Source organism: Seriola aureovittata, chromosome 15 (genome assembly GCF_021018895.1).
Source record: "Seriola aureovittata isolate HTS-2021-v1 ecotype China chromosome 15, ASM2101889v1, whole genome shotgun sequence".
NCBI classification, from domain to species: domain Eukaryota; kingdom Metazoa; phylum Chordata; class Actinopteri; order Carangiformes; family Carangidae; genus Seriola; species Seriola aureovittata.
The window spans coordinates 24582726-24644403 of NC_079378.1; the positions used below are offsets into that span (position 1 = coordinate 24582726).

Consider the following 61678-nt stretch of genomic DNA (forward strand, 5'->3'; position numbering starts at 1 on the left):
TTTTCATTTAATTTCTTATCTTTCCCTTTTCTGTCAAACTTCTGTTTCCAGTGTCAGGCATGAACTTGTAGGATTGTAGTGTGTGATACTTTGCAACAGATGTAGTGTAACTACTCTCTCTTGTGATGCAACAAGTATGAGCAGTGCAGTCTGAATCTTGCAGATCATGTGACATTTATTGCTCACCCATGGGTGCCAGGTCACGGCCAGTCATGGTGTTACTTTATGATGTGCAATATGTAACTGTAATGCCATTGTATGTAAGATTTGCACATTATGCCAGTAATATGAAGGGGGGGGGGGGGGTGAAGAAGACAGCACTGTTAAATTGGTCATGTGCCATCTCTCTTGCAAAGCCACGGTAGAAATGCATAATTAATCCTCTTTTTGTTTTACATTGAGGTTCAAGTACGGGTGACACTATCTTCCAAACCAGAAAACAAAACAGAACTAACTGTTTCCTGCTCTGCCACTTCCTCTCCTGTTCATTCAGTGCTATGACATCATCCGTGGGAGGGACAAGCTGAATCTTCCTTATTTCTGGGTATGGAGGACAGCAGAGAATATTCAATAGCAACAATTGCCTGTTGGGTATAACATGTTCCAAAACTAAAAAACACAAGTGAGGCTATGGACTGATTGACTCTGTTGTTGGTCACAGTGCTTGTGGCCCTGACAACGATGATGGTGATGATGATGATGAGGAGGAGGAGGAGAACAATGATGATGAAGCAAAAGTAGAGAGAGTGATATCCCTGACCCCGCAGTTCTTTTACATGCATGATTGTAAATTGCGCCTCCCCCCCCCCCCCCCCCCCCCCCCCCCCCCGCCAAATTCATAGCAGAGATGGCTCCATGCTCCATCAGTTGCTGCCTGCTTTGTCCCACTGACACCACAGTGGTGACAGCATTGGGTCTACTCCTTTAAATGAGCCTTTGCGCATAGCCTTCGAATCACCACAACTGCATCAGTGCTGGCTGGGTTGCTTAGCAACTGGACAGCACAGAGATCCCTGAAGAAAACCTCCTCCTCTGTATATAACACAAGCCTGTGTGATTCTTGAATTGTGACGTGCGGGTGTTTGCAATTTCCAGTCAGGATGTTTATGTTTCAGATACAAAAGGAGCGAGTTCTGGCGTCTGAGGAGGAATGAAATCAGAATAAATAAATAAATAAATAAATAAAAGATTGCGCGTGTTTGTGTTGTGTACGCGCGCGTGTGTAAGTGAGTTGGTGCGTACGTGCGTGTCCCTGTGTGTATGTGTGTGTTTCAGAAATGTGGCAAAGTGGATGAAATACATGAAAACGCACCGGCACACACTCCCAGCATCCTAATGGGTTTCAGAGAGAATAGACAGACAATTCAGCGCGTGAACAGGCTGTCGCTAAGGAATTCACCTTAGGTGTCCCCCCCCCTTCTCCCCCCCAGCAGGACATTATTTTATTTTCAACTAAGAACTGAAGGAAAAAAAAGAAGCGGGAGGAAAGAGGAGAGCAGCTTTCTTCATCATGTCTCTTTGGACTGTTGCTTCTCTGTCATTTGTTCAGTGTTTGGAGGAGAAGACGAGCGGAGCACATTAACGTCATTTACCGCTGGACACTGGAGGCAAGAGGACTTTTCAGATGGGTTTGCATCTTTGATTTGAAAACCCGACGCTGTGATACATGCACTGGCGTATCAGGGGCCATCCATATTTCTCAGCATCTAATTTTTTCAGCAGAGGAGTGATATAGCCTGCTCTGACGTCTGCATCAGATATTACCCAGTGCTTTTTCAATGTGCATTTTCCCCTCAGTGACTTTGCGCTGATCTACATCATCATCATCAGCAGCAGCAACGGGGGAAAAAAGGGAATGAAGATTTCATTTTTCTTTTTTTTAAACCCACCGCTCCCCTTCAGCCCCTCAAATATCTTTTAACAACATCACGTTGTGGAATAGTCTGGCGCCGGAGCTTCGCTGGAACCATGCCTCTTCTGCAGATTTGGACTGGGAAATTTCATCCACCAATTTGATCACCAAGAGGCTGCTGCTCAGTCATTCATGCCAGTGTTTGTTTTTTTTTTTTTTTTTTAAGGGGAAGAATACTTGTCATCACTTTCTAAACTATTGTGTGTGCTGCTTTCCCGAGCAAGATGTCTGATCTTCTGGTGTTGGTCGAGGGGCTCTGTGACCTGCACGGATTTCCATAGCTGGGGAAAACAGCGGGGGCCAATTACCAGATTTTTAAAAAAAAAAAATCGAGAAGCCTGTTTTAATGAAGACATCGCATGCGTAGATGTAGGCGACTTTATTCGACATTTTTAAAAGGCAATTATTTTTTTGATTGCCAGTTTTTACTTTGTGCATTTTCGGGAGGACCACTGGACTGGTTGGATTAGAAACTATATCCAAGGATTTGTGGAGATGTTGGGTCGTCAAGAAGATAAATTATGTGGAATTTTCTCTGCTCTGGCGGCTTTGTCCTTCGCATGCTTTGTTCAAAGGTAAGAAAACGTCGCCAGGATTAAAATTTTTTTTTTTTTCACACCAATAGTTGTGATTACCGGTCAATGAAAAGCTGAGATCTGGCAAATCGCATTAACGGGGTACCCAGGCCTACTTATTAGGGGCAATGCTGCCGATATATGCTCTATTAGACGGCGCTGTGGCGCGCGCGAGCGTAAAAACATGCACGTGCACTGTATCAAGCCTATTGTGAAACGTAACCTACTCCCGATATCAAAATGGGGATACACATACATGTGTATTGGTTGGGGGCGACTCAGTATCACCCTACTTAAAAAGCCAGCCCTCAGCAGACTACAGCAGACTCACCCATGATCAGATGATCAGTCATTCGATCATCGATTGATTACGCTATGGTAAGCAGTAGATCTATGGATCTATACAGTGCTGTAGCCACTGTATAGATCCTGCAAACCGTCTTATATATTTCCTCTCTGGAAGCCTAAAGTAATATTCCCAGTCATATGATCATGTTAAGTGCCCATTTTATTGACCGGAACCAATAATCTCAGCAGGTCATCAGCTGCTGCTGCTCTCAGGACAGGAGGCAGCAATCACATTTAAATAAGATCTTGTAGGCCTGGTGATGTTTACAGTGTGAATCACTGCACAAGCCTTTATGATCATCATCAGAATCTCCTGATCAATCCCTTTATTGTTTTGTTGATGGAAGCACTGATGGCCTATATATCCCCCTGGCCCACTCTCCCCCGCCTGCAGTAACCCACAGCCTCACTTATGAGATGCGTGTGCTCACTGAGGACCGGGTCGCACTTTCTGACATTTTGATTCAGTCATAATTCCCCTGAACAACAGATGAGCGGGCGTGATCTCGTGTGTGTGTTCAGGTGTCAGTGGTGTTCTCACACGATGACGCTCTCAGGTGTCAGACCCACAAGTCCGAGCACTGGCCAGCTTGATGAACAGCTGCACTACCTATGAGCTAATTGAACAGTGCTTCCCTGACTGAGCCTAGGGCCAGTGCTCCTATCAGGGGAGCAATTTTAACCCACTTCTTCCCCTTACGCTCACTCCACCCACCCCCCACCCCCCACCCCCCACCCCCCACGTAACAAGAAACCTCAGCTGGAGAGCAGCTCCCGGTCGGGTGATGCAGGTCGTGGTACCACTGTTATAGGTGTCAGTCAGATACTGCAGACTATATGTTCCTCCTGGGGACAGTCTGTCTCCGGGCTCAGACCGGCGAGGCCTCTGACAGTATGATGGGAGGCTGTGTCATAACCCTGAGCTTATTTAAATACATGCACATGAAGTCTGGGCTCCTGCCTGAACAGGTCAGCCACAGAAACTGTGACACTTTCCACTTTTAATGCCGTTGTTTTGAAAGACTGGCATCAATAAAATGTTTGACAGGGGTGTCTTCATCACACCCGCTCCACTGATCAGATGGTCACGCTGTAGGTGGGGCTACAAGGCACATTTTTCAACCTTTATCATGACAACAACTCGAGAGTCAATGAGCTTTTAAAATGATGTCGAATCACGTCCAGTTTTGATTCAAGTTTTCCTCTCGCTGTTTGGTGCTGACAGGCAAGAACGCCAGATTAAAACTGAAGTTGAGAGTGAAAGAGACAAAATGTGACAGCTTAATGCTCACTTCACACGAACTGGGATGCATGAACTTATGTGTCGTTTAACGCATCCTAAGTCTTCTTCTCCCTGTTCCCATGTTGAGGCGAGGGCTTCCTCCTCAAAGGTAGCATTCATGGCATCAATGTTGAGAACAGGGAGTCAAGCGGAGTGGTAATTTGCAGGCTTCATCATACAGTAGGTGTGCTGTGCAGAAACAAAATGTCTATGTCTTTAAAATGGCTCTTAGACTTGTGGTTTGTGCCCTCAGCTCCTCCACTGGAAGCACCGGAATGTCTGTGGCCAAGACCACCGTGGACAAGTTGCTGAAGGGATATGACATCCGTTTAAGGCCTGATTTTGGAGGTACGTGTTGCGACTGCATCTGTTTTTTGTTTTGTTTTCTTGTCCGGGGGAGGGCTGGGGGTGGGGGGTGGGGGGTGGGGGGTGGCATGGGGGGGGCGGGGGTGGGGGGTGGAGACTCAAGCTCTGTTGTCGAGGGTATTTACAAGTCAAGGTTTGTACACAATGATATTTGTGAGTCATTCTGCTGAAATCTGTTGCTGAGTTTTCCTGTGGCAAAATATAGGGAATAGCTCTGAAGTGACTGTTACCATGTCATTACTGTGCATCTCTTCACATATCGAAGATGGCTGCTCCTCCAGATTTAGGACATACATGCAGAAGAGCAGAAAACACAGTAAAAAAAAAAAAAGAAATCACAAATTCACAAATAGTGAATGCATGATTTTAATACTTCTCTGCTTAGAGGTGCTTTACGGCCTCTTTGTATTATATAGCTGTGTTTGTGAGCTTGTGTTTTGCAGATCTGGGAAAACACTTTTGCCCCATTAACTTTTATTGGAAATTGTGCATCTTTTACATCCGCTCATTAGAATAATGGTATTTTGATAATTGCTGAAAATAGAAGGCGTGGGGGACAAGTCATTAGTGTATGTCATTTGGCTTGATTGTTTTACTGAAGCTCCTGAAGAACAATAGATGCAGTATAAAAATAGTTTGTCTTGATCTAGCCTGTTGCTAAGGGCTTAGCTAATTACAGGGATACTGTGAAGTTTGGAAGAATTTTGGGAGGAAAAAAGAAAACAATGTTTGTAAATGAAGTATGACACCTGTACTTACAATGTGTGGGGTCAGTTTAAAGAGGGTGTTTCCTATTTAGCATCTGATGCTTGGTCTGTGCGAGGCCGCTCACTGATGACGTCATAACACTGACTGACAGCCGCGCTGATGCTTCTAATTCAATACACTTTACAAGGTTGTAGCTATTAATTTCAGCACCAGCTTCATTGTTCCCGCACATGTACTCAAAAAGTTTGTATTGAGAAAAGCGTGTGGCCATAGATCACAGTTCCTGCCTGAAATAAGAAGAAAGGCGTGTTAACACAGGGTGACGATTTCACAAGAGCAAACAACGAGAAGAGAAAAACCCTGTACGCCTCGTGTTTAAGTCTTAAAGTTGCTCTTCTGTTAGTTTGTCAAACATTTCACTTGTTATTGAATTAAGATGTGACATTAAACTTACTGAAAAATACAGACTGTATTGAACGATATGCAGCCAGGTTACGTGTTAAACGGCTGGGCTACACTAAAAGAATTCATGAAGTGACACACGATACACGATGTTCATTAAAAACTTCACATATTCGTATTTAAGGTGGCACTTTCTTTTTGTTTTTCCTGCTAACTAACATAACATGTTCAGAATACTGAGCACATACATTCACAGTGTGCACACATAATTTATGATCATTATTAGATTCAACAGGTGCCATCTAAATGGTGCTTAGTGCGTATGAATTATTCACGGTATCTTTTTAAATTGGCTGTAGGCAGCAGCCTGTCAGTCCTGTGACTACACCACACTTGATGAGAATCAGAGCAAGCATTGAAAAACATATAGCAGGTGCGCCTCCTCATATAACCTTCCTCTGGTTGGCTGCTCTGCCAAAAACAGATGCTCTGATGAAGGCTTATGTGTCAAAGCACGTTAGCCTGATGTTAGCCATTGTAAAAGTATGTTATAGTCGAAGTTATGTCTTCATTGTGTTTTGGAGTGCTGATGTTTTTAAGATTCAGGAGGAAGGAGTTTTCATCGAACCCAGTCCTCCTCTAGACGTTAGGTATCGCTGAAAACTGTTTCAAAGTGGCTGTTTCTGTAACCTGACTTTTCCCCATGAATGTAACGACGCAGCCTCGTAGTTGGTGCTTGCAGATGTCAACTTTTTGTGTTTCTCTTTGGCGTTTTTCAAACTGTGCCTTAACAACAGTCGGCAAACTACATCAGAATGACTTTAAAGAGTTTGAACTCGTCTTTATTGTCCTCCTCACCAACGACAGTACAGCTCACCAGCTCTACAAATAATACTTTACGTCGCTTTACATTCACACATAACAACACAATGCAAAACACACCTGTTGTCCACAATTAACTATACATGAATTATGGACATGAGATTGGGTAAAAGATGCACAGATACTGTTAATTCCGTTTAAAGACGAAGGAGCAAATTGACTTTTATTACGCTCTCTCTGCAAGAAGGAAAGAAAAGGTCATATTCTTATTTTCAGTTTATACAGATATTGACAGAGTTGGTCATCCGTGTTGTTTCACTGTGTTGTGGTTCAACCACGTATCATCTCGAACAGCGAATGAATCAAGACAAATCATGCACCACTGTCACTTTGTGTCACTTTCATTGCTGTAAATTCAAAGCAAAAATGTCATGAAATGAAAGGGGAAATTCATTGATTTGTGTTTGTAGATTGAATTATTATGATCATCTACGCAGGTGTTTGTCGCTCAAACATTTGCTGGCTGTAACCTCCTATTGACTCGCAGCTTGTGAATTCACTGGAGTGGGTAGAGCAAGTTTTAAAGGGTGAGTGTCCCAGGCAGCGAGTAGCTGTGCTCTACCCTCAGGCCAGGGAGCTGTAGTCCATCATGTCTTGATATTTCCAACATCAGTCAGCTACTTCTGTCGTGACACAACTGCTGACGACCTTCAGCTCTCGAGATTCAACAAAGAGGGTTTTAATTTAGCACAGTTCTGGACACAGACTGTGCTTCCTTAGCGGTCGAGCCAACACCCACATGTGAAATAAAACCTAAGTCAGAGGTGTACATCAGTGGGAAATGCCCTGTGGTTTGAATGGTCAGAAACAGGTTGCCAAGGGAGATGCCATAGCATTTTACTGATGTGTGGCGGCCTCGCTGCCAGTACACACAGATGAAAAGCTCAGTCTGCAGTCGCTCCGTTCAGACCCTGCCCTCCTCTCCTCATTGATCGGAGAGCCAAACTGCATTTCAACATAACGGCAGCTCTCCCATCATCTGGGACTCTGCAGACCAGCTGCATTGTCATTTTTTTTTGCAACTATAGTTATTATTGCTATTTTGTTAAAAATTAAACTTGCAGACGAATTTGCAGATTTGTGATATTTTACCAACTAATGCATCAGTCGTAAACGGTGTGTCTGTTTTTTCTCTTTCATTATCTGTTTGTTTGGATCGCGGCCCTGGGTTGAAACCTCCAAGTTGCTCACAGTCACAGAGCTGAATCATAGACCACAACACCCATATGACCTGAATGATGCATTACAGATTCAGCAAGGTAACCAGAGCAGTGCAGACCTGCTGAACAGAGCATCAGTTTTTGAGGATAGCGCAGATGTTTCTAAAACACATTTTGAATCATTAGACCTCTCTGTTATATTAGCTCACTCTGTGCTCACATTGTTTGGAGTCATTTGATACGTGAGAGTGTAAAATTAAAACTGATACTACTACTGGTACTACTACGTGATCTAATACCTGAAGTGAAAGATGTACTGTGATTGGAGAAAGGAAACACGTGTTTGCACGACATCAACATGACGACTCTGTCTTTATGTTTCATTTTGGGAATGTGTGTTGGTCCCAAGCAAGTTTTAATAAGTTTTAGTTCATCCTGCATGAAACCAGCAGTTGGATCATGTTGATGGTGTTAGTGAAGAGAAAACTACTGCTTGGATGAAGAGACACCGGGACGCTGTGTGTATGATGTTCTACGTGGTCTTCCAACCACCAAACCTATGAAGCACTCCCTGACAGTCCAGAGGTACCGAGTTGGAGGCCTGTAACTTTTTTAATAACTTGAGTGTTATCATCATCAGTCAATAAACCCTCTAAATTTTACACACTGCTCCTTTTAAACGGAGCTTTTTGTGGCACAATTAACAAAGAAGAAGAACTGTTCATGCTGCAGTCTCACATTAACGTAGTGTCTGGCAACATGTGCCCAACCACTCGTCGCTTGTACCTTCACTCTGATTGGACCCTTGGGAGTGTCTTCTGAAATAGCCGGACCTTTGTCGTTACGATGAACATTAAGTTAAAGTTTAGGCACAAAAACAACCTGCTTTAGGTTCAAGTACCTCCTCCTGGTTGAACAGCCTTTGTCGTCATGGTTACAGTAATAAATATGTAGTTAAGGTAGTGGAACGGTGACGGTTAAAACAAACAATGAGAGCCCCCCCCCATGTGGACTTTGTCGCTCTTTACACTGCGTCGCGTCACTTCCTCCTTCCTCCCCTGCACCTGCTACAGGTTGTCCAACAGTAAAATGTAACTATGGGATGTAATGTAAGTGTTTTTTATAGGACAGTCTCATGTTATCACAACGTATCTGAACAAATACGCGATTAATCACAAATTAATTTCAGTTTCATTAATCGTTGTGCATCTGCACAAAATGTCACTGTAACCTCGTCTCCAGCGAACCCATTTTAAAAAATACAGTTTGTTCATATTTCCCTCCTCCCTCCATCTCATATCTCTGCTCCTTGTGTCGTTCACGCTGCCTGCCATGCATGCACTCACATTCGAGAGTGTTCGAGACCCTGCATGTCTCTGCATCAAATCATTATTTCTGTCAAGTTGTGCGCCACAACAATGAAATCACAACTACAAACACCGCTGTGGATAACACAGCCCGCCTTCGTGTCTACGCCACGCGCTTCCTCCGACGCACGGCTCCAGCACATACGTGATGTTATGCTGTGTGATGAAGTGGCTTTTATAAAAGTGATGACCCATAAAATGTATCTGAATAAATTTATTAGGTGGAGTAATGAAATACATGACCTAGCTAAATCAGTTTCATAAGAGGTTTATTAAATTATTAATTGTTCTCCCAATACATTTACAAATATCACATTTACCTGATTATTTGAATGATTTTTCTAAATAACAAAAACCTCAAAATGAATGTTTTATGGCTCTTTATTTAAAGCACAGTATGTGCAGTATATTGAGCTTTACAGCATGTTTAGTGTAACGTGACATTTCCAGATAAATCAAGTCTTTCTTCTGCCTGTGCAGCCGGTGTCTCCTCTGCTCATCGTCTCTGTGTGCATGAAAAGACTTCTTGTTTCCAGAATTAAAAATGCTGCCCATGGCCATGACACAGATGCCAATCACTGGATACTTTGTTTATCACAACAGCGCTGACGTCCTTTACTGATGCCGGTGAGGTATAGGCCAGTCGGCGTGTGGTCATGTGATCTATGGGAGATTACTTGTTTGCCTACGTGCTCCTCCTACAGGAGCCGTGGACTGTGCTGAGCGAGGTCTGTACCGCCGGGCAGGAGAAAGGGCAGGGTGGTCTGACACTCCTCCTCCCGGAGCATGGAAACTGGAAACATGTTGAATAATGAGCCACCAGTGTTCAGACTGGCTCGGGATTCTAACCAGAGAAATTCACTGTATTGATCTCGATATAAACGAGAAAAATCAGCAAACGAATGTGACGTCGGGTCAGCGGGAAGACGTACGAGGACGCGGCTCAGCTCTCACCTCAGTCTCACATTCGTCCTTCAGGGGGGACATATTTCACATCGAGCTGTCATCATCACGGGAGCGGGTTTTATGAGCTCCAGCTTCCACCATTAACAAAGCATGAAGGGTGACATGTCACAAACAAGGCTTCGGTCAGGCTGGGCTCAACATGTAGAAGAAAATATAGACAAAATAAAGAGTTTGTTTTTCTCCTTAAGTTGAATTAAAAGATTTAAAACACTAGAAATCATTTACCACAGGTTGGTTCAACATTATAATTGACTCAGTAATGGAGTTGAAACCGGTTAAAATCCACGTTTATCTTCTTTTCGTCGCCACAGAAAAAAACCAGAGAAAAAGTCTTTATCTCTGTCCATCAATTATAACAGAAAAGTCAACAAATGGTTTCATTTGCGTAACTTGGACAGTGAGGAGACGTTGGACCACTGCAGCTACCAGGATGGTCTCTATCTACAGTTACAGTCAGGCTGGGTGATGCAGTATTTTGTTGTTTGTCTGCAGAGGGAGTCTCTCCAACTGGAGCTGGAAAGTATGTGACACTAGGTGAAGTTTGCAGAAGCATGAAATACAATATTAATGTTTTTTTTATCTTATAAAACTAATGAGACGCTGCAGTGTTACACAAACATTTAATGAAAGATTTAAACCAGAATCAGTATTTATGAATTTGCTGCGTGGCGGGAGTTCACGTATGTTACAGCGTTGGTATAAACTGCTGTGGAAGTCGGAAGTGTTGTGTGTATGTGTGTGTGTGTGTGTGTGTGTGCTGTGGTGTGGTGTATTGGTCTGTTTCATACGATTCAGCTTCTTTGTGCTGGTTGTTGATTATCTCAGCATTTACATTGTCTCTCTCTCTCTCTCTCTCTCTCTCTCTCCTTCCTATACTGAACATGAAAAAATATTTTAGATTATCAGCACAAATACAGTTTGGTGATGCTTTCCTCAGCTACTCTGCTTCCTTATTTTGTCCTTGTCTGATGTAATAAGCAGTGATACTGGCTTAGTGTGTCTTAAATGGTATTCCGTCAATTGTGCAGCAGAGAGAAAATGAATTTCTCCGAGCATACTGTAGATGTGCATAAACAGGATGACAAAGAAACTGGAGAGCCTGTAAATGTCTGACAGAAGGTGCAGCACTGGGAAAATTTATGAAGTGTTGTCTATAGTGTCGCTAACCCTGCACATTTTAGAAACCCACGTGACTGCTCAGAGTCTGTTCTGTGATTATTCTGGATACCGTGGAATGAGCGGCTGCAGAGGTGGAAGTGGACGGGGGAGATTTTGTATTAATGAATGTTCACCTGTGAACCTGTGTCCTGTCCTAGAGCTGTATGTGAAAGTGACGTTGTAGCATTAAGTCCACTGAGAATAAAACAAAGAAGATGGAGGAGGAGACTGAGAGAGTCCCTGCTGGTTTCATTGTGTTTATCACCGCTAGGAAATAAAAGGATTTTGGTTGAAAAGCCTAATTTAAACATCCAACATGTCTCTGATATGAATCCTGGTCATTGTCAGTTTAATGGTGGATTCATCGACATCGACATCGACGTGGTTTAGGAACAAAAACGTCTTGGTTAGGTTCAGGGAAAGATCATTGTTTGAGTTAAACTAAGCACTCTGAGTGGTATGACTTTATCGTCATGGTAACAATAATAAACATATGGTTAAGATGCTGTTGGTTTTGATTTCATGATCCTGTGGAGATTCTGTGTTTGGTTGCTGTGACTCCAGAACAATGACAAATTAAACGTTGCTCCAAAAACACGTTTGAATTTTATGTTAAACGATTGAATAGAGGGAGAGAAAAAAAATGTTATTTAGTCTAAGAGTTTCACAAAATTCTGTTTTCAAATGTGCAGAATAAGTTGCTCCTGAGAAGGCAAAAAAAACGTCATATCATTAGAAAACAAAACAGACAAGTTTATTTGTTCTGCATCTTTCAACAAACACAAAAGCCATCAGATGATTTTATGGGCTGATATCGGCCCATCACAGATATGTCGCTATCAGCTCATATATTCTCCGATATGCGCTGATATGAATACTTTTATTAAGAAGCAATAATGCAGTGGAAATGCTCGGGTCAAGTCAAGTTATATAGGCAGCACTTTATGTATATTTGATCCTTTGCTTTCATTCAAGTTAATTATATATATATGTTTTTTATTATATTATTTTTCTAGTTGTTTTGTTTAATTCCTAGTGAAGTTTACTGTTTGAGTGCACTGATGTCATTTTAGACAATAAAGTTTATTGTTAACCTGTAAAATATCCTGCTTTCATTACATATCTTTTTCACAAGTGTTTATATACTGTATATATATCGGCCAATATATCGATATCGGAATCTTTTTACTCCCTAATATCGGAATCGGTATCGGCCCCAATGGTCCAATATCTGTCGGGCTCTAATTGGTATGTGGTTTGGATTTTGTGTGTTTGTTCTGTAGTGCGTGTAAAGTAAATATTAAACCATCTACAGTCCGGTCTAAAAGAGTGACTCCTCCATGAGAAGCTGGTCTCAGACCTTTGGACCCCACTGTATGTGTTTGTACTGGAAGCCTCAGCTGATGGGCAGATCAACAGTATGTTGAAAGTCATGTTGTTTCCATAGCTGCTCAGAATGTCATTCATGCCGCTGCACAACAGGACCACTGTCTCAACGCTCTGCTCTGCTGGATATTTATCACAATGTACTGTAAAGGAATCTGACATGAGCCTTTAATGGTTCCAACTGAAGGAGCATTAGCGTACATTTTTCAGTTTAACACTGACGACCATTAAATAGCACCAATAGGTGCCAGGGAGAGCCAGCCTCTCTCTGTGAGGCAGCATGTGGCCGTAACTGTAAGCACCTGATCTCTGGATATTGGCGGCGTTCATTTTACCGGTCTGATGCAGATCGCTGCCAGTTCAGCCTGCAGCCATGTCATCAAAGTATGGTCACCTGTCCCTGTCTGCCATATGCACCCTGGGTTTTACTGATCTCATTTTCCATTGACCCAAATGAGTCCCAGCTGCAGCTTGATCTTGTTTGTAATGGAAAAGCAGTAAATGTAGCCATGAAACTGCAGATCAGTTGCCGTGAGACTGGTGAGTAGAATAGACACTTAATTGACCGAATATGAAAGGGAAGCCGGGGCATGTGCGTAAAAGCAGGAGCTGCAGCACTTTACATCCAGTGTATAATGTTTTATACTGTATGTATGTCAATGTTTCCTTTGTGTCCGATGAGATAACAGACGAAATGCTGATGTTGAACATGACCGCTGATTGATGTGTGCGGGACATCAGATGCAACCTGCGTTTGGCAGCTGCAGCTATTAAATGATACATGGAAGTAGTTCTATCAAGACCAGCGGACACTTTTGCAATACTGAGGGCAATCTCTTAGTCTGTGCGCCGCCACATGTCAAATGGTGGGCTGTTTTGCATGCGGGCTGATAGCACAGGCCATCGTAATTCAGTCTCAGTGTAATGCCTGTTCAGCGCAAAACAGGAGTGTGTTGTCACAATCCCAGGATGGATGTTGGGGCATGTACAAGTGATATCTATCCTGATGAAGAGAGAACGCTCCGTGATTTATTGCAGGGGAAACACAGGAAAAATGCTCACGCTGGGCACTTTCCCCTTTTCCCTTCACTTAGATTTTCTATTTGAATTAAATGAGGTGTGTATGTCGGCAGGCAGAGGGGGGCAAGGGTGGTGAGAGATAGCATGCAGGAGAGGGGACATACTTCATCTTCCCATTCAAAGTGTTGTTTTCAGCAACTTTGAAACGAAGGAGAAAAATGCTGATAGAATTGCACCAATATGTATCGCAGTGGACTCCGAAGTACAAAACCCCAGGTCAGACACCGGTGAGGCTTCCTGCATGCGGGGCATTTTTTCCCCCTCTTTTCGTTCCGTGAGTCACTTTTCGAACCTGCAGTGATTGATGGGAGTTTTCCCCTTGACAGGGCCGGGATAGGCTAACCAAGGGCAACACGCAGCAGCTATCCAATTGTTTCACATAGATAAACAAGGAAAGAAATGCCGTTTACAGCATCTGGAGATAAATGTTGTCGGCCTCACTACCAGGAAGTGCGCTTAAGAGCCCATCTCATTATGGAGCCCCAACAGTCAGCGGTATCAAACACGAGCTTCATGCGAGGCTGGAGGAGAAAACAAGATGGAAGCGTGGAGATACTGTAGTCAACAACAGGAGAGAACTGAAAATAGAAAACTGGGATTTAGACTTAAGATCAGAGTTTTTAATAATAATAATTATTATTTATTGTTGCATCTTTTCCCACATTTACCAAGTCTACTGGACTATTATCCACAGGTTGAACCACTCTCTGCTGATACAGAAACATTCTGCAAAATAGAAAAAGATTTGATGTAATTTTAATCCATATGCAGCGTCATGTCTAAAATACGCACTGATAATTAGTGTGCTGATTGCTTTGATATAAGTGATACACTCATTTAAGGTCCTGAAATTCTCATTTCTAATAAAGTATCCATCAAAGTCATGTTTCTCGACTACGGGTAACCATGACAACGGTACATCTGCATCCGCACAGGCTATCGTATGATCACGGTGGAGCACTCTGAGGTGTTCTGGTGTAGAAAAATGACCTCAGCAACGTTTTGTGTCTCATCGCTCGGAAACAACATCAGCGACTGTGAACGTCGGAGCAGGAAATCGAGTGACGTTCACGTTCAAGTGGTTTCAGTCGCCAAAACCTTCACCAAACTTTAGTTGTTTGAATTGTAAGTAACATCTTGAAGTCAATGCGATGATCTGTGATCCGTTCTCCTGTGCGCTGCAGTAACAGCTGGGCTGGAATAACACGCCTTAACTTACAACAAGGTTCAAAACACTGAGCTTTGTCATCACAGGAAATAAAGAACTTATGTCGCTGGCGGTTTGTTGGCACTGTTTTTTAAGTGCATGCTTTCAAAAAATGATCCATTATTCAAGGTTTTTTTTTTTTTTGCGAGGTGGGTACATTATGGCTTAGACGTCGCAGCTTCACTTTGGCTGCTCTTATTGAGTCATCAGTTTCAATCAAATGCTGCTGTGCAAACACTGAACACGTGTTGTCACATCAAGCTGTTTTTCTGCTGATGCGGCTCATAATCAGATCGTGTCCAAACAGTTGCACCTCCGTACGTACGTCAGACATATGGTATCTTAATTATGAACTGGAACTTGATTTACTTCCTGCATAGTGTGGCGTTTATACCGTCTGGTCTCCATTAAAACAGAGGAATCCATAGAATAGAGCCATCCAGTTTGTCTACGAGGTGTCAGACATCTTCAGTTCAAATATAGACGTATGTATCTGACTGACTGACGCTGAAACTGACTCGAGTTTTCCTCTCGTAGCTCAACGCACTTCTGTTTCCCTCTGTCGCCGTCCTTCCTTTGAGTCTTTGAACACACACTCGCACACACTGTCACTTTTCTTTTTGTTTCTACTTCTTTCATTTGGTCTGCGTGACTTTATTTTGTTTTCCTAACTTTACGTTTATGCGTTTTGTTTTTGATATACTATTTTTTCCTTGTTTTTGAGTCTGTCATTTAGAGTCTGTTATTTCTCTCTCTGTTGACTCTTGTTTGTCTCGTCGTCTTTTCTTTGTTGTGTTTGAGGTGAGATGTTTTTTTTCTGTGTTTCTTTTTTTATCTCACCTCCACAATGTGACTTTCTCTGTTTCTTTGGTGTATCATCATTTCATGTGCAAATAAATGAACTCTAAACTGTAGATGGCGGTGCAGGAGAAGCAAAGAGTGCTACGTAGGGAGATTTATATGGGCAAAAAATAACCACATAACTTTGTCACAACTCTCATCTGCATCACTTACATCCTCCACTGGTCAACTTAAAGACAGTATCACATTCGTAGTATTCGTTTTGTCATTTTTGGTTATTTGCAATTTTGATGGTAGAACTAGGCGGATATGATGAAATGAACAGGCCGTGACGTTTGTTAAATGTAAAGGCAAAACCCAAAATCCATGGCATGTCACAAATTGAGATTTTCAAGGGGCATTTTGTGGATTTATTTGCTAACCAACATTAGCAAGATGACAGGAAATGAAGTGAAAGAGATGGAGTCTGACATGGAAAGGTCTTTGTCCAGACGTTGCAGTTCATTGCCGGTGCCTTAACTCGTGAGCTCCCAGCGCACCTCACTGCTTCACATGTCGGGGTCTGTGTTTGTCTTTAGTCTTAAATCATTCTTTGGTTTCTGTTTTTCTCAAAACAGCTCGAACGAACGAGGTGATTCAAAAATGTATTTGCCAACGATATAATCCTGTATTTCCTCACACGCACACCAGAGTCAGTGAAACGGTCACAAATTAATATATTAATAAAGAACTAATTCAGGAATCCTACTCTCCTGAGACACATTAGCCACGATCGTTGAGGAGGATCTACACATAATTACCATAGGTTAATATAATTATGCAGGCAGCTACAGCAGGACTTACCAATACATGGCGTGCCACTGACGTAACTGGGATTTACTGCACATGTAAGGTTAGTCAGGAGATTAGCTCTGAGACATGGCATCAGCTGAGAGAGACAAAGACAACTGTCCCCTCAGAAAAATAAATGTATATGATAACACGTTGAATGTCAAACCTAAACGTTTTAGCTTCCTGTCCAGTTTTTCAGAAGTGTTCACTTCAAGATTATAGAGGATGATGGAAATAATGGCTTTGATTAACACCGTCAATCTGTGACTTGCTGAATAAATTAGGCCTTTAAGTGAATAAATTATAAGTTGGAGCATAAAGGACTATTAAATGAATTATACCCTTCTTTAGCCAATAGTTTCCTAATGGCTGCAGGATAAGATCCTGCAGTGGGAACACAAGCTCCAGTGCTGTACCGGCATGTTGCCTTTTCCTTTTATGAAGAAATTAACCTTCAAGAGTCTTTGTTTCGTTTCTTTTTAAATTTGAGTTTAAAATGACTCACACCTCCTCTTCTGTGCGTCCTCTGTGTCCACGCTGCATGTCTGTCAAATCCTGCTCCACACGTCTCCTGACATTATCAAGCATCGCTCTGAGATATTGTCCAGTGACTGTGTCTCCGTCCAAATCCTTTCTACTGTCTTAATCTGTGAACCCACATTTTTCATTGACTTCCATGTTTAGATATTTTTAGACAATAGACTGATTATTTAACATCTCAAATGTTACAATTTCATTAACTTTACTCTTTTAAAAAGGATTTTACCCAATTAAACCGAAATCTACTAAAATAGATAAAGTTAAACTAAACCTTCTAATTCACTCTTCATCCTTTTGGAGAACTTTAATAATGTTCCTCTTGGGATAGTGATTTATGAGTGTGAAAGTCTGCTGGTAATACGTGCACTGTTTCATAATTCACTGACAAAATCTGTGTATGTAAGTAGGAAGCATCGCTCATGTGCAGTTTTTAGTGTGGAATCTAAGTAGGTTTCATATATCAGGTCCGAGATTTGTGACAGGATAGGACGATAAGATGAGGCCACCTTTACTTTATCCTCTGTCTCTCTGACTTCCTGTGATGAACTGCCTCTGCTCTCCTGCTTTACCTCATCATTTTCTTTTGCCTTCTCCTCTGTCCCTTCTCCCTCCTCGTGCCAGAGCTGCTTTAATGATTTCCCTTTATTCACCAGCAATCAATAATCTTACCACGCTGTTTCTTTATCCCTAGTTGCCTTAATAACGTACTGTATATTCACAGCCGCTCAGCAGAGTTAGTGCTAGCAATTTTACACTTAGAATATCATTTTCTGACAATGGTGACGCCACCTGACCTTTATTTAATCAGGAAAATCTCGTCGTGAGTGAGGTTTCATTTTTCTGAGGGAAGAATACAAGTAGAAAAACTACAAGATAATAATAATAATAATAATATTAAACATTATATACATTAGAAGAAGTAGAAGAAGAAAAGTAGAAGTAGCAAAGTCACAGTGAAATGTGTAATTCACTGTTGCATGAATCTTATCAACATACAGTTATATCATTATTGCGATGAATTAAATGGCCTTTAAAAATTTGTAAGATAAATTTCTTGTAACAATGTTTTTGTCACTGTAAAGAATATTTTAATCACATACTTAGAGCTGAACGTTACACACAGACATGCAGTATTATTATTGTATGGGTGTTCGTGTGTGTCAATAATTATATTTCATCTGCTAAAAGACAAATAAGGAAGAAACTTGAAGCAGAAACATTTTATGCCTCTGTTTTCTGAAAACAACACGAAGGCGATTTCATCATGTGAAGCTGAAAAATGATAAATGGATGTGGTAATTGTCCAGGTTAAACGACTTACAAATATATGACACAATGAATTAGGCCTCAAGAAAAAAAGCAGGATAGCAAAATGAAATGCAGTGTCAAGTCAGTAGGTTTTACACTGGGGACATTAATACATTTATTCTGAAATATCTGGCATTAACCTTTTTAATTATTAAACAAAAAGACCTTTGTTCTGTTTATTCATAAAATGAGTAAAGGCAAACATAAGAATGTGTCTCCTTCTATTTAATAAAGCTTTGACCAGCAAACGATTCATAACCAACACGTCTGCCCTCGTGAGTCTTCTGTCTCGGGTCATGTCCGTCTTCATACGTCCCCTCAGCAGCTTCATCAGTCATTCAAATGCATTTACACAGTCTCCTGCAGTAACAGTCACCTGATTAATTATCTCCTCTGTCAACAATAGACACATTAAATTACATATTAATCAAATCAAAGTTGATTGCCTTGAAAAAACTAAGTAAATATAAATAATATATATAATATAATTATATTTAAAATTCGTGTTTACTTAATTTTATGAAGTTGTTCCAACTTAAAAATGGCAGCTATAGTTAACCTGCTCTTTTTATATGTGGTTTTCCATTGTGACAGGATTGGAAAAAGTGGTGAAAATGATGTTTTAGAACTGGAGCCAAATATCTTTCTTCTACAGGGTTGAAATATTACTTTATTTTGAAAGAGACGACATTGGCTAAGTGACAGAAAGCGGTTGCATACATAAACTATGATGCATATTGTAAACAAATGACAGCGGAGCATTGATTTTATACTGTTCTAATTTACCTGATTTACTACCACAGAGAAAGCCAGCATTTTATTTTGAAAAGTAGTATCTAACGGTTACAAGGGGCCACGTTGGAGCAGAGACAATCGCGCAGACATTTTGTTCTAGGCCTCAATATATTTGCCTGGAGAGGTGTTGTTTGTCAGTGAGGCAACTTTTTAAATGTTTCTGAATATTTATAAGGGTGTCATGGCGGCTCAGTGGTTAGCACTGTCGCCCCGCAGCAACGAGGTCCTGGATCCCGTCCACCAATCTGTTCAAATCTTTCTATTTGTGAGTTTGCATGTTCGCTCCATGTCTGTGTGGGTTTCCTCTGCTGCTCCAGTTTCCTCCCACAGACCAGAGACATGCTGGTCTGCTAAACTGGAAACTCTCCTGTTCATGTGAATGTGTCCGTCAGTCTGTGTGTGTGGTAGCCCTGTGATAGACTGGTGACCGGTGCAGCGCACCCAATGCATGCTGGGATGTAGGCTCCAGCTCCCCACAACTCTGAGAGTTGTTTGTAGGAGTGTCATCTTACACATTCATCACTGTGCATCTATAACAATAAAAAACTATATATTTTTTTTTAGAGGTGAAGTTATATCAAAATGTTTTTGGTGACTTTTCCTGACTGGTGCAGTGAACACAGGTATCCTCATTTTGTGAGTCTGTGGAAATCTTTAAGGTCTTGAGGATGTAGGAAGAATAAACTCAGCCAACGTGGACAACTTCTGTAGTTCCCTGTAGTGACCTAAACAACTTCATTCATAAGAACAATCTACATTCACAACCTTGAAGTACAATATGTGAAGAGACATATCCAAACACATGCGTTCCCTTGATTTAATATCACCACCTAGTTAACAAGCAGTACATGAAATGCTTTTTACTGAGATATCATTGATAGGTGCTTGTGATAATCACATGATCTGATTCAGAGTCAGACTTCATGTATCCCAAGAAGGGCAATTCCTTTGCAGCTCGCCCAGTCCATTCACACAACATCAAAACTCACGGACAGATGACTTCATGTCAGAGACAACAGACCAACATACACGGGTCAGTACAAGGAGCAACAATAGAATAAATAAAAGTAAAATAGATAGAAACAACCTTATGTTACAGTTCCTATAGTGAACAAATAATATAAACACATGAATGACTGAATTTAAATTTAAGGAGTGAATGAAGGACTTGACCATTTTTATTTTTATTATTATTGTTTTAGATTAAAATGTTATTTATCAACATGAATTTTCCTCACAGCTCAGTTTCTGTCATTTTAAGGGATTCTACAAGGTTCGGTATAATCTAGGAGTTTGGTGTGTTTCATTTGAACACATAGAAGTCACGAGGTCTTTAAACTTTAGGATGAACTCATCAAAGATAAAGGTAGACATGTATTTTCTGAGTCCACTCTCTTTCCAATGTAAGAGAATGGCCATAAGAACCTGAAAACCTGTGCAACAGTGGAGGTGAATTCATTAGACCTGCCACGAACACTGTGTTCAATAATTGAGTTTTAAGGTGTCATTCTCACTGCGTCTGTATTTGGTCACAATCGATGTCTGTCAAAGACACATTTCGGTCTTCTAAGCATTTCCTGCCTTTGATTTCGTTGCTCCCTGCCAGGACGGGAGTAATGAACGAGACCTTTGTATTAAATGCAGGAGAAGAATTCAGTGCGACACGACATATTGTCCTGTTTGTTAATTTCTTGAGGAAAGGGCTTCACGAGAGCAGCAGCCACTGAAAACAAAAGCAAACACAGACTCGACTGGATAAATCATCATGCTTCTCTTGCAACACTGTAGGGAAAATGCTGCACAGTTGCTATGGAACCCTCTGTTGCTAGGCAATGGGTTGATTATCAGAGTTTTTATATAAGAGGCAGAGTGGTGTTTTCTTTGCTGTCCAGCAAATTTGTTTTCAGACGGCTTTACAACTGACAGGATCTGTGGAATAATATGACAACGCTTTCCTCCAGTTTAATGAAATTCATCCAGTTTGATGTGTTTATGCTCTGGACTGAAATTTGTGGCGTAATGAATATTCACGTTCTCCATATTCACATGAAATGTAAACATCATGAAGACTTGACCGGTGTTGGAGGGAAAGCTTTACTGTGTGTTACCGTACGCTGCCATATCTTTGACTGTCTCGCTTCCTTAAGGAGCCTCTTTAATCAGATTTCACGTGCGGCTGCTGTGTGGGGTGCAATGAGATGTCTGCTCTCCCGCTGAAAACTCATTATTCTTGGCACAAGAACAGAATCAGCCCAGATACGCCAAAAGAGTTAACTCAGCTCCTAATCTCAGCACCTGTTTGCTGGTAATTTATGCTGCTTCATTTATTAAAATGTCCAATTTATAAGCAGTGGAGATAGTGAGGGAATATCATTATGTTGCCCTCTTGTGGTTGCATTCAGAGATCAGGCTGATCAAGCATTTCATGAGGAGAGAAAGTAATCCATCTTTTTCCTTTTCAATTTTTTATCTTGTTTTTTTTATATATACATCTCCTTTGCAGTGCAGGGGTGTTTTGTTTTCAGACCCGTCATGAGGTTAAAGTGTGTGTCTCTCTCTGTATCCTCGCTCTCACACACTGTCCATGTATTATATTAAACATTAGCAGGATTTACACAAACCTGTGTTTCTCTCTTTTCTGCACAGACCCTGGTGCACACATGCCCTACTCCCATTACATCTGATAGAGCCTGCAATTATCCAAATGGCAGACATATCTTATATCACATTTCATGAGGATAGTATTAACACTGTTCACGCGAACAAATGCCAGAGTAAGCACAGTCCTGTGTGTCCTGTGTGTCCTGTCCGGTCTCAGTTTAATGATGCTTTGTTGTCAGTAGAGGAAAATACAGGTTGAATATCATCTGTGACGAACAACTGTGGAGCTACTGTACAGCTGGAGCTTTGGCTGCTACTGACATCCATAAGAGGCATTTCTCGTTTTGGCAAGCGCCCAGCTGGTTACTCTCTGACAGACTAAGGGTAACCACATTAACTAGACGGTATCTAGACAGTAGACAGTAGCTGACACTGTCTGTATGGTGACATAGAGCGGCTTTTTTAATCTGTTTGATTCCTTCCAGTCAAACATTGAATGTTTTCTGAAGTATTTGTCAGCGACAGAGACCATGGGATCTGAAGGAGGTCATACCTGAGGTGCAGCACTTTGGTGTGGCCCACATTAGGAGAACGTGACCAGCAGTGAGGAGATCCACTGCTCCCAGACTCACACGTCTGTGCTGACCTCAGTTCAAGTTCAGATACAACTTACAAACTGAACTTACATTGTTTTTTTATGAAATGCCTTTCCCAAAGAAAACATTAAATAGAGCAGCCTCACCGCCCACCACATCACTTTAGCTTGTTTGACCTGAGGCTAGAGAAGACTGTCAGACTGGAAGCTGAACGTGGCGACACATTGTTGGAGTCCAGAATACAAAGATAATAAGCAAAGCAGAGGACGGCTCGGCTAAAAAAAAAAAAAAAAGAAAAGAAGAAAGCAACTGTCAAAAAAGAGTGAAAACATGGTCCATGACACAGCAGCCACAGTCCAGGCCAGTCACCATGTCATGCAGATGTTGCAGCGTTTAGTTTCACAGTGCAGGTATGTAAATGTTAACAAAGGGGCATTTCCCATTAAAAGTAGGAGGAATTTGGCCCATGACACACCAGAAGGATCTGCACTGATTTAACACTCACTCACTCACTGAGCTGCACTCACACCAACCACACCAACCTAATTCTTTCTGTTAGCTAAAGAGTTTCGTCTTTACACACAGCAAAGATTAGGAGAGAGACAAAGTGAAAAACCTGGAACTGCTTTTCTTAACCTGCTTTACAGTCAAAAAAAGAAATCAAGGGCTGGGCCTTTAGGATTTACTTTAACCCAGTAAGGAAGCAGTCGTCTTCCAGATGCATCAGATTGTGGAGGAGCTTTATTATTTCTAACAGTGGGTGTCATTTTAGTATGACACAAACTTCTAATCATATAATCTAATAAATCATGATGTTTTGTTTTTGAGATGTTGTTTCACTGGTCTTTTAGTTCTGCTAGATTCCTGCCAGTTACTGTCAGAGTCATTATTACTTTAGACTTTATAATGTGAGGTAACGACATCCACTCGTTCCCATGTGGAGTCTTAGTGTGCAGATAACGTTAAGTGTGGAAATGAAAAAACTGTTACCCTAAGCTAAGTAAACCACCTGTGGGTTAGCTTAGCTTAGCTTAGCTTAGCTTAGCCAAACAAATATTCATGAGTTTAGCTTCAAGTCAGCACGCTAAGTAAAGTTAGCTGTTTGCTAAAAGTGGGTGTGGAAAAGCAGAAGGTGAATGACGAGGAAACTTACAATGGTACAACCACTGTGAGCAAGGTGGTCGCTCTCTCCATGTTGACTGTCCAGACATCGGCTGAGTTACCTGGTCACTCAGCTCCACAGGAATTCAGTGTCCTTCAGACTGTGACTTGACTCTCAGTGTGGAGTCATGAACCGCCTGTGTTGCATCAGAGGGATCCAGAGGACGTGTCTCCTGTTTGGCTGAATGTGGTGACAGATGATGCTTGCAGGCTTAAAAAGAAAAAACCCTTTTGCATAAATGGGCTATTGATAGATACCTGTCCAATACGGCAATTGGATAGTGGATTTGTTGCCATGGTGATACCATTTCCAACAACAAGTGTGGCACAAAATGTAAGAAAATGTCATCACACAAATGACTCACTGTAAAATTGTACATTTTCTTTGACTGTGTGAGAGAAAGCTCTGCAGCAGGATGGAGGAGGTTAACTGTCTCATCACTTTGTTTCATCATTTCTACTTATTGTCAGCAATATATTATAAAATATTCAGTATTTATAGTATAATTAGTATAATACTGAAATGTGGGTGTCATCTTTTGTTGAGAGATAACTGTTGAGAGTGTTGAACACCTGAAGGCTCCGCTGGTTGCCTGGCAACCTCACGGCGAGGACAAGACTTCTTTTACTGCTCACGGCTCTGTCAAACTGCAGTTTGCTTGTTTTTACGTTTCAGTTTTTGTAGGAATTAACAAACGAGATGTAAAACGTGTTAATTAGAGAACCTTAGAGGTGCTGGTGGTTAGATTTGGTTACTTATGAACTGTCTTTATGCTAAGCTAAGCTAACAGGCTTTATGTTTACCAGACAGATATAAGAGAGGTATCAGTCTTCTCCTCTAACTCACCAGGAAGGAAAATAAAAATATTTCCCAAAATGTCAAATGAATAGAAATGAATCACTGAAAAATCTCATTATATCTTAAAGCTGCTAACTAGTTATTATTAGTTATTGAATGTACGTCTCGACAGTCATTGTTGGTTTTGCATTCATGAACTGATGGATAAACACTAAAATGGAAATGCTCGACCAAACACACCGTTCTTTGTCTCTTCCAGGAGTCATCAGTCTTTAGCCTGCATGACTTAACTTCTTCTCCTCTCTTATTGCTGCACTTTTGCTTTTTCAGCATTACCAGCACCTGTTTCCACCCTGTGCTCATGTTCATTCTGTTGTGCACGCCAGTAGAACATGTAATCGTTTCTCTGCTACGTCACCACTGACCCAAAAACTGCACAGGGCACCTGTCATTTAGTCCAATTATAGTAAATCAGTTGGAACCGCTGAGCTCTGTCCCTTTGCTCGGTGTTACAGCTCCACGCTCGGTCAAGACGTGAAACAGGTAGATAATTAAAGATCAGTGCATTTTATTTCTTTCTCTGTTCTGTTTTAATGCATCACATCATCAGACATCGACTGGGACGTTGGCGGACATCAGAGCAGGTCGACACATTCAGTGTAGAGGAAACTGTTTACACACTCGTATGTTAATTGTTCACAGACAATATGGTTTGCGTCTGGACATCAGGATCTTTCTCTCACTCTCTCCTTCCTTTTCCATCAAATCCAGCTTTTAATAAACTAACAGAGAGACAGATTATAAACTGACTGTACTTCTGTGTGACTTTGTTCGTCAGTTATTCGTGTTGTTTTTCAAGAATTCAGTGGTAAAAAACTGAAGCGTTTTCTTTGCTACGTTTTAAATCTTGCTTGAAAATGAACAGAGACATGATTATTTAAAGATGTAAAGTTGGGTTTTTTTTGTTTTTTTTAGACGAGCGTTGTTCTTCTCACAACGTGTGAAGTGCAAGTGAAGGTAGCGGTTTTATTTTGAGAAAGCTGTGGTGACAAAGTGAGTGCTTCTGTTTCACTAAAGCAGGGTCAAAATATGCAGCGAGAGAGAAAGAGAGAGAGAGATTTGGTGCGTTCTGTTTTCATCTAGCGAATGAATGTACTTTGACATCTCAGGGGGAAACTGTTACTGGTTGCCTTCACAAAGTGCGATGGAAAATGGCCTTACATTTCCCCCCCCCTTTTTTTTTTTTTTTAGAAAGAGATGGGAGATGGGTCAGGGAATATGACAAAGCTTCAGGGCATTTAGTGGGAGTGGGAGGAGTGGGAGGGGGAGAAATAGGATTACAGAATATAAGAGAGGATAGATGGGCCTTTAAAGTCAAGTGGTTTTCTGGTTAATATTTTAGTACCAGTATTTGAAGAGAAACATCATAATTAATAAGTGATCTGAGCCATTTACAGTAGATGAATCTGAATATGTTGAAACAGAAGTGATGGATCTGAGTCAGTTTCACACCATCACAGTTTCAGTTTTAAGTTCTTTTCATTATCTTTTATTTTATTTTCTTACATTGTAGAACTGATACTTTATTTGTTGTTAATTAGTGAGTTTGCAGGACAAAAACAAGCGTGACACGAAGGGAACATATAATACACAGACATGTAAATAAAAACAGTTAGAGACGTAAAGATTAAAAGAATATGATGTGTGCGTGTGTGTGTGTGTGTGTGTGTGTGTGTGTGTGTGTGTGTATTTTTCGAGGTCTATATGTGATGTAGTCGTATGTATCTGCCTTTTCTGAGAAAGATGAAAAGGAAAGTATAGTGGGCATTAATGATGTCATAAATATAATCGTAGGGAGAATGTAATAGAAATAAAATAATTAAAAATAATAATAAATAATAAATAATAATAATAATAATAATGATGATGATAGTAATGATAATAAATGTAATAATAATAATGATATTATAAAATGTAATAAAATATAATATCAAACAGTGTAGAATAATATAATAATAGTGTGATGGTGTTAAAACTAATGTTATGAGACTAGTATTTATTATTTGTATAATATAATAATTCTAACAAGTTATAATAATATAATATAAATTATTATATTATGTAACAATTATATTTTAACAACGTGACGTTACGTGTAGTGATGGGTGTTGAGCTCAGGTCGGCTCAAGTTCTTTTCATTATCTGACAGACACACTTTCATCCCTCTGAACTGAGTTGTGAGTTTTACAGTAGAAATTTTATGTGTCTCAAGTGCGTGACGTCACAGATGAGCACAGTCACGACTGTCTGCCCTCAGGCTTCAGGGCAGCACTTTCTGACGCTAATACCTCAGGATCGTGAGGACAGTACAGGACAGTACAGGACAGTACACTGTGTCAAAGCTTACAAATAACGACCCTGTTATGGTAACTAATCAGCGGGGAACCGTAAATTAGCCGGAGAACCCAACTAACTTGTTCTGTGTTCATTTGCTTAGGTCTGCATAAACTGCCCATCGCACAGCTGCCGCAGGTTTCTACACCCAGCACATACTGTACATGTGTGTTAATACAACAAGCTGCGTCACAACAGAAACTTAAAACTCCGCTGGGTTCATGCATCCAGATGTGCGATGATAGAGACACGTCATCACTCACGGTGTGGTCATTGGTTGGATCAGGTCCTGGCAGGACTCCCTGCAGGAGGACAGAGTAGGACCTTCTGAGTCTGGTCAAGCACAGAGACACATGTTTATTAAACCACATGTTTAAGCGCTGTTCAACCATTTACCATCGTCCCGGGTCAGTGTGCCTCAGACCGCGTTATACTTTCATTCAAGTCTAGGTTTTATTAGTTTTGTGGGAATAGACTGAAATGCCCAGATGCAGTGAACAATGACATGTTTGTAATTAACATTTTTGTTCAAACAAAATGTTCCTGGTCATTCTTCTCTTATTTCATACAAGTGGATGTTCAGTGAGCGCCATGCTTTAAGTAGCTGAAGCCAGATACACAGTTTATTACAGTGATAACAGAGTCAGTGAGGGTAAACTGACAGCTCTGATTAGACTGGATCTTTACTCATGTCCAATGATCAGAGGTCTGACTGTGGTGAAGGTATTTGGATAGATCAGGATTATCATATTAGGAGTTTTTATATGTCGTCAATCTTTATGGGCTCTGATACGTTTTCCACCTAAAATCATCACCATGACTCCTGCTGTCTGTAGTTCCTGTCACAGTCTTCTTTTCCACTCTCTTTGCATTTCAAAGCTTTGAGTTTTAGAGGATTCAGTGCAGAAGTTGTAGATCTGATCTGGTTAAAGACGACTTTAACATGTTGGTTTATTTATTCATTTTAAACTCTTTTTTGTGAACTTGTGCAGGACTTCCATCGGCTCTGAGTCACAATGGTCCAGAACTGTCTGAACCCAACCTGGTGTTTTCACATAAAACATACAGACTATATTATCACAGCGTTATCAAAGAATTAAGAAATGCTTACTGGTGACACGGTGCTATTTGAACATCACAAATAGGTTCAGAGCTTCATGCACTTCCTGAGAATGTACCCCACACATCATGGCAGTCACATTGGGCAGATAAGATTGTGTGTGTGGGGGGGGGTGACGCTTTACTACGTTTAAATATGAAAACAAATGAGCTGAGCAGATGTTCAACAACAGATATGACTTGTCTTGTCCTCAGCCTCTTCTGTTTTGTCCTGAATTTATGAAAGTGAGTGGAAAAGACGCAGACAAACGGAGAGGCAGGGACACAAACCCACACACACATTAACATCCTCCATCCTTCATTTGAGTAGAAGGTCATGGTTCAGTTCCTCATGAACGTGATGATATGATGCAGTAAACCTGGACACTGTAGCAGAGCTTTTCTGCGTTGTTTACGATCCTTATGCTAATGTCATCTCCACTATAATACTACAGAACATCATGTGGGCATCCGGATTCAGCACTGCCACATGAGCCAATCACTGGGCCGGTTCTGCTCTTTCTGTTTTCTGTCAGCAGTTCACGTCTGGAGGCCTGATAGGCTGACGGGGTTCGTAGAGGGAGGTGTCGTGGAAACGGTGTTAAGGATGTTAAGGACTAAAGATAGAAAGAGAAAAATTTGTCAAAATAAAAAAAAAAACCTTCAACACATTTCCAAAGGCCGCTGCCCGGGGTAACAGCTTCTGGAGTGGAGGGTGCCAGGTTTCTTTATTTTGCTGCTCGCTGGAAACGAGCATCGAGCAAAGAACAGAGGAACAAAAACAACAAGCAGTGCTGTATGTAGTTTAAACAGACTCCAGTCTCCAGCCCTCCCAGCAGTTCTGCATCAGCTTCCTCTGTGTTACTGTCTGTGTTGACCAAAGACGAACTGTGCTTGTAGTGTGATGCTGATATTCCAAAGTTTGTTTGGATAAATCTGAAAAGAGCTGACACCAGGAAACTAAATAAAGTGTGGGTGAGCTGGAGGCTGAGGGGAAACCCCAGCACGTGGCGAATGGAAATTTATCATGGCAGCTATTTAAAGTATATTGTAAAAAACAAAGGTATTGTAATATTGAGAGGGTTGTGTGTAGATTTACCTGTTAGTGATCATACAGTGTCACATCATGTCTGGAGTCACTGGATGCTGGTTACAGCGGCTGTGAGGACACGAGCTCTTGTGGATGGATAATCCTTGTAAACCTAAAGTTGAATATTGAAGTGGGCTGAGTGTTTAGTGTACATGTAAGGGAGTCGATGTGCGTAGCTGTTTACATGTCTACAGCCTGTACTGTAATCATGTAAATGAGGCACGGTTTGCTCTTCCTGTTCCTTTACATGAATTGCGAGCCTAGAAATTAGTATGGATGAGTGCATTTTCTCAGTGTTGTTTCATAAGCTTCTCAGAGGAACTGATCTTTACTTTCTGTTCTACGCACAGCGTCTGAGCAGCAGACTCAGATTTGAATTTGCTTTGTCACTGTACACTGCAAGAGTAGCCCATGTGTGTGAGCAGTACTGTACTTAACACTGCCATTTTTCATCAGTATAGTTGAACATGTGGAGGTGATGCATCATCTTCTATCTGATGTTGGTCTTTAAACTGGGAGTATTGCATTGCTGATGAGTGTGTGAGTCCATTGGTCTGAGTTGGAAATGCAGAGCAAGCTAAATGCAAAAGGGAGTAAAGCCCTCAGTGCATTACAGCCAGTATGAAACATGAATATTTCCACTACCAGACAAAAGTTTTACAACTTAGAATTTACATAATTCAATGTCTCAATGTTTCTGAAATTAAAACACAGAACAAACAGCTGGAGTCATGGAATGATTCTTCTTCTTCTTGAGCTAAATATATTTTATATTTTTGACTCATCCAGCCGAACTCACTCGTTCGTCCCAACACTGTTGCAGAAGTTCCCACAAATGTGTGTCACTTGCAGTTTTGCTTTGCTTTCACCACCAAGTCTGGAGACTGTGCTGGTCTTCATCACGTGAAGCCTCCGTCCGGTTCTGGTCTTCTCATGTTTTGGGTCATTACCTTGCTGTAGGATGAAGCCCTGAACCAACCAGTGTGTGCCTTTTCCCCACCATTCTGATTCGACCTCCTGCAGGACAGTATTGTCCTAACGATGCGTCAGAGGGTGTCGTAACACTGTTTGTTCCGACGCTGCCTTTGTGCAGAGGGTTTGTCAGTCCTCAACCTGTAGGAAATGTTTGCATTAACTTTCAGGGTTTTATTCGCTGCCACTGCTGCAGGAAGGTGAACTGGTGAACTGGTGAAACTTCAATATAAAGAGTGAAAATGAGTGTGTTGTGAAACTTCTGACAGGTTGAATGTGTTTACGAACTTAAGTGGGATTAAAAGTAGGTCAAAGGAAATCCTGTTAATTTTCCATCATCACTACTCTGTCTGTTCACTTTCCTTAGTGAAGTGCTTTCTAAGTGCAGCAGTTGCATGTAATCCTTTTTGTACTTTTGTGGTGACCTCGGTTTTCCCTTCGTGCCCTCAGGTCCTCCAGTCATCGTAGGAATGAGCATCAACATAGCGAGCATCGACTCCATCTCAGAAGTAAACATGGTAAGTTTTTGTCTTTTAGTTTTTTTTTCGGTGGTCGTGGTCTTCTCCACCGCAGCGCTGCAGGTCCTGCACGCCTCACCCGACAAATACATGATCCCTCACTGGCTTCCCACCCACGACCGCTGCCACACGCGGTTTGAACCGTGTTGGCGGACAAGAATCTCACAAGTTTGCACTGAATGAAACCAACAGACAGAAACATTGATCAGTTACAGTTCAGTTCAGTCTGCTCACTGTTACAGCACATGTTCTGTTACTGTGGCGCCGACTCGAGAAACGCAGGGTGAGAGGTGAGGAAGGCAATATGGCTGGAGTCTGAGCGGTGACGTCATTCTGTCTCTTAGCGCTTTCTTTATTTCACTCAGTCTGACAGTCGCTCACTGTGCAGCTCATTCCTCCCACATGCTTTTCTATTCTGTCTTCTGTCTGTCTTTATTTCTTCGTCTGGGTTTATTCCTCTGGAGCGATCAGGTGACTCTCACCTGCTCAAAGCCGCCGCACACTTTCTTTTACAAACAGTTTGTTTATGATTCTGCTTTCCCAGCATTTCTGCAGGGTGGCAACATTTAATGAGTATATTAAATTCTCAATGATAATACTGCGTTCACCTTAAATTTGATGGGGGTTGAGATAGATAAAAAAAAATAGATAAATGTTAATGTTTGCAGCTGCTGGTTGTACAGTCAAGTGTGTGTGTTTTTGTCAGACCAGTTTAAAGTTCCTTTCCCCACGTCTGCTTTGACAATTGTTCATTTTTAATGATAAATTGATGAGAGGGTTGATTGATTTGTTTATCGGCAGTATGGCCGAGTGCTCATTAGGAGCTCGGTGTTTAGTCATTTGTTCACATTTGACATTTCTCAATACAACACGCTTTGTGTCATTAATAGATTAAGATGTAAGGGATACTTGGTATCCAGCGTAACGCTCCAACATGAACTGCAGGATGTCGTGCAGCAGGACTGAAGTATCAAGGCTGCATTGCACTGTTTGATAAGAAAAACAAATTATAAGGGAAACACAGAACACAGAGCTGATAGTCCATTTAGCTAATACTGAGAGCTGTGTTATAGTGAAAGTGTGAGGCAGTAAACTGATCTGCACAATATTTAAAAAGTCTTTGAGTCATTTTTGGACTGCGTAGGTTTTACATGAAGCCGGTGCACTGATAAGAGCTTTTCATGTCACTCACTGTAAACAGTTGAGTGCTGTGACCACAGAGCTGGCAGACATCATATCTTCACCGGAGAGCTTCTGCTGGTGGAGACAGTGTTACACACAAGCGCTGGTACAGCTGTGTTTGTTGGTTTGCTGCCTGTGTCCTATTCCACAAACGCTGAGCAGATTCCTTTTCATGATTAACAGTCGTAGATGTTGATGCATTTATTTATCGCTGACATAGTTTCATCAAAGTTGCCTTTTCTTCTTTTTCTTTATTTTGTGTTGTGATGAAGCTGAATAGAGATTTTTAATTTCTTGTATTGTCATGTTTTTGAGTTTGAGTTCTCTATATAACTTATGTTACTATCCATCAGTTGTGATTTCAGTTGTAACCTATAATAAACCATGTCCATGATTTCTGACTCGTCTCTCCGTCTAGTTTCATCAGGCGCTGGCAAGAAACAAAAAGATAGATAGATAGATAGATAGATAGATAGATAGATAGATAGATAGATAGATAGATAGATAGATAGATAGATAGATAGATACTTAATTAAAAGACAAACACAAAACAGAAAAGCTTTTCTTTTCTTTTTGCTAAATTGTCAGCTCATGACCTGGTGTATAACTGAATTGTTTTTTGTCTGTGACTTCATATAAGATTTTTTCCCTCTTCTCTCCAGGACTACACCATCACAATGTATTTCCAGCAGAGCTGGCAAGATAAGCGTTTGGCCTATGGTGAGCTGAACCTAAACCTGACTCTGGACAACCGTGTAGCAGACCAGCTGTGGCTCCCTGACACCTACTTCCTTAATGACAAGAAGTCCTTTCTTCACGGTGTGACGGTAAAAAACCGTATGATCCGACTGCACCCTGACGGCACCGTCTTATATGGGCTGAGGTAAACAGACACTCATTTTTAAACCCTTATCTCTGTCATGTGCATGATCTCATGCTCTGTCTGTGGCTGGTCCGGTGATCTACGTCAGTATTTCTCTCTTCAATGTGTCTACACAACTGTGTGTCACATCCAGTTTAGTTTTCTTTTCTCCATTTCAACACGTATCGACCTGGTGAACCTCAACCTGTACTGAGAGGCCAGTTTCAGATCTGATTTATTAAAGATGTGAAAAATGTGTCGCCAAAAACAACATAAAGTGACTGACGTGCGCCACAGAAGAGTTCGCTGTTAAGAAAAAGGTTTCGGCATCGGAGCATCACTTCATTCTAAATGCATCACCGCAACTTTGCTCTGAAATAATGTGAGTTCAAATGATACTCTATGACTTTTTAAAGAAGAACTCATACATTCTTCCTCTTACAACTAAAATGATGAATTCATGAGCAATAAAAGGCACCGCCGCTCACTTCAGGGCACTCGGGGGTTTCGCTGCTACAGCTTGACTCTGTCTGGTATGACCAGTGGTTTATAGTGCTAATGCAAACTTTGGGTAGAAATTCTGGTTCACTGACTTCATGACTCGTCTCCACTCGTGCTGCTTTCACTCTACATTTTAGTATTTAGCATTATCCCATATAATTATACATGTATATACATATTCCACACGTCTGCAGTTTGCTCTTTCTCTCCAAAGACAAAAAACTAAGGTTTTAATGTGAGTGAGGATGTGTTGTGTGTTTGTTCCCAGTGACTGACTGTTTTTCCTGCCTCTAACCCAGTGCATGCTGGGAATTACCCAGAAAAGGAAGCAGGTTCAGTACAGAGAAAGAATGGATTTTCCGTGTCTTTTTTTATTTTACTTTTGGAACAATTTAATAATCCAAAGCATGCGTGATGCCCCCGAAAGAAAAATATGGACATAAAGGGGGAAATATTCCATCAGTGCTGGGGGAGGCTGTGACCACAAACACAATTAATATGTACAGAAAATGGAGGGACGATATTATGAGAAGAAATCTAGAGCGAGAGCAAAAAGAGCAATTAAATGATTTTTAGACCAGAAAAAAAACCCGAACCTTTTCCGCTGCAGCCGTTAATTGACAGGTGGAGGGAGGGGTGATTTCAGTCAGCAGCACACAGCAGACGACTCGGTCACATGACAAGGTTTGATGAAATAACCGCTGCCAGTAATACAACATGTGGCACCAGAAACATCACCACACGCTCGGTCCTGTGGCGGCATGAATTATGACGGATTTATTTTTGGTCACAATAAACAGACTTTAAAGTTTTATTTATAAAGTTATTAGTCTACAAACGTCTAAGTGTGGCTCAAGAAAAACAGCAACAATGTTTTGGAAGGAGTGAGGGGTGATGTTAAATCCAAGATTCATTGACCCAGAAAGGCTATAAAAAGGTTCAAAATGCTCAAACCCTAAATGTCCCCGATCACTGACAAACAAGACAGTTCAGTCAGCTGTAATGTGCGCAGAGGGACTCGTCAGAAATCCCCCGAGGACGGCTGCAAGTAAGAGAGCGTCCTGAGGTTTCTTCAAACTCAGAATGGATCGCTGCTTTTCTCAACACAAGTCGTTAAAATAAAGTAGTTTGATGGCGGCAAAGACGCTGGGAATGTGTTTTGTTCCATGAATAAAAGAAAACGGCAGTGACAAGGTTTAGATCATATGAAGTAATGAATTATTAATGTGATAATCAGTATTCACAAACTCTGAATTACTGAATTGGTGCTGACACAAAAAAGTAGGATAAGTTTTTCTTTTTCCTCCGTTATGACTGAAGATTGTCAGCAGTAGAAACGTCTCGCCGCTGGTGAACGCTGCAGATGTTTGTCCACCAAACGCATCTGTAACGTTTGCCCTGAACACTCTGGGACAGGTGCACACGGGCGCGGCAAACTGGTGAACAGGTGTCCAGCAGCAATCCTGGAAAGGAAGAAAGGTCGGGAGCAGGATGAATATATTAGTTGGCCAATCAGATCAGCTCCTGTCACCCACCCACCCACCCACACCCCTTCTCACTGCTGTTTGATGGTCACAGGGATTAAATTAACTCAAATGGAAGAGCCTCGTATCTCCTACGAGCACTTGTGGATGAGATTATTAGCCATTAAAAATATAACTTTGGCTGGAAAACTTCCTCCTCCTCCAAATGGAAGCAGGTGGAAACAGGATCCATTTCATGCCAAAACAGCACCAACATCACAATTCACCACCTGATCTGAATAAACATCCCCAGCTGCTCCACTTGGTGCAGCTCCGGCGCCGCAGACGCACCGAGCAGAAACAAGCGTCGTAAAACTCAGAGGAAAATGGCATCGCACCTGCATCTGCATCTCCACTGGCTTCGTGCCTGCACGACGCAGAGAGCTAAGAGGGTTGCAGGAGGACGTTAGCTTCAGCCGTTCCTCCAGCATCTCATCCTCAGACATACTGCGCAGGGGTTTACGGTTATCAGCGCCCACTGCAGTAATGGTGTACGGCAGATGGTGTCAAAACCCCTGGACCCGTCCTCCAGACCATTGTTTCAGCAGTGTACAGTGATTAGAGGCGGCACATAATCTACATGCAGTGGTGATTCCAGGACCTTTGCAAGCCTCGTAAGCATGTAATTAAATCGCTTTGTTGAAATGTTTGACTTTGCCCAAGGGTTGTGTGGACATTTTTCTCTGGAACAGTGGATGAAACTTTAACAATAGAAGCTGTATCCTCAGTTCATTTGAATGTTGCGCCTCACGTCGAGGGTTTTGTTGTTTTAAATGCGTTTTTCTTGTAAAGACGGCCTGTTTGAATCTGTCCCCTGTGCTACTCGTGAGCACAGTAGAATACAAACTGTGGACAATCACATTACACACACTGCTGCACCTTGTGCTGTGCTCTCACCTATCCACTCGCTGTGAAATCTGCTGATGCTTGTGTTTGTATTTCTTTTCTTTTTTTTAAGTCTTTATTTACCTTGATTTCTACCTCTTACACTGATTTTAATCCGAGCTGCTGTTGTGTTGATCAACCAATTCTATTTTTGTATTCACTTTAAGTACCAGCTCACATTCTCTCTGCTTCACAACTCTGTCCTCATTTCACATCCACTGATCTGGTGTTGGATGTTGAGTGATGCCTTCTCTCCACCTCAGTCTTCAGTCTGTCGACGAGTCAGGATACGTTTTAGACTTCAACACTAAAAAACAAACATGTTAACAATCAGGATTATTCTGTAATCTCATAAAAACACACTCATACTGATTTTAAGTGAGTCATTAAAACAGTCTTGCAGACTGCACAGTAGTCAGTTCGAGCACCAGTGGTGGGAAGTATTTATACTCAAGTACTGTGCTTAAGTACAGTTTTGAGATACTTGTACTTCTATTTTATACTTCAGCTCCAGAATATTTCAGATGGAAGTTTTTGTCAGTTACTTTCAGATTAAGGCTTTAGATATAAACTTGTGTAATACAATGGATTGTTGAAGCTGTTTCAAACCATCTTGGCTTGTTACACTTTCAGGTGAGTTGTCATCAGTTCCACCTTTAAACTGTTCAGAAGGTTTGAGGCCCAAAGTGGTAAAATCAAAAAAATGTTGTCACAAAAAGAAGAGAAAATAAATAATATAGATAAAAGCAGCAGAATGATGCACTTTGATATTAAAGTGCATTTTTCTGATCATCCTTTTGTACATTCACGTTGGATCTTGAATGCAGCACTTTAACTTGTAATGGAGTATTTTTGTGTTGGTGCACTGATACTTTTACTTAAATAAAAAAAAAAGATTTGAGCCCGTCTTCCACCACAGCCACTGACATGTGATATATGACTATAATATACAGACTGTAGTCTATAAGTGTGCATGTTCCTGCCCCTGGTTCCTTTCCCCAGGAGTGGACATTGATTGTGCAAATCAAAAGTTGGAGGTATAATGGTTCATGTGCACTGCAGGTCCAAATCAAATCTGGAAAGCTGCTGCCAACTACCACCTTAGATTGAATATCCCTTTGAGAAAACTTTGCTTAAATTGTCATTTTTGCATAAGTGTGATATACGGTGGCGAGATTTTACCCTTGTGCTTTCTTCCTGTGTGGAGAGGAGGGAGGGGGCAGAGGACTGCTGAGTGCTGCAGGAGGGAGTTTGGATGTTGCAAACAAAGAAAGTCGTTCCAAACATCAATAAAAGAAGTCGTGTCAGTAGAAAGTTAGAGCCCGGTGCGCACGACGGAGCAGGTTCTTCTAACTGGCCAGTGAGACGAGAGGCTGAATCATCGTTAGCGAACGGACCGTCCAGTTCTGTAGCGCTCCGGGTGCTGAGAGCATTCAGGACTTTGTTGAGCTCACCTTTCACCAGATGGTGTTTTCTCTCTTCCCATTCCTGTAAATCTGCTCTCTCATGTTCCTCTGTTTATTAAACCACGGTGTAGTACAATGATCTTTGTTTGGTACGCGAGCTACCTCACAGAGGAAGACGCATCAGCAGACTGTGTAGGTGTCAAAACTATTGCTCACATGTCTGCAAACCTCCCTGTCTGTAGTGCTGAGCTTTCTGGGATCCACCTCCAGGTTGTTTTCAGCTGTTGTGTTGTCGGCGTGATGCGTGGTCCGAGGAGCCAAGAGAGCTGCCGCTAACAATGAGGGGAATGCACATTTAATTGGAAGATTTTACTCCTTTGTTTTTGCATTGTGATGACATTAAAGAAGTTACGTCTCTCACAAAGGTTAAGCAGCTAATATTGCACATCATCCTGAATGGACACAGTGCAGAGACTGCTGAGTGTGGACTGCAGTGCCTGTTCAGGTCTGAGGCTGCTGCTGCTGACCATCTCTGGTGGGACTGTAAGTTGCTGACCTACATCTGCTGACATTTCCAAATCCCAGGCCCTGACTGTGAGCCGTCCCAACTCGTGCCTACTCAATGATGATGCTCTCCTGACTTGTTAAGTGTCACATAAAAAGTCAATTTTATTCGTAGTGGGGCTTTTTTTTCTCTCTGCCAGGGGGCAAAGATTCATTTCTGTCCGTTACTCCGAGCTGCTGCCTCTGCCAGGATGTCACTACTTCACTACGCTACTGTACCACGGGTATTTTCTTTTAAAAGCTGTGACTGTAACTCTTGACAGGGTATGTCTTCCTGCGTATGATCACAGAGGACAAAGCTGGAGGTTTCCAGCAGCACATCGGACGGCCTCTCCGTGTTTTAGCTTCTTTCTTTTCTTCTTAGTTTCTACAGTAAGACGAAACTGCGACGTATTTCTTCACCATTACTTCACGGTTTGGGCCCAAGTTTGTTTGGTAGTGATGGAAAAGGACGAGCTGGTAGATAGTTGGTTCATTGTCATTAGACTTAAAGGTTCGTTTCTCAGTCAGCTTCTTACTCTGAATGATGGGATCTACATTAAAACCCTGTTTGATACCAAAGTTAGAGTTTAGAGATTTCTGTTTCTTTTCTCTTCTTACTTATAGCTTTGCTTTATTACTTTTATTAGCTTTATTAGCTTCATTAGGGTTTTATTAGCTAATGTAAGCCATGTTATTAATGATGATGTTGTTTTTTTTTTTACATTTCATGCTTTATTTCCAATTTATTCTTAAAAGCAACTTCTCTCTGGGGTTTAATAAAATCATATCATAAAAAATGACTATATACAGAGATGGCTACATACATAACAACCCCCCACCCCCCCACCCCCACCTGTCTAACCAACACCAAGGTGGTTAAATTAAAAAATGTTAATTTATCTCAACATACTGAATATTCTGTATCATCAGATCTCCAGCACCTCCTGTTTGAGCCCACAGAGTCACAGCACAGATAACTGCATAATCAATATATCTATCACCACTGATGAAGAAAAAGTGAATGTGTAGGTTTCCCTCTATGTGATAGCAGCCAGTGGATCCAATTATAGCCACGATTTTCTCTGAAGTTCCTCATCGTCTGTATGAAGGAGGGCTGCATGTAGTTTATTAAAGGACGGTGTTGAAGGATGCACAGGTTCAGGATTCCAGCGTCTAACATGGAAGAGCAGAGCTGAAGATGGAGAGAGAAAGACTTACAAACTCCTCCGTCCTTTTATTTTCTTAAAACCATTTTTTGTCTCAAAACGAACATCCGCAGCTCAGAGGAGAGACATTGTCTGTTTCAACTTTTTGTCTGGAAAATCGTAACTGCCATGCGACCTTTCCTATGAATGTAATTAGGCGGGATGTTCTCCCGTCACAGTGTGTATGTAGCGCTCAGTAGAGCAGCGCTGTGAGGCGGCGGGGAGGTGCAGCACAGTGGAGCAGCACAGGCTGCAGTTTGAGCAGCTGAATGCTTGTGCAGCAGAATGCAGCTCAGTGTCATTGTGAATAATAAATACATACCTGTCACACATTTTGTTTATGTATTATTTTCTTCACCCTCCTGGAGCCTCCTGCTCTCATGGACCCAGAGGCCCCCGCATGCTCCTGTGTTAATCTGGCCCAATCAGCTTTAGTAGAACATATTTTGTTTTCCAATTACCCGCCGACGGCACTCTGCTCACCCCACCATGACCAATTTACAAACCCTGCGTTCAAGCAGTATATTTCCAAAGCAAACAGCTTATTACCTACTGTATTACTGTTTACTGTAGATGGCTGTGGACGTTCGTTTATTGCATCAGTGTAAACCTGCAGCAGAGCTGGTGGCTTTGACTAAAACATGATTAATAATGAATCCGAAATGTGAAATATGCTTGAAAGGGTAAAACTTGGTATCAGCCTCATCACGCTCTAACATGCACACAGAGACATACGGTGTGCACACATCAAACTTTCCCTGTGAACGTGCTGCTGGCTTCTGACACTGGGATGATGAGCTGAAAATGAATTCCTCTATTTCATGTACACGGGAGGGCGGTGAGTGAATGAACGCCGGTGTGATGAACACATACCAGCCCGTATGAACCACAGAAATCTAATTACTAAAATGTGCTGCACCGGTAAATATAAGTTAAAATGCCAAAGAGCCGTACATGTATAATTTGTAGCCAAAGCTGTTTTGCCGAGCTGCTGGATTTATTGACATTAATAAACTGCTATGCATACATCATTCCTAAAGCTACCTGGCAGAAATGCACATCTCAGAACTAGCAATAAATAACGCACATTGACAAAATCGCACACAGAGGCTGAGCATTTAGTGATCCACGGAAAAAGAAATGACATCTCCAGACTACTCACAGAAACATAGAAAATGAATCATATTTAAGAGTCTCCGGAAAAGAAGGAAAAATAGTGAAAGTCATTTAGAAAGAAAAAAAAACTCTTAACATAAGAGAGCAATGGTTCATTCTCTCTGTCTGTCTCCAGCTCCCTTTTAATGAACCTTAAAAGGTTTAAGAGGTCAGCGACCGGGTATGTGCTCTAAGATACATGTGGTATTGGTAAAACATCCTCACAATAATGTAATGTTAAAAGCTGGTCATGAATTATTGAACCGATGCACTTTCTCTCTCTCATGTTTTCAGCAAACAACCACAAAATAATTACTATTAAAGGTACAATATGTGACTTTTCTACATTAAGATTTCTGTAAATGACTAAGCCTATCTTATATATTTAATTAAATTATTCAATAAAATGCAGTCAGTGCAATTTTCATACCCAGAGAAATCCGTATTTTAATCAACCATTTGTGCCAGAAACATCAAAAACTATATATTTTAACTGGAAGAAGGATTTTAAGTCATCGGATCGTAAGTTATCAGAGAAACAAGCAGAGCAAACAGTCACAGTAGTCGTTTGAGAAAATGCAGATTTTTACCGTGAAACTTTTATTTGTCACATGATTCTGTGTTTTAATCACTGAGTCCGAGACAAGGAGACGGACGATTCAGCTCCCGGTCGGTAAAAAAACCTCCTGAACAGCCGACACTGAAGGAATCCAAACCAGGAGTCTGATGATGGCAACGGTGGTGAAGACAACAACTCCCATGATTCCACACAACATCACCAAACTCCATCTTTTGCTCTTGTTTTGATTTATTACATATTGTGTGTTGAAAGTGTTTCGTGGGGAGGCGAGGGACGCGTCTGTGTCTCTGTGACGTCACCTCAGTCTCTGTTGTGTCTCTGTGTGTTTTTCTTAGAATAACCACCACTGCTGCTTGCATGATGGACCTGAGGAGGTACCCGCTTGACGAACAGAACTGCACCCTGGAAATCGAAAGCTGTGAGTAATGCAGAAGAGCCTGCGTGGTGTTTTTTTCATTTGCTCTCTCACATCAAAGCCCTTCCGAAACAATAAGCATGAATGCCAGAGAGCTGTTTATACTGGTCGATCACAACCTTAGATTCACCATAAAAATAAGACGTGATGACGTCAAGTTTCTGTTTTTCTGGTGAATACATGTGTGGAGGAGAATCCGGACGAGGCGTGAGTGAAATGTTTGGCATCTCTGTCAATGTGGGTCATTTGTCAGATGCTCTAGCTCTGCAGCTGATGACTGCTTTGAGAAATAAAGAAGAAATCACGGTGCTTGATGATGTGCATTGATTAGTATTCCCTCAGTGTGACAGCTGGATCGGGCCACCCTTGGATCTGTGGATGGTGAAGGCAAACTGATTACTTGACCTGCGGTGTGGCTCTTAACCCCCAAATCACACTGGTGTCACACATTGTCTGAATAAGTATAGTTTAATATTAGCTTACACCTAGCACATCCACAATAATCACTTTAATTAATCATTTGTACATGGGACACAAAACTAAGCAACTAATACATTTTACATTACATAAGTAACGAGGATTTAATAATTATTTTAATAAAATGGATAGAAATAAAAAAAGCAAGTGGTCAGTTTGCACATATTTGATCCAACATCTAGACGTTTGTTCTAAAATACCTAACTTTTCTTTATCTACCATATGGTCTTTAAAGGAGCAATTCAACAATTTAGGAACTACACTTGGAGTATCTGCTGCAACTTCACAGGCAAGATGAGGAGACAAGAAATAGTCCAAATTAAACAAACAATTCATAATGTGTTAATTAGTGGGACTTAGCCCCCCTCCTCCCTTACGCTAAGCTAAGCTAATGGCTATAGCTTCAAATTTATGAGAGTGGTGTCAATCTTCACATCTAACTGTTGGAAATAGAGCGAATAAATGCTCCTTCCTTGGTAACCAGTCAGTCGTTTGAATTTGAATTGCTTCAAAGAAGATTATCAAAAATCCTAAATCAGCAGGTTTTCAAAACTAATGGATAAATCAGATTTTTGTTTTTCTTTCGTTGTATTTCTGTCATGTTTTGAAGTGGCAGCAGTGACAGTGTTACAGAACTTTATACTGTACGTTTTTACCATTTTCACCATCCCTTCAAATTGACTTAAAATATCAATTAACACATTATCATCTTGGTGTATGAGCCATGACTCTCTGAACCAGGTGTCACAGTCAAATCTTCCTTCAAATTAGTCTTTAATAGACAGTAGTTATATAGTAGTTATAGTTATAATATTAGAGAGGATGTTCTTCATTCTGTTGATGGGAGATTTAGTGTTACACCTCCATAAACTTGGCCATCTCACAAGATACAGATTTTAAAAAGACGAGGCAGCAGAGGCCAAGATATCCTGACTTACAGCTCTAGTATGGGTCAAGCTTCAAAAAACCTTGGCTCCTACATTTCCCATAATGCAACCAATAGCACTTTTTTATGAGACCACTCGAACTTGGTAAATGCCACATTTTTTAATCTCTAAGCCTAAATCGAGAGAACCCTGGTGGCATCATTAGGGTTTTTCAAAGCTCCCTCCAGAGCTGCTGGATTCCTCTCTATGATCATTATGGGATGTAAAAATGCAGACTTTACATATTATACAATATAATTTAACTGACAGTTGTTTCACATCTTTTTTTTTTCCAAATGCCTTTAACTTAGATAAATCATTATTCAGGAGAAAAATGTGCAAGTGGTGTAATTAAAAATTGTATTTGCTTGATCATTTTCATTGACCGCTTCATCAATCACTCCCACTTGCTCAATACACCAGATATTTGTGGTGGTTACTGTTCGAGATAAAACTGCAGTGTGTTTACCCTCAGGGTCTTCAGTAAGCAATGAAATATGGATATGCCATGAATTAAAAAGTTGCAAGAATATCTGCTGCTTATGCTCTCGGAGTGCTCTGCATTAGTGGGGGTTGTGCACGCTGGCCATCAGTTTGATTGATTAGGCAGGCAGTTCTTTCAATTTCATGGACAATGTCACATTTCCTTACCCTATAACCTCAGAGAGAGATTTAATGGTAATGAATCCTGGTCCCTTAGTGAGTTTAATGTCATCCAGGTCTGGACGTGTGGCAGTGCAATGTGAAATGTAGTAACACTTCCCGCTCTGAGAAATGCCTCTGCAGTGAATGCACGCCGGCGTGCCGCCATAAATCTGCCGCTGTGGTCACTTTCAATTGCACTGCCAGTTGAGAATGTGTGTGAGCGCCATACGAAGTGACACATGTTAATGAATATTCACACAGGTAGTAATGCATGCAGTGATATACTGTAGCTCCATAGGAGGCTGGACACTGGAGCATGTGATTGCAGAGAACAGACTGATTTAAGTCTTCGGCAGGATTGTTTTCCACTGAAGGAGTTTCTGTCTCTGCTGCTGCTCGGTGCTACGGGAGGAAACAGAATCCAAACACTTCATGTCTCTCCTCCCGCTGTCTGTCTGCAGCACCGAACACAACTCTGGCTCCAAGAATACAAGAATCAAAGTTATGGTTGATGTTATAGTAAATGAATGGATTAAAGTTGATGGTAAATCATATTTCGAGCAGTGATATCTTTTTGAAAAATGAGACAACCTGACGGACATCTGTAGCACTCAGTGAGACATGCAGATTGTTGAAAGTGCACTTCTAGTGTAAATGGACATCTCATTGTTGAAAACAGATGATGTATGTAGTCAGTTTGAAAAAACAATAATTCATTTTTGTCGTTAGTGCCCAGAGGAACATTTTTTCCACTGTGTTTTTTTCTCAATGGGACCATTAACATCTAAAGGTAAACACCATGAAGCCATGTTAGGTGATTAGCCTCCAAACGTCAAGACTACACATGTAGTTAGAAACAAGTGCTTGATTTGTCAAAGCGACCTCAACTCATTATCAGAACTCCTGCAACAGACTTAAAACAGAAACTTTAATGTTTGTTTCTTCATCACACTCCACGTGTGATTTTCATCTTTATCTTCCCTTGGACACAGATGGATACACCACAGATGACATCGTATTCTTCTGGCAAGGAGGAGACAATGCTGTGACGGGCGTGGACAAGTTAGAGTTACCTCAGTTCTCCATTGTGGACATCCGCTTGGTGTCCAGGGAAGTCAGGTTTATTACAGGTAAGACTTTCGTAAAATCATACCCACTGCAATAAGGCTGATAGTGTGTCCACTGAATACACAATGTTATTGTTACGTGGTCTATGAACACCTCTGCATCCGTAACCGCTGTGAGTGTGGGCATCTGTAAATACGTCATCGTCACTGTGGGGAATGTGATTATATTTGGGTCATGCAGAAAGACAGTTTTCTTTTCAGTACAGCAGATTGTAGGTGGCCATTTCCTGAAGTACCAAACGTCTTTATTCTCAATGAGAACAGTAACTGAGGTTGTTCACTGACATATTTCATCATGCGTTTCAAATACAAACTGAAATACTTCAATCTACTTTACTACTTGTCGTATTCCCACATTTATTTTACTTTGCAGATTGACGTTCTACATGCTAACACCATATGAATCACTTAGATACTATCATGCATTACTTGCACCAAATGAAACAGCTGCAACATTGAAAATGCTGTGTACAGGTTCATTTAATGACTAAAACAACGCTCTGGAATCGGCCATTTTGAATACAGAATTTTATTATGATTTATGTTTAGATTTTGTAATAAATTTCGGGCGAATCAGATTTTTTTTCTGTCTGAAAGTTGAATGAGAGGATCAATAACACTCACGTCTGTATACGAAATATGAAGCTACAGGCAGCAGATGATTATCTTATCTTATCTTAGTTTAGCTTAGCTTAGCTTAGCGTAGCTTAGTTTAGCATAACAGAAAGAGTAGAAACAGCAGGAAAAAGCTAGCTTGGCTCTAAAATAAAAAAAGAAAAGGTTAGAAATGTATGTACCCCTGAAGCTAATTAATTGGCAATGTATATCTTGTTTGTTTAATCAGTAAAAATAATAATAAAGTGTAAAAACAATTTGTAGTGTTACGAGGAGTTCTGTGCCTATTTTCACAGAGCCAGTTTTTCCCTTTCTACAGTGTTTAAGCTAAGCTAAGCTAAGCTAAGTGCCTCCTGCCTTTGGCTTCATGTTTAGCGCATGGACATGAGAGTGGTATCGATTATCTCATCTAACTCTCAGCAAGAACATGTAACTTCATACATGTTACACGCGGTCAGGTGTTTGTCTAAGTGATCTAAAAGTTTTGTGCGAGCGCAGCTGTAACCATAGCAACACCACAAGCAACAAAATCAAGGCGAAAGTCAAATTTAGGTGTAATTCTAATGTTTAATGAAATCTGTGAACATTTGTTGCAGCCATTATTCTTCAAAGCGCTCGGGTGATCTAAGGCGTTCGTCTCACACTTGATGAAGTATGTATGCTAAGGTATTGATTCATTAAAAGATTTACAGGAACCTGGAGATGATGAGGTCATCCATCATTGTGTGTTCCCCATAGCAAATAGCCTTTTAGATTAAAACCATCACACTTATCTCAAGTCTTTTTTCTTTGGTGACAAATTGGACATAAAACTGTGGATATGATACATAGAACAGAATTGAACTATTATTTAGAGTAATTTGTATAGTTTCCAACCTCATAAATATGTGTATAGCTGAAGGAGAGCCGTCCAGCCTTGATGTTTATATTGCTTTGTGCGTCAGTATTGTATTGTTGTGGTAGTTTAAATTAAAGTGTAATCAAAAGACCAATTAATGCCCTGGCACAACCAACTGAGACATTCCTGCAAAATGTGCAAAATGGAATGACTCGCCACCTCACAACCACATACAGTACATCCTCCTCCCTGTGTTAGTGTAATGGCACGCGCTGCAATTATGCACCTCTAAAACGCCCTTTTGGTAATGTTTAGAGGACGGAGAAAGTGCGAAAGAAAGGCAGAGCAGCTCTCTGTGACAATTCTCAGTGGGATGCTGGAGCTGCCTGCTGAGATAGGGGGTTGCAGAAAAATCTGCCGTGTTTGCTGCTTTCTGCCATGTTTAATTGGAATCGAACTTGTCCCTGGAAAGGAATCCATCGCTTTGGGGAAATTAAGTGCTCCATCTGAACAAATGGAGAAATGACTACCCTGCGTGTTGTCAAAGTGCAGAGTTTGGAACTCTCACCCGTTTCCACTCTCCACTGCTCTTTTCTAAACTATCGCTCCATCCTTCCTCCTCTCAGGTTCATATCCAAGGCTTTCACTGAGTTTCAGGATTAAGAGGAACATTGGATATTTCATCCTGCAGACATACATGCCCTCCATCTTGATCACCATCCTCTCCTGGGTCTCCTTCTGGATCAATTATGATGCCTCTGCAGCTCGGGTGGCCCTGGGTAAGACACAGCCGCCGCTGCGTTATTAAAACTCCTAACTGCTCCCATGCACTGGAAGCTTTGTAAATAACCTGATTTAGCTTGACAGATGTAAACAAAAACATGCTAATTAACAAATATCTAAATCTGTTTATGATATGTTGAAATATGCACTGAATAATTAAGAAAAAAAAATGTTTTAAACTTTTTTGCGAGTTGGATAATTGGGTAATTAATCATCAAAAAATCGACACTGATACAAATATCAGGGGAGCTAATTATTTAATGGCAGGGAGTGTTATAATACACCTGTACACAGCAGTGTACATTTACTCTCTACAAGTGTAATTAGATACAATTTGGGGTTATTTGTACATGAGTATTTCCAGTTTATCCTACTTTTATTTTACTTTTAACGGCAGTAGATTAATGCCACACCTTCAGGTTGTACTCACTCTGCAGATTCCGATTTTCACAAACACCAACAAACAAAACTGTTATAGATTAAACAGCATTTAAAGTAGGTATGATGACCAGCTATAACATTTATATCCGTTGTATAATATTCTTATAATATGACAATGTGAGTACTTTGCTGCTGGTCATGCTGTTGTACGTGAATGCAGGGCTTTATTTTTCCAGTGTAGTATTGATGAACGTCCTCCGTCACTGATCTGCAGCGATGTTGGTCAGATGATGTCTGTGCAGATGTGAATGTGTCAGTGTTTAAACACAGTGTCATTTCTGTCTGACGGTGAATTGTTTGTCTCTGTGTGTGCTGCTGTACTCAGGTGTGACAACGGTGCTTACCATGACAACAATTAACACCCACCTTAGGGAGACTCTCCCAAAGATTCCGTATGTGAAAGCCATCGACGTCTACCTCATGGGCTGTTTTGTGTTTGTGTTCCTGGCCCTGCTTGAATATGCCTTTGTAAATTACGTGTTCTTTGGCCGGGGCCCTGCGCAACAGAAGAAAATCAATGAGAGGCTGAACAAAGCCAACAACGAGCGCACAAGATACGAAGAGAAGCGCCTGAGGGAACAGGTTTGCAACTTCGTCTGCTGCCTCTCTGTTACTCCACGTCTGTGTGTCAGTCAGAGTTCAAGCACAAAACAACTGTGTTCTCCACATAAGATTTCAAGCCATAGTCATTTAATCCAAAGACACATATACAGCATTCCCTGAAGTAATCTTCCAGAAGCACACTGATGCCACCACAGCCCGAAATGCATTCACCAGCCATCATCCATTGCTTCTCCCTCAAGCACTGACGGCTTTTTATCGAGCATAGGCTTTTTCATTGAGATAGTGATTCATCTAGCTCAACAGTGGTGTAAACATTCTCATTTCTTATGTAGGTTGTTGTCTATGTTTATGCTGTAGGCTTCATTCATTCTCACTCTGCTTCCTTGTGGTTTAATGTGTTCCAACGAAATTAGACAAAAGTTGAAAGCGCGGGATGAGAAGGCATTGGCACGTTAACAATTTGTCGATGGGAAACGCTGAACTAGTCAGACTGAATGAAGCCCCCTCCCCCCTGTTTTTTGTGTGTGAAGTGCTAAATGCTGTGTTTATTCAAAGTTGTTCCTGTTGACTTTATGTCCTTTAATCATTGTGTAAATCCTAGAAAATGTGCTTATTTGCCAGTATTTTAGAGCCGTTTTAATATTCTCTTCATTTTTCTTTCACATTGCAAGGACTCCATTTCCGTGCCGTTTCAAACCAACACCTTCAGGTCATTTACACAGCGAAGAAATCTGTATCTCGAGGAACAAAGAAAAGTTGGGGTACATGTATTTAGAAATCATATCAGCTGTAGGCCAGAGCCTCACGATAAAGTCAGATGATTAAGTCACTTTTTTTTACAAGTGAAATTCACTAGTAGATTTCTGTTTAAAGAATCTTAACTATTTCTGTTGCATGCAAAGAAATGACATTCCATATCATCCCTGCATTTTGCTTTAGCCTGACAGTTTCTGGGATGGGAGGGGGGGTTAATATAAGTTTTATAATTAGGGGAATCTGGGGCTACAGCTCGACACGACCGCCCTCGCTGACGCTCCTATCCCCTCTCCTCGCAGGTGGATGCTTACGGAAACATCCTCCTCACCACACTGGAGATGAACAACGAAGTGATGCCTTCTGACGTGGGGAGCAGCGTCAGTGACTCTCGGAATTCAGTCATGTCCTTCGACAGCTCCGGGGTCCAATTCAGGAAGCCCATGGCGCCCCGAGACGGCTTCAGCCACCACTCGCTGGATCGGAGCGCCATGCGGAGCCGGGCCAACTGTCGGCTAAGACGACGCTCCTCCAAGCTCAAGTTGAAAATCCCAAACCTTTCAGATGTTAGCACCATTGACAAGTGGTCCCGGGTCATTTTCCCCATCACCTTTGGATTTTTCAACCTAATCTACTGGTTGTACTATGTGAATTGATGTGCATCCCACTAGGAATCATGGGCCATATTTTGAGAGCACATTAAATTGGCTTTGATACAGTTCCAAAATATGTATACACATATACAAGTTGAACATATGTATATGCATATTTCTATATATTATATTTATATATACACGTGTGAAATCTGAAGGACCTTTCTGCTGTACAAAATATTAATAGGATGACTTGAATGTTTAAGAATAATTGTGAGAGAAGAATTTCAAGGCTTTGAGTTTCTTTTTCCTCCTGAAACAAACAACAAACAGACAAACAAACAAACAAACAAACAGAGATCCCGCCAGGGGTTTTTGGAACTAAAGACTGCATGATATTTTTGCTAAAAAAAAAAAACAAGAAAAAAGAGAAAGTGAAAGCTCTTGAGAGAGAAAAGATGTCTCAGAGTCCCATTGACTTTTTATTGATACTCATTGTAATCAGAGATCCTCTACCGCAGCTCATGAAGTCAGTGGTGGCTTGTCTGTTCAGGCATCAGCTGAGTGAGATCCTTGACACCCACCCCCCTCTCCTTTCACACCCCTCCCCCCTCCCCCGTCCCCAACCCTCCCACCGCTCTCACCCCTCCCACCACACACACACACACACACACACACACACACACACACAACCCCACCCCACCGCACCCCACCCATCCACCCATGGATAACATGCACGGAAATCTCCGGTTCTACTATGTACAGCAACCTTGTTTGGATTATGTGTTGTTCCTTGGGTTTTTTGAAGTGATATCGTTCTCTTTATCAGACATCAGCTCTGGTCTGCTGGTCTCCGTCAGAAGGCCGTGTGGATGGGATGCTTGAGTGCCGCGTTTCCCGCCCAGAGTCGACGCAAAACTTGTATTCCTTTCTCTTCTCATGTTATTTTTAGAAACATGTCCTGGGGGGGGGGGGGGGGGGGGTCTTTTTTCATTATGGTTAAAAACAAATGCTGATTATTGTAGATATGATTTTGTCTTGAAAAATACTGTGATTTCAGAGAGTGTCAGAAGATGTTCTAGAGCTAGGGCATTATGAGATAAAAGAGTCAAAGGTATGCATTACTCATTTTGATTGTTTGAAAAAAAAAAAACATATTATGTACATTTTATCATTCAGTATTCTCATGAACGTATACTTGTACTGTTTCTTTCCTCCTATTGACCGATTCACACGCTCTTTAGACGCAGAGTTCATCAACGTCATATCCTGCTTTGTGTTTCGCTACAAGGACATGGGGGGATCGCTTTTGTGAATCGTTTGAGATTATTCCACAGTGAAGATGTGAGAACATGTATATTCAAAAGAGTCAACATATCCGCCCAGAGTTTGACCAGTAGTCATTCAGTATACAGTATTTCTTTGTTGTTGAGCGTTTCTTCGGTGTTGGAGTCAGTTTCTGAGGGCAGGATTATTTGACTGGGATAGTGATGGGCAGCAGAAGACGTGGGGAGAGAGGATTCAACGTTTCACACCCAAACTCAAATCAGTGCCGTCGCACCAGTGCTCTGAAGCCCGAGGATCAGACACGGGACGGATGCGGAGATCCTCAGGCTGATAAATAGCCATGAATTCAAATGACGACCAAAAGGCCTGTAATCCATAAACGTTACTGTTTTGTTTTGCTCTCAAACACACACACTTCATTTCCAGTGCTCAGGTTCATTTCCAAAGGGAAAAAAAAACTGTTGGACCTAGATTTTTCTATTTATTTATTTTGAAATCAGACTGAATAATCAAGTGTTTAATAGTTGTTTGGTTTGTGTAGCCACCAAATAAACTTAAAGTCCGAACATTAGATGGCTGAAGCAGCTGGACAGTGGATATTGTACGGAGGGTAGGAAAAAGAAGCAGGAGTATCAGTTTATCATCAGAAATACCCCCCCCCCCCCCCCCCCCCCCGGGCGTAGTACGCATAAGACCACGATAAAGGAAGACTGATCAGAAACCAATTTGTCTCCACCAGTCATAGTGAAGTTTGTACAGTGATGTGGCCCGAGTTTAGTATTTTTGTTTCCATTTTACACGTTGTCGTCATATTCTTATAGAAGCAAATGAAGAAAAGAAAAGAAAAGAAAAGAAAAGAAAAGAAGATCACCTTTAAGTATCCAGTAGTCCAGACTGACATGCAGGAAGACGGTGGAAGTAACAGGGAGACGTAGTGAGTTGGTTTTGTTTCTGTCTGCAGCCCAACAATCTGTCGTTCGTCTCTCAGTGAACTGTGAGTCCAAACATAGTGATTAGTCTGAAATGTGAAGAAATGAAATTTGTTGTTGTTCATGTGAAACGAGACAGTGAGTCAAAAAGAGCCACAATGAGCGAAATTAGTAGCGAATGTCGAGAGGAAACGGCCTCTGGCTTCACATCTGACCATCTCGCAGCTCTGGAGCAGCTTTTACATATTGAATGGTCACGTGTTAGTTCTTCACAAGTTGCCAAATGAGACTGAAATGAACTTGAAAACAGTAGCATCAGTTGTTTCTACAGCCTTAGTGAAGACGGCCCAGGAACTGATCAATCGCTGCACTCAGAACAGAGTTGGACAATTTCAAACGGAAAGGATCAAAACTGATGCAGCAGAACCAGATATTGTCTTTTTTTTTTTTTATCCCACTCATTTTTCTTTCTTGTCAAAATCTTGTGCCTACATTACCCACAATGCAACTCCATCCCCTTCAGTTCTGCGAGAGATTCAGGTGCGTTATGCTAGAAGTGGCTAATGTAGCCTCGAGATGCTAGCCTGAAGCAGAGGTGAGGAGCAGGCTGCAGTCTTTTCTTTCTCTAACTCCTTCAGACAGTTTGTTAGATTTCCTGTAGCTCCAGGTCAACACAGCTTTTTTTTCATAATTTTTTACTTTTTTATTGATTTATTTTTTTACATATGCCCCCCCCCCCGCTCTGGGTGTAAAATGGAGCTGAATTGAGAGTTCCCCTTTAACTCGTATGTATGCTGCAATTGTAGTTTATAAAACGTGAGGCGCTCCAGAGACGTCGTTACTGGATATGATTCACTGTGATGATTTTTGCAGATATTTGGATTGCATTCCCACAGCGTAGATTACTTCACGGTTGGTGTAAACGATGTTAGACATGGATTGTGGTGTCAGTCAGCGGCGGGGGTCACTGATGTGCACGTTCACATTCATGTTTCCAGGCAGATTTGTCCTTTACAGGTTTTTGAAGAAATAAGAATAAAGAAAGGTGGTGAGAGTTTGTAGAAAAAATAACACTTATTTTTTTCATCAGTTCATTCTGGTCTGCACAGTAACAGCTCGTCAAACTGTCCAGAGGCAATATGATGGATCTTTCCAAAGGGTTGAGTCAGACTATGAGGCCAGCAGCACAATAATATGAGATTTAAGGCAATTCTAAGTGGTATTTGAACTAAATCAGTGGAACATGTTCAAGTAGAAAGAAACCTTCCTGTACATTCGTACGTAAAGTATCAAATTCTCATTGAGTTTGGTTGATTCCCAGTAATAACTACAAACATGCCTATTCAGGTATGAACTGCTTCTTTGAGATAGCTGATGCATATCTTTACTGAACTCCAAACACATCCAGAGGAGGAACATTAGCAGCCCTTGCATGCTCGCAGTAAATATATTCACCTCTCATTTCACTCAGAACATGTATTACCTGCTTTCTGGACATGAAATCAGCACATTCATCCCAAAAGCTGTGAGGATGTTCTGTTCTATGCTTTTCCTTTAGGATCGTTGCTTATTCAAGAGAGAAAATACATTTCTTTTGACACACATGTTCAAGGAGTAGAGGAGGAGAAAAAAAAGTGTTGAACTGATTTCAATGTGAATTTTCTTGCCTCTAGTGTATATGTGTAATTACATGTGAATTGTACTGTAAATATGATATCTTTCACTTAATAGTTCTTAATGCATGAACAAAAACATGGCAGTTCGTAATACCAGCTAGCCTCACTGCTAATGGCATGGACAGCTTCTCTAGCATTGGCATACTTCTGCAAACGAAACCTAAAAAATGAAACACAAGAAATACATGATGTGGACGAAATAATGGAGAAATCAACAAAGTCTTCTCACAGTGAAGGAGGTGCTGGCGGCTCTGAGCTCGTAAGAACGAGGCTAATGCAAATGCCGATACAGATTTTCCCGGGAATGACAGAACGCCCTGGTTCACTGTCAGCCAATGGGACGGTGCCATCTTGAATCAAATGCTCTAGTTGAGTGTTCCCACTTTTCATATCTGAACGGACCTTTTTCCGGGAGATTTCAGCACAGTACACCTGCAGCGTTTACCTCAGCGAACAAATCACGTAATCGTCCACGAATCTGCTAAATTTACAGGCATGTTCGGCTAGCTGGCTTATAGAGGCTAGAGGAGCAGGGTTGCCTTAAGAAGGCGAGAGGGATGTTCTTTCCTGTTCCTCAATAAGACACTCAGCCAACTGCCAAAGTGTAGCTGCTCACTTACACTAACAACAGAGATCTGTGTAGGTTATCTCCCCGAACTAAATATGTTTAGCTATGTGAGGGTGTGATAAAAAAGTAGTTCCCTGGGTAACAGTTCCACAGATGTCGCCTGGTTCTCTTCAGCTAAATTAAACCCACTATTAGATGTCATCTCACATCTTGCCATAATTACGAGCTCGGATTTAATCTGGACAAAGTTATAAATCATATTACTCCCTGTTGATTCCAGTCTGCGTGTTAGGGCGTTTCATCTGGGATTACACCAGCGCCCCGTGCAACATGGGCCGAGCCTGTGAACACAAAACTGTTGTGTGAGTTCTGAATAGTTCTGAGGCCGACCTCTCCTAAAAAGAGTGGACCACCAGTTTCATCCAGAGCACGGCCGACAGACTCCTCACTGTTGGAAGAACTTCTGTTGCTGCATTCATTATTTTGTAAACCTTGTAGGTTTTGTTTTGCATGACCTGAGTTTTGAAAGGTTTATTTTCATATATTTTTACTTCACACCATCTGATTCATCTCCACAGCCAGGAAAAGAAAGATCCAGTGTTTACACGCTCAAATTGCACTTGTTTTACAGCCAGCTCTATAAATCTTGTGAAACAAACTGTTCGTAAAACTGGAGGAAAAATGTAACCGTAGAAGGTACATGGTGTGATTCCTTTGAATCGCGAATATGTACTTCTACAAATGTATTTACTGTAAATCACGCCGTTTGGAATAGATGCACCAAGTGCATGCTGTAGTTTTATCAGGTTCAGCATAAGCATCAACATCAATCGCCCTTCAACTACAAAGGATGTAAAGGATGCTCACCAGTAGCATCTGAACGTAAGCCATGTGATTGCACACTGAGTGGGTGTTCCCTGTATTTTCTCTTTAATAAGTTGCCTCTGGTTACGGTCTGTTGTCGATTAATGTGTGATGAAACCTGCAAGAAGCTGTGCTGATTCCCAGTCACACATCAGTATACCTCCCGCTTTCAAAGGCTCGACCAGGGAGACTTTGTCATGTTTAACCAGTAGGTGAGAAAGATTTTCCAACACTTTATAAAAAAAAAAGAAAATTGGCAACGAGAAAGAAAAAAACCCACAAGAGCAACAGCCCATTTATTTTTCACTATAAATTAGTAAATGATTTTATTCATTTCTGTGTTCATTTCTGATTTACTGTATTTGTTGCATTTGTTATGGATTGTTATTCTTACTGTTGTTGTTGTTTTATCATAAGAAGGAAATGTACTTCATCTGATATACTGGCACTGGAAGAAAAATGCATTTGGTTTTTGTACTGTAATTGTTTTGTTCACATTGGGCGCTTATTTGATTCAGTTGTTTAATAAGGTGTTTGATTTCATTTGGAGTATCAGTACTCATGGAATCAACATTTGTGTAGTATGAAGTTGTATTTTTTTTGTCAGTGCAAATTAATGTTATAGTGTCAATCAGCTTTTTTAGGTGTTTGAACAAAATGTGTTTTTTACAAATACAAGGTGTTCAAGTATGTGGTATAAAAAGGGTTATCATTCAAACAACAGACTTTTTACAAATAAAGGCTTATACAGTAAAGAAAGCTAATGTCTTTTCATTTGCCCTTTGTGGACTAATATACAACATTGTTTCATTTGACTCTTTATTAATTTATTTTCAGATATTAGTCCCCAAAAGGTAAATAGCACACGATGTTGCAGAATAAGAGGATCAAATCAGGTATTTACCACTGCTGTTCCAGGTTGTTGTCGGAGCTCTCACCTCCTAGTTGGTGTCTTGCTTTTGATAAGGACTGTTGGATATGAAGACAGTCTGAAAACAAAATTTCAAAAAAAAAATCAAGAGTGTCTTCTTTTAATTTGATTACAAAACATTGCGCGTTTATGAGAATATACCTCCTTTCATACCCTATTTCCTGAATAAAGACGCAAAGTGACTCCTGCTGACACGTGTAATATTTGCCCCTTTTTCAGTTCAGGAACTATTAAATAGTATTTTCTTTTTAACGGAGTTGGCAAATATAAAACGATCTGCAGTAGTAGAGGTTGGATAATGAAGCTTTGTGGCCTATTTGGGGCAGTTTGAGTTCTGCATCTGTAAAGCTGTAGATAATTAATTTGTTTTGTGAGAAGGACAGATGCAGGTGTCCTCTGGATGAGGACATGACGCTATATATGGTAACACATTTGGACTTTTTTTTTTTTCTCTGATCCACTCGGGGCTTGACCCTCGGTGAATGTTTAGGCGGTGAAGGTGAAGAGAACGGCCTCTAAATGTGGCTGCTGCACCTGGAGCACAGAGAACAGCAATGATCCAGTGAGACATTTGAAATACTGTTTTCCACATAAACCTCTAAGCACAAGGAAACAATGTGTTGCTGTCCAAACCAGCTTATAGATTTTATAGATCGAAAGCAGAGGTGATTTGGAGGCCAATAGGTGCAACCTCTGTCCCAATTTTTATGTTGATTAAAAGCAGAATTTGTCTAGAAAACATAAATGAAATTCAAAACACATGAGTAAAATATGTTGTAGTTTCCAAGTGAACCGGAAGCTCATTTCACACACGAACAGATGACACCGTTACTGAGGCTCTCTAATGCTGTTTACAGGAGTCATGTTTGTAGACACTCATCTTTCACTGACTGCTCTACATATGACTGAGTCCTCTCTGTGTGGAGACTGCATGTCCCTCCCGTGTCTGTGTGGATATCCTCCGGCTGCTCCAGTTTCCTCCCACAGTCCAAAGACATGCAAGTCAGGTCCACCGGAGACTCTGAATCGCCTGTAGGTGTGAGTGTGAGTGCGAATGTGTCGGTCGACATGTGTGTTAGCGCTGTAATAGACCGGCAACATGTGCATGCCCCACATCCAATGCATGCTGGGATGGATTCCAGTCCCCGGCTTAACAGAATAGGCAGTTTGGAAAATGACTGGATGTGAGACTCTGTAATTACATGTGAGTATCAGTGCACTTGTAATTTATATGGTCAAGAAAAATACTGATTGAGTCCTTAAACAAAGTCAACCCACAGCAGAGTGTGTAATTTTGCATTGAGGGCTTTAAAAAGTCATCAGTTCCTGGCTTCATTAATGATTTTGGAGCAGTGACATCCTCCAGGCACTAATGCTTCACTGTCATCAGCAGCAGGACCTGAGGCCTCGTGTGTAAATGGTGCACATGCATGTAAATGACACGTACCCAGCTCGGTGTGCAACATGTGGGATTTACAGAGTAAAATGAAAATGGGAAGAAAGCACAGTGTACACATCATGAACATGATGATTTAGGAAAAGATTCAGGAGTGGATGATGGTGAAGCATAATCTACGGGTGTTACTACAGTGCACAGTTCAAATGAGTTTTCTGATAGGCACCTATGATGTGGAAATATCCCTGTACAGAACAAATATGTGTTATAATCTTGAGCTTGTTAGCTTGGAAATCCTGACACACAAAAACCCACAAGTAATTTAAACCGATTGATTCAAAATAATAATTTTAGATGAGCATCCCAATGAAGTCTGCAGCCATCCTGCCAGCCCACTGAAGCTGTGCTCAGACACAGCAGTGCTTTGAGCTAAATGGTAATATCAACATGCTAACACGCTAACATGCTCATATGACAATGCTAGCAAGTTGATGTTCAGCAGGTACAGTGTTTACCATGTTCACTATTTGAGTTTAACATGTTAGCATGCTAACATTTGCTAATTATCAACACAATGTGCAGCTGAGGCTGATGGGAATGTCATTAGTTTGCAGGTATTTTGTCTTACATCTAATAAATTTTGACCTGACAATGACAAAACTACGTACATACTAGATACATTTAGCCTGGAAATCAGACCAATCAGCGAGCTCATGTTCGGGTTAGATCAGTCTGGCCCCTCCCATTCAGACAGATTTCCATCCATCCAACTGGTCGGGCCAATCGCAACCGTTTATCTGAAATGCAGCCGGTTTGATACGACGACTGACACAAAAGCGTTGCTGAAGTATTTCCGTTAAAGACAAACATGGCTGCCGCTGATGTGAAAAGGTTTCGTCCAGTATCGCAACAGTATTAAATAAAGTGGATGATAAAGTTTCTCTAAAAAAAGAACACTTGCGCTAACGTGGTAATTCTAACTCTGTTTCCATTATTCTGTCGCTCTGTGTTCCGTCACATTTCGTCGGTCTGTGACTGTAGATAATGTTCCTGAGAGTGAACTGGGAGGTTCATGTACAAATGGGAATTGGGATACTTAAAAACCAACAAATGTCTGTACAAAATGTTTTTGTCAATCCAGTTGATGTAAAATATTTCACCAGATACGTGTAAATTCTGATCTGCTGGTGGCGCTAGAGGTGAAGTCCTTAGGATTCATCCTCTGGCACCATGAACATCTGTACAAACCTTCATCCAGGTGTGAAGCTCTCACTGCAAAATCACAGTCTTTTGGTTAAAATGCAAACCATGTAACTGATATGTCGCCTGTTCGATTCTGACCAGTGACCAATGTTTCATGTCACACCCCCTTCCTGTCTCGGTGTTTCCTGTCTGTAGAGGTTAGAGAGGGGGGGGGGTTAACTGGGCTGCCAGCCAAGAGGCCTTTTTTTCACAGGAGACATTTTGACTTGTCACGGAAAGAAAAGCACAGGTGTCACTAACGTTACTGATGATGGCTCCGTTCTGTTCAGGTGTCCCTGTGCAGTGTGATGATGAGCCAGCGTTAAGATTCTCAGGACCCTGAAGTTTCTTATTTACAGATGAACTCCTGCTGCAACAGGTTCAAATGTCTTCAGTCAAAATGCCCTGGAGCGTCATGAATAACCTTCAGTTGGTTTTGTTAAACTCAGGCGCAGACACCAAACAAACCTTTGTTACAACTGGACCCCCACAGTGGTGCAGCAGTTAACACTGTTCCTCACAGCGAGGAGGTCTCTGGGTTTCAATCTACTAGCTGACTGGAGTCTCTGCTTGTGGAGACTGCATGTTCTCCTCCTGCCTGGGGGGGGGGGGGGTTTCCTCTGACTCTCCGGCTTCCTCCCAGGTTAATTAGAGCCTCTAAATGACCTGTAGGTGTGACCGTGAACGTTGTTTGTCTCTGTGTGTCAGACCTGTGATTGACTGCGACACTGTGGGTATAGCTAATGGAAACACCCTTTGGTCAAAACAGAAAACATGGGTTGATGTTGATGGGTGTGATTCACAGACAGCTCAAATTTGAACTTTTATTTAACTCAAAATGCCAAATAATATTGTTGCTAAAGTTCACTGTAATATTGGTTTTTAACTGTGCTAAACTAGAGAAATGTAACGGTACATCAGAAAATATTTTAAAGTATTCAAAAAGGGTTTTAACAGGCAGTAAAATAAAGAAAGAATAAAGAAAGAAAGAAAGAAAGAAAGAGAGAAACGACACTGGATAGCAGCTGTAGGCCTAACCACTTACAAAACAGCATCTTAGCAACCATTAAAATAATAGCGACAGCCTACCTTGTGCTTGTTTTTCCCCACTTCCCCTTTTTTTCTGCTCCATATCAGTTCTTTTTTGAGACATGGCTGTTTTAATATAAATAATGCATAGGGGCAAGAAGAGGCATGCAGCAGCACAGTTAAGAGAGGGAGAATCATTCTCTAAATTTCCAGTGTATACAGTATGTACCAGGGTACTCCACACAAAACGTTTAGTCAGAAAATTGAGCCCAAGCTGACAATGATTATATTTGTATTAAATATAATGATGTTGCATTAAAACTGACAATGGACAAAGTGTTTAAGATTCTTCCTCAACACAAAGTATTTGGGGAAAAAAAGAAGAAAACAACTGGAATGTTTAAATTCTGATATTTAACATTATTAAATTAGAAATATCAATGTGTAACACGTTTGTTCCATATAATGAAAAGAAACAATAGTAAATTTAGTAAAGTGATATGAAACATTTTAAAGGATTATACATAATTCATTGCAGTTATTAAATTGGCCACATTGCAGATAGTTTAATTTCACAAATATTGCGACTGGAGTGTCAAACAGTTGATCCATAACGACAATTCCTCTTCTTCTTGAGCTTTGGAGAAGCCAGTTCATACCAGAATTTACACATATTAACCAGACTGATTTGAGGTCAGAGGTCACATATTGATTCAGTGGAATGAAAAAGGTCTAACAGATAACCAGGGGATGTTAATACTGCTGGACAGAATCAATGTCAGTAATAGAAGAGAAGGTCATAACACGTAGTGAATATGAATTTACTGCAGCATCACAGACAGAACCAATCTGAACAACAGACCGTGTCTGTTTTTAAATGTGACCGGCTCATTTTAGCTTTAATGGAGATATTTGTGTGTTTTGCTATTGCTACATAGCTAACATTAGCATCAACAGCTAACCGCTTACCAGTCTAGAAGAAACGTTGTAAGTTCAGCATCAAACTCGTGCAATGAATCTTGCGATAGGTTGGATCTGCCTGTTGGACCTGTCTGTCCCCAGGAAAAGACGGACGTATTTTTTTTGTCCGGATTTGAAGGAACCTCCGAAATGAGAGTCGCTCCGCTGTGACGCACTCGGTTGTTAAATGCAGTCGCTGAAGGATGCAGATCCTGAATTGAGACACAGCTCTTGTCTCTATCATGCCTTTTCTTCTGCTGATGTTAGCATGCTAACCAGCTAGCTCTGACCGGCCTCGTCACTTTCTGATAGCGACTCACTACAGCATCCAATCTGTCCTGAGGACGTATTAAATCCTCTTGTCTTGTAAACCCAGCGATGGCTTTTGCCAAGCGACAATCAACTGCACCCGCTCCCGGCGGCAGAGAAAACTTACAAATAGCCATTTTAATGGATCATTAAAACAAATGCCATCAGAAAGTGAGATGAAATAGATTGACCTCTGTTTTGTAAGTGGATTGTGGCTTGAACTCATGTGTTGCTTAAAAAACAAAACAAAACACCAGCAGTAAGCAATCTGACCACACATGGGTTCAATATGTTTGTGACTGGTTTCCAGTCTTCCTGCCCTGAACTGAGCTGCCTCACTATTCGGAGCCTGTGGCCTCTGATGTGATGTTATTTAAATGTGACCACACATCACTTACCTTGTAGGTGAACTACAAGAAGAAGTGGCTGAAGATCTATGGCCTCAACCTTCATGTGTGTTTGAATCATTGCTGTGATAATGTGTTAGTTGTTTTGTCGTTGTGTTGTTGTTGTATTTCATCATGCTTAGCCTCCTCTCGTCGCTGTGACCTGTGTAATGATCCTCTCCTGATGTGTCCTCCCTCAGATACAAGGCAGATTTAATGCACAGGTTCGTCTCTCCTAATTGATTTCTTTTCATTTACTCTCAGTCGCTTCCACCAGCCACTTCGACAGTTGATTACGCCGCTAAGTGAGTTCACCTTGAGAGGAGCTGAGGTATATAAATAATATGTCAAACATGTCCAACTTATTAAATCAAGATCAAATTATATCCATCACAGGGCTGTATCGTAAATAGCAACGAAACGAGAACATGTACAGGGACAAGAGCTTCCCTTCAACACCTCTGTTTGGTGTGGGTAAACGATAGAGTGAACAGTCTCTGCAGGTTTGCTGTTGCTGAATTTGCCTGTTTTCATCTCTCTTTCCACGGGTTGGCTCGCTGCACTGGAGTGCATAGCTCTGTTGAGAAGATGGATACAGAGCCAGTGAAGTGGCTCAGCAAAATGTGCCCTCCATTTCTGTGTTCTATTGTCAGCACTCCATATAAAAACATAAAATATTGAAAGGGTGCATTAACATGGGTCAGAAATTGATGGCTGTTCCTCTGTGGGAAAAAAGAAAAAAACCAAAGTGGTCAAAAAGCTGCTGCTTTGGCTTTGAGGCTGAGAATGCCTGCTTGTGCTTTCTGTCATGTACATTACTGAGTGTAACCAGAGCGCTGAGGCTGACATACGGTCTTTATGAAAGGTGACTGGAACATTTATTCTTATGCAGATAAAGCAGTTTCACTTTAAAGGAGCTATATGTAATTTTTGCTATTGCTACGTAGCTAACGTTAACATTAGCATCTGTTTACTTACCAGTGTAGAAGAAATGTTGCGAGTTCAACATCAAACTTAATTCCTTTACTCACCAACAGCTGTCTCCAGAGGTGGAAACTAAACCTTTTGTTTTACTTCTATTTCTATCCCTTCTTTTCTTCTACTGAAGTTAGCATGCTAGCCAGCTAGCCCCCATAGCTAGCTCACTGTCACGTTCAGGCTGCTCTGTAGATGTAGCTGCTCAGAGGACGTATTATAACTCCTTGTGTTATTCAGGTTCAGCAGCAGAGAAATCTGACATACAGCCCCTTTAAAAACCAGAGATTCACCGCAGCTCTTCAGTGACACAGGACAGGACGTCTCCAGCAGCTGGGAGCTGAGCTGTCTAACATTTCCTCAGCTTGTTTCTCTGATAACTTCAGATCCAGACGTCCGACGACTAAAATCCTTCATCTGGTTCAAATATAAAGCTGAAAACCACCAAGGTGTAAAAAGTGTCTGTGGCTTAAAACTAGATAAAAGTCACTTTTGAGCTTCTGTCAGAAAAACACATGATCATAGAGGATATGATGTCATTGACAGGCAACCAATGGAACGTTACCATCATTAAAATACACAGATTTCTCTGGTTTGAGAATTGATGGAAACATTTGTGATAATGTAAGGACACAACTCAACAACATATAGAACACAGGTCTAGTTGTTTTTAGACATTTTTTATATGGAAAAGTTACAGATCATGACTTTAATATGATTCAGGGAACAGATAGAGTAACTGGGTTTTCTTGGACTGGCTGGGTAGATAATGTCTAGCAAAATCATCAGTTATTCAGTCAA

The 61678-nt window shown here is 41.1% G+C and overlaps 1 protein-coding gene across 2 annotated transcripts; it reads left to right on the forward strand.

The window, feature by feature from the left end:
- Nucleotides 1–1195: 1195 nt before the first annotated feature.
- On the forward strand, nt 1196–54408 carry gabrb4 (gamma-aminobutyric acid type A receptor subunit beta4). Of its 2 annotated transcripts, XM_056398081.1 has the most exons (10): nt 1198–2487; nt 4371–4465; nt 30236–30303; nt 32148–32368; nt 40484–40566; nt 43604–43741; nt 45818–45970; nt 46741–46997; nt 47651–47740; nt 48035–54408. In XM_056398081.1, exons 1-10 carry the CDS (start codon nt 2408–2410, stop codon nt 48386–48388), a joined length of 1539 nt encoding a protein of 512 aa, XP_056254056.1. In that variant the 5' UTR covers nt 1198–2407; the 3' UTR covers nt 48389–54408. The 2 variants fall into 2 exon arrangements, with proteins under 2 accessions (XP_056254058.1, XP_056254056.1); XM_056398083.1 differs by lacking the exon at nt 47651–47740 and having other exon boundaries at nt 1196–2487.
- Nucleotides 54409–61678: the final 7270 nt, after the last annotated feature.

What these genes read in the sequence shown, in the direction of transcription:
- gabrb4 (XM_056398081.1), top strand. Translation starts at nt 2,408, where the DNA reads ATGTTGGGTCGTCAAGAAGATAAATTATGTGGAATTTTCTCTGCTCTG. An exon ending in CCATCTCAGAAGTAAACATG is followed by an intron (nt 30,304 to 32,147) that starts GTAAGTTTTTGT and finishes TCTTCTCTCCAG; the next exon opens with GACTACACCATCACAATGTA. An exon ending in TGCAGCTCGGGTGGCCCTGG is followed by an intron (nt 45,971 to 46,740) that starts GTAAGACACAGC and finishes TGCTGTACTCAG; the next exon opens with GTGTGACAACGGTGCTTACC.